This window comes from Lichenostomus cassidix, chromosome 4 (genome assembly GCF_008360975.1).
Source record: "Lichenostomus cassidix isolate B80296 chromosome 4, HeHo_3.0, whole genome shotgun sequence".
NCBI classification, from domain to species: Eukaryota; Metazoa; Chordata; class Aves; order Passeriformes; family Meliphagidae; genus Lichenostomus; species Lichenostomus cassidix.
In genome coordinates this window covers 60,853,730-60,925,818 of record NC_139484.1, presented here as the reverse complement: position 1 = coordinate 60,925,818, position 72,089 = coordinate 60,853,730, and positions in this window count along the sequence as shown.

Here is a 72,089-nt window from a genome sequence, read left to right as displayed (position 1 = left end):
ATAAAAATGAATTCCCAGTAGTAAAACGGGTTTGGTTTTACAAAGAATGGCCAATTGAGAAGAAAGAGAGACATGACCTCTGCTTCTATTGACAAGAACTTTTCTGGAATTCTGGTTTTTGATCTTCAATCAACAGATTAAAAAATACTGAAAAACTGAGATAACACAGAGAAGAGCCTTGAGAATACATGGAAGGGCTGGAGAATGCAGTGAAGAACACAGGTAGTTCCATATGTTTAAATTATGAAAAGAAAGAACAGTTACATGAACACAGTCTCAAAGAACTGAAGTGGAAATGTGGAACAGGATAATAAAAGACTTTAACACTCTGTCTCTATTTGATAACTGGAAACCCAGATATGATTCATGGAGTACTTCCACCTTTTCTATGGAGGAGGAGAAAGTATCCATGGCAGCAGTAAATTTAATCCATAGAACCAAATAAGTTTTCCTGAATCTGTACAGATATTGGTTGGGATCAGCTGTTGTGCCCCAGGGAAGAGGAAAAAAGAGGACAGTGTGGGAGGACAGGACATTTCCTGGAAGTTGTGCACACATCACTTTATTGGGATGTATTCTGTCTTTTCAGCCACAGCCAAGTGAGAACCTGCACTCAGTAAGTGCCAGATAAACAAAAAACAAACTGTGTTATTCTCATGCCAACAGAAGTTTTAACCAATAAGCCTGACCTGTGAAGATCATGTTGGCAAATGTTTCCCACAACACCACATCAGGGAGATCACAGACATTTTTCTGAAATTAAGCCTCCAGACTGATTCCTTTAAAAGATTGACGCTGATTATCTGTGACAGGGATTCCATTCCCAGCCAAGGTAACCAACTGCTCACTGCACTGTGGTTGCACATCATTAGTTAACAATACCCACCATTGCTCTCACCTCTCTTGCTCAAACTCTGCAGACAAGAGGCATTTCTCTTGCTGGATCCCACTGTCTTTCTTTCCTTGCTAAGCTTATAAGCGACTCTCATGTGTTCAATTAAGTTCTCATTTACTCCTCGTTAGCTCCTCCAACACCTTTTTCCAAAAGAGCGAGGTGTTTCCTGCCGCGATTACTAATATAACAAATGGACACCTAATAAAACAGGCTGCCTTTAAATCCATTGCCCGAGGTAGTTCAAGAAGCTGTGCTTTTATCAGAAAGCCACACTGAAGGCTCCAGGGTCATCATTATCTTTTCAGGCCTGAGCAGGAGCGTCTGCCTTTATTTCCTTTTCTGGGTGACAGTTCTGAAGGGCTGACATTAATCGCCAACAATCTCATGATGGCATGTAATTGCATATATCAAAAAATAGTCATCCTGGAGGCAGCTGCCAGTGCTGAAACGCTAGATATCAATCCAATTAAATCCTAGCATGGAGATAATTGTTTGTCACTCACTTCAAGGAAGAGAGTGACATTAATGCTGTGTCCCACAAGTGACCTTTACGTCAGCTGGCTTTCATCAACTCATTAGAAGGGTTATGAGCATAACCCATGTCAATCATTTTGATTCTATAGACTGAGTGAAGCACAGAGACTCAAGTGGAAGCAAAAATGAAAACTTTTTTCCCAAACTTCGCTCTTATGGATGATACTGCTTATATTATTAACAAAAGTGCATTGTGCTGATTTAATTGTTGTGCAGCAACAGAGAAGGAAAATAAAAACAGAGACATGGATTCCTCTCTGAAGAAAAGGGGCTTGAGGAAGAAATATTAACTAAATATATTAAAATTTTCAAGGCCTGTTATAAGTTTCTAAACCTTTTTCTACATCAATTCAGATACAATGAGAGTTATACATAGAAGGGGAAAAAACTACAGACCTGTATCTGTGAGTTGAGGCCAGTGGAGCTGTTCTTTCAGCTCAGGTGACACAGTGATCACAAAGAAATGGAGAAGGGGCAAAATCTGTTCCTGTCTTTTTCTCTATAAAGGCATTTGATCACCAGCTGATATTCTGTTTATTTAATTAGTAAAGGGCATCTATGGTTGGTACATGTGGAAGTGGAACTCCACCTTTGTGTACAAGGAGGAGGTCATTTACATGATATTGTCTTAGTGCTGCAACAAGATAGTTTTCGAAATCTTTTTGCTATAATTAAAGATTCTTTAATTAGCAAAGAATACCGCAATTAGTGTCTTTGCACAATCCAGACATCATTACTGCTACATTACCCATGCACTTCACTTGCTTCAATGGGTTTGAATTAAGTATAGATCACATTCAAGGTTCTTCTTTTAACTTTTTAAATTCTCCATTATCTAGATTAATATTATGACCTAGATGGTATTATTCTCATTATTCCCTCCAGATCACATTCTCTAATCTGCTACAGTAAGTCTTTTTACTTTTTGTTTTGATTAATATATTGTCTTTTTTTAACAGCAAGTTTGCAATCTTTTTTTTTTTGTCCAAACACATTTATGCCTTGTCCCAACCTAATTTAAATTTACTATTAAATTGCTACCATTTATGACTGTTTCTAACTTTGCGATTTAATTTAGACTTTCAATTATTTCTGCTGAACTTCAGGGATGTTTTTAATCTTTACAAAGCAGTGAAAAATCTCTTTTCAGTGCACATGGTAAAGCCTCAGCTCCAGAAGACACATTTTTCATAATTATTATTGCAAAAATCTATTTCTATCTAAATTTATCTGAGATTTATTTTCTTTTTGTGAATAATTTGAAGTATGATGTGTATTTTTGGTGTTCTTCTACCAAAGATTGTGTCTTTATCAAGAGATCCAAAGCCACAAGAGTGAAAGGATCCTTGCCTTTTTATTTTCTGCCATGCCAGTGACTTGGGAAGGATGGGGATGACCCCAGAATCCAAAACACTCTTTGCCTTGTCTGCTGACATGAGGCCTGCAGCTGGAGTATCTCTCACCTGATCAAAAGGCATAAAACACACGTTACATTTGAACTTCACCCTCAAAGGGTTTTTCTTTGAAAAGAGAGATACAGGAATTTTTGGAGTGCTACTATAGACATCTGGTTTGGGAAAAGAGGATTTGCACCCTGTTTGCCTTCATTTACTTTGGAGCATAAGCTGTACTCGTTTAGATCCATGCCTAATGTGGCTTTTATTTGGTCTAATTTGCATTCTTATTTCAAGATCTCACAGCTCTTCTGGCCCAAGAAGCCACCAGTGCTATTAATTTTTTTTTGCAGGAATTATTCCCATGAATAATTTAAAGATTCAGATAGTTTGAAGGTGATTCCCACCATTCAGGGAAGATCACTTTTGAAAAATATTCCTGTTACAAAGTTGAGTGTGTGCACATAATTGCACTTATTAATCCTGCTATCTTAAATATTGAACTTACATGGTGAGAGAAGGTCCTGCTTCAATAAATTTGTAGACCATATGCAGAAGCAATGCAGAAAAAATATTCTTTTCACATAATAAATCAATACAGAAAAAGAGGAAATTCCAATACCAGTGTTACATGAAAGGACTCTGCAAGAAGGACATTTTGGAACAGACCTCTAAGAGTTTTCTCCTGGGGTTTAAGTACACCAGTCACCCCCTTTTCAGCCTGCTTCAAGAATTTTGACCAAAATTAAATTTATTCTTTTAACTTGATCCTCTTTATATGAAAGAGCATCTACTGGAGAACATTTGTCATTTTAAACCACTATTTATTTTCTGCTAATGAAAAAAGACAAATCACTATTATAAAACAAATCCTTGACAACATCAGCAACATCCATCTTGTTGCAGCAGCATTTTGGAGCACAGCTATTCATTTCTTTCCCCTTCACTGAAACATTTTATCATGTTAATTATCATTACGACAATTTTAATATTAGAACTCATTTTACTACCTGCAAAATGAAGTCCCTTAAGGCTTGCCTTCCTCAGCCATTACTCCTCCTGAAGTTTCTCGAATACAACTGCATTTAGAATACCTTAAAAAAATTATTTCTGTTTACTGATACCTAAAATTCAAATTAGTAAATAAATCATAATCTTTCAGTAACCCTGCTGCAATGAATTAACCAGTAGATGCTCTCTCAAGCCCTACATACCTGCCCTAAAATTTGAAAGACTCTCTGCTTCTCCTTCAGTGAAATTCACTGCAATAAAACAACATTTTCCTGATGAGAGTTACATCATTGTTGCATTGTGTGGTGTAATGCTGTCTGGGTGCACATGAAGGACCAGATAGAAGAAATTCAAATGGTAGACATATACCTAATGGCCTTTAAAAATATGGTATACCTACTAAAAGATAGTGATGTCATTGCTTTAGTTTTTTCCCCCTGCGGTGAAAAAATGCCAATATAATATTTCACAGTATAACTTTTGAGTCTCAGTCATGTTCCATAGTTTAAAACTATCCAGAAGAGGCTAGGAGAAATGAGGGAAGATTTTCCTCTTGATTGCCTGGGCAAAAAAACTCCCTAAACAGACAATGCTAAGCTTGTACTATGCTCAGCATTTCTTTGGAGGAGAAAACAAAGATCTTTCATAAACAGTGGAAACCACTTTCAGGGCATTAAATCCATGTCAAAATAATGGTTTTATGATCAACACACTTAATTTCCAAGCAAAAAAAAAAGCAAAAACAAAAAAACCAAAAGAAAAGAAAAGAAGCAAAATCAGAAGCATGTGGGGAGGGAGATAAAGGAAATTTGAGAGTGAGTGAGCAGGGCAAGCTGAAGTGTACAATTCAGCTGATGGTTTTGATGACTTTAATTGGGGACAGAGATAAATGGTTCTCTTCCTCTGCTACGGATAAAAAATAATATTTGCAAAATGTAAGATTCCAGTTTATAGATTTATTCCCACAGCATAATCCTGTGTCCTCAGTGATGAAGTCAGCACAGCTCTCACAGGCAGCATTTCCTAATAATTGGCAATTAAACTTGTCTGCCCTCTCCTAACCCAAGAACATGTGCTTCAGTCATTCCAAAAAGAGGAATTGTTGATGGTTGCTATATAATGGCTCAACTCACAATCAAGTTGCATATCCCAGGGATTTAGCAAAATTTGGGGGCCAGGAGTTTTGTAGACAACTGCTGTGGGACAAAGAACAAGGCATTTAAATTAAAAAAAAAATACTGTATATGAGCAGAGGCAGTCCAATCCCACCTCAGGTCACACAATCTAACTTTCAATATTCTTCTGTAAAGTCCTTAAGGTGAGTTACTGAATTTCAGTCTACGAGAGCTATTTGCTCCTGCTGAACAAATAACATGTACTTCCACTGAAGCGTGAGCCAACAAAAGTCTTTTCTGAATGAATTTATGAATCGAATATATCTACTTGGAAGCTTTAAGATAAAAGAAACTTGAAACAGAAATATGAATCCTGGGCCTTGGTGAGAGAGAAAAAGAAAAATATTACAGTCCTCTGTGACAGCAGCTGATAACAAGAGACAGATCCACACTCTGCAGTTATTCATTAGAGCTCTTTGGTGCTCTGTGTTCTTTTGCTTCTAGACAGAGAAAGGTTTGCTAGTGTAGGATGAAAGAGACTTGTAACTCTTCTGCAGAGTGTGCATATTGATTTTGTGTGCTTTGGGCGAGGGATCAAATTGCAGGACTGGGTTTTGTACTCTGCTTCAGGCTGTTCCACTTTTCTGCAATCCCACCACCTTCCTGGAGGACACAGGTTGGTTCAGATGGTTCCTCAAGGAGACCCACTGTGTTGACAGGCATGGAAAATTCTGTTGAGACACACAGGCTCTTTGTTCTTCAGATTTTGTTTACTTGTGTCTGACCTGTGGATAGCTTTACATCCTCACAGAGAATACAGGCATTCCTTCTCTTCCCTTTCATGTGTGTTTGTAAGAAGAAGAAATTATGTTGGCTGAGTTTCTAGGAGGGTAGATGTGCACATGATGGATGCAGTTCAACTTGCAGATAAAGACATTCAGAATTAGGTGTCAAAATGTTTATGATCTCAGTGTCTAAACTCTCATTCATAGTTGGATCCACAAACTCAGTATCAAAAGACATGGATACACAACATGGGGCAGAGCTGTGCAGAAATACCAACATTAATTATCTTAAATATCTCACTCCTATGGTAATTTCACTATTCAGTCCAGATAATTCATCATGCTAGGTAGACATCCTCTATACTGTGGCTGAAAATCTCTTTTTTTCCAAGGAGTATCCTGATAGAAACAAAGATCTCCTAGCTTCTAATACTTGTTAAATATCTTTGGCATAAAAAGTTGTGAAATTCATGACTATTGTTATGCATGTGCCACATCTTGGCTGACTTTTCCCAAGGATACTTAGATCATGAAGATGTCTGAAAGAGAAGCAAGCATAATACATTATTCAAGGTTAGTTAAAGTACAGACATAACTTGCTTTGACATTACAGAACCATTTTATTCCAACCCCACACTAATACATAAAAAACAAGCAAAATACTCTGTTTGAAATTAAAACATCAAGGAAGGGTTAATTTTTTCTGTAGTCTGCAGAATTTTTCCTGCATGTCCCAGACAGATATTTGTTCATGTTACCAAGTCCACATATGATATCTGTGATTTCTGCAAAAGTAATTTCATCTGCAGTTCTATATCTTCAAAACACTGATCAAGGGGGGGAGTTTGCACCTGTAGAGATAAATTAGCACTTGTTTTGATTAATTAATCTGAATTATTTCCACATCTACCTCAAGACTGTGTTAATTGTTCACAGAATGCCTCCTCCACAGTATTTCTTGTAAAAAGAGCTTTGAATATCAAACTCAGATGTAGTTAGGTATATAATCAAGATAAATATCTGCTCAGATGAATGCCTCAGATGAATCATCAACAGAGTCCTAATTCCTCCTCATATTTTGCACCTACTTGTAGGCAGAAATCTGGTTCAGTGTTAACAAGCAAATGATGGGAACTCCCAGGATGCATCCCAGAGGTGTCCAAGTGCCCCAGAGTTTTGTCATGAGAGTATCTCCAGTCCACACCTGAAGCAGGATCTTTCCTATCCCAAATGATTTGATTCAGTGGCAGCTCTGAGCTTCTCTGGCTCGTAGGAGCAACAATTACAAGTTGACCTTTTCTATCATTTCCAGTACTCTAATTTATCCCACAAATCCTAGACTGGATTTAGAATACCTCAAGTGGAGGTCACAAGACAGATGACTGATCCTCAGAATTGTATCTGTGCCCCTCCAGTTGTAGACCAGGTCAGAGCAAGTTCTCTCTTTCTGAATTATTAATTCCTTTAAATAATTAGCAGACATGCCACTCAATTATCCTTGATTTCCACATCCCATTTAAAGGTCACTAGGTTTTAGAGTCATCCTTAATTTGGCATAAAAATTATCTGTCCTTCCCAGTTCTGGCTTAACATCCCTGCAATCTGAAAAGCACAAAATTAACTTTGACAGTGTTAACTCTTTAGTTCAGTGGAGGTGGCTATGTGCATCCTTTCTCTGCTTTCACTCATGGCAAAAGATATTGTTCAATTATTTCAGTTGAAATAAAATTACATTTCCTCAGCTGTTTAAAATAAACTATGCCTCTGCTCATATATCATATTTCAATATTTATATTTATTGAATGTATTAGGACAAAAATGATGTCAGAAATTGTAATACAGCAAAAAATCCTGCCATACTGAATTCTCTCCTCCTTTATCCCTGAGAGACTTATTCTGCAATTGAAGACAGCCTGATTTTATTTTATTTATGATGTCCTTTGGGTCACAGAGAAATGTGATTTCTCACAGACTGAGCTTTCAATATGTAGAATAAAAAGCTGAATATTCTTACCTATGTTCCATGACTGATTGTTGTCCTTTCTTCTTTCCTCTAGGTGATGCCAAATTAAACTGCCTTCAGTAAAAACATATAAAATATAATTAACCTTAGCAACCCAGTTATCCTCAGTGTCCCTTAATCCACCGAGTACAAAGTGGAGAGAAACATTTCTTTACAATTACTAAAAATTCTGTGACAAAACACAGAATTATCCAAGTGTTGCTTTATCACAGGTAGCAACACTGAGCTGCTGGAAAACTTGCAGCAGTGATGTGGAATGAGAAGCCTTTGTGAGCTTGTGTCCTTGATTCAGTCAGTATTTCAAGTCAGTTTGATTTTGCAGTTTGAAACAACCTGGATGGACTGAGTGGTGATTCTGTCACTGACTGGCCTGGAGATCCTGAGCACATCTTTTTCCTGTGTGTTTGTCACCCTCCCACTCTTTACTGGAGTGCAGGGAAGATGAGGCAGCAATTTGAGGTATAAATTACTGTATGATTTTCTGGCATTACAGGTGGGTACAAACCACAGGATGCCAACAGTTTGGATCCTTACCTGTCCCCAACACTCTGCTCACGAGGAGGCAGTGACTGATTGGCAGAGTATTTAATACCTGGCTGCAAAGAGCCCTGGGGTTGGCTGCTCTCTGTTAGAAGGAAAGATGAAGAAACTGATTTGGAAGTTCTTGGACTGTGTTTAAAAGTCGAGGTACCAGTTATTGCCTGATATTTTTCATCCATTTGGCAGTTTTAGTAAAATATTGGGAAGCAAATTCTCTATCCTCAGTCTTAGAAACCCATCAGCTTGACATGGAGATTTGCCTTAGGACTAGGAAAATAACCTAAAGGTCCTTATTGTATTACTATCACAATTTCAAACTAATCCTTCAAATTCTGAATTTATTTACAGGATCTGCAGACAACTGTTGTGAGAATGCAGTATTTATTTACACCACACTGACTGTGTGAATTTCCAGTGGACTAAGGTTCTGTCAAGTACCTGAATAACACTGAATGTAGATGGTTGCAAAGAGCCACAGGTGAGTCTAAACCTGTCAGGAGACCAAAATGTCACTGCTGGATAACCAAAGAACTCACTGGTCTTACTGCAGCTGAAGCTTAGTTGTTATGATGGTTGAGTTTTATGTATTTAAGCAAAGAACAGCTTTCCCAAACTCTTTTGATGACCACACTGTCACCATGAGCTCATCAGAGTTATCTTTCAGTTCACTTTGAACTGTGAATTAGTAAAATTATTATTTTTTTTTTTTTGCTTAGCAGTCCTTTTATATATTATTGGTTTTTAACTTGTCTTTTCTACTGCCATTGAAGAGGCAAACAAAGAAAATCACATGTGATGGAGAGCTCATCACTCAGCTGGCCTGTGGACAACTTTTTTAATGATACCAGGGGAACCCCAAAATAATTCCAAAGTTCCTGGTGGGGGTGAGGGAAAGAGAAACTAAAGATAGGAGAGTAAGTCCTATGTTTCCTGCAGAAAACTCCATTCCTCCATAAATAATAAGAAATAATTTCCAACGGGGTGTTTCCAAAATCATTTATCTCTTACTCTCCACCTAAAAAGATATACAAGGAATTCAATCAGCTGCTGTGTCCATAAAACTGAGGTAGTTATCATTCAGAAACACAAAGTTACAATCAAATCTTCTGCCAGGCTCTGTGTAAATAAGCAGATGTAGAAGGCACATCACAGAGAACACAGATGAAAAAACAGATACAATCTCTGTGCCTCCTTTATGGGGATGAGCCAGAAAGATCAGCATGTTCCCTAAAGCAGCTGCATGAGTTCATGTTTATTCCCCACAGGACATAGAGGGATCCTCACTGTCCTGTCAGGAGCCCAAGCTGAGTGTCCTTCAGTCCCATCCAGCCTTTCTACAGGCAGCAGAGCACCCTTTCTGGGAAGGATATGGAGATCCACAGAAAAAAAAAAAAAGCCAACAAAATAAACCAAAACAAACCCCAGATCACACAGCACTTTGCTGCTTGGTTGTAAGACTCGAGTCCTCTGAGTTTCAGGACTTCACCTGTCTGAGGTGTGAACTGGAGCCTGAGCTGGTGATCTTGCTCAGATCATGGTGCAGATGAAGAAGTAAAGAAAATAATTTATTGTCTCCTGGATACCAAAGGCAGCAGCAGCACACTGGCCATGCTTGCAAATTCCCTTTCCTTGTTCCATCTATTGGCAAATGCTGCTTGTCTAATATCCCTACCTGTAAATTTTATATTTCATTACCCAAAGTGAAATCACAGCAGTGACTCAAGGAACAAAAAATGCAGAACAAGCCTGCCAATCATGTGTTTTCAGTCCAGGCTAGAAGAGAGGAATCACTGTGATAGCTAAAGGCAGCAAATATCTGTACACAGCATTGCTTTCATCATCCTCTCTCTGTCAGAACTAACTTTGGGTTTTTTTTTTTCATATTCTGCCATGAATAAAGGCTATACATTGACAGTTATATGTACTTGGTTTGATTTTGAGATTGTTTCCTTCACTTAGATGAGAAGGGACTTGACTGATGTCTGTGGATATAGTTTAGTAATCTAATACAAGAATTAAATAACAATCTTTTCTATGCATGTATTAATGAGGACTTCAAAGTATCAGTACCAGTTTATGTATTAATGAAGATCAAGAAGGGTTTTTTAAATTTGTTTTGCCCTTTTTAAGGGAAACCTGTGTAATAAATGCTGAGCAGCTGCAAAACTTTGAAAAACAAGTGTAAATCCAACAAAATACATTCTGATAAACTCAAAAGGAAAAAAAAAATCAAACTTAGGAAGGGGTGAGGGAGCAAGAATTGCTATTTCAAAGAAATGTATACTGTAGTACAATATATTAACTCTATTTTGGAGTGTATTGCAGTATCATAACCCCCCAGTTAACTGGAAGAAGGGATGCACTGATAGAGATCTTTTTATAGCACCAAGTCCTAGAACACTATGAACTCATATTGCAGGAAGTTTTCTCAGCTGTCTGATTATTCTGTTTTATGAACCAGCTTCATTTGAAGGATGCTTTCTGCTCTCAGTTTCACTGTGGCTTAGGATCTGAGAAATTTCCATTATTTTGGGCATCCTGAGATTTATTGAATAAAAATTGCTGCAGAGGGAAGGACTTTGGCTTCTTGCTAAAGCTGGGACTGGTAAGGTGAACTCCTCACTACCATATAGCCTGGGACTGTATCCACAGCTGATCACTCTTATTATTTCTCAGTTATAAAAGTTATCTAGCAGCTTTAGCCTCATTATGGTTAGCACAGCACCCACACAGACAGAACAAAGCAACATTCTGCTCTTTTTGAGTCCCAGTTCTTGCAAATACACATCAGACCCAAAGGCAGCTTTATTGAGGCATGGCTACCCTCAGAAAGAGTGAAGCAGTCATAGTAATTTCTATAAACTGATGGCAGATTAGTTTAGTAAACATTTATTTTCTCTGTCCCTCAAATATTACAATTTTTCCCCTTGGCTTACCTTAAGGAAAACATAACATGCATCAATAAATTCGATCCCACAATCTTCTGCATATGAGCTCAATAACATATGCATTGAATTCTCCTCTAATTACTTCTGCCTTTGCAGTAAAATCTGCAGGACAAGTCTTTAGAATCCAGTTAAAACTGGACCTACTCATCAGCATTGCTAATATAGTATTACTATATCAATTACTATTAGTATTATTTGTTAAGTTTTGCAACAAAGCAAAACTTGACAGAAATTGAGGATCCAAGAATCCAATAACTGCACAACCAAAATCAGTAGAATTTTCAGTGGACTTTCTGTGCTTTTCAGATCAGGGTCTAAATACATGTCCCATACTTAGTTTTCAATCACCTCTGACAGAGAAGAGGTAAAAATTGAGAGATTTGATCTTCTGGGGTTAGATATGTAGATTCAGTTTTCCCCAGATTGAAGCAGGCTGCCAATGAATAATTTTTTTTAATTTTATTTTTAATGTTCAGAAGTTACAGTATCATAGAATCAACTGGGTTGGAAAAGACCTCAGAGACCATTGAGTCCAACTCATAACCAAACACCACCATTTCAGCTACTGCTATGCCAAATCTTTCCTCAACACCTTCAGGGTTAGTGACTCCACCATCTTCACATAATTACTTCAGATTATCTTCAATTGTCTCATTTTAAAATATTTTTCTTTCTTAAAAAAATGGCTTCATTTCAAATTATAAGGAACATTTAATTTAAAGCTTCTTAATGCTCTAGAGTTTTATTTTGTTTGGGTTTTTTTCATTTCTATTTTCTAACAAACAGCAATGCAGATCAGTGGAAATGAGAAGACACTCCAGTAGCATCAATAAAAATGCTGGTGAGTAAAATAAGTTAGCCTGATAATTGCACATAACAGCAAGTCCTTTAACTTTTCTATTTAGGCTTGCAAAATTACAGTTTGATGTTCTGATATTTTTTTCCCCTCCTGATTTTCCTCCTTCCACCTGCTCTAAAATGTAAACAAACCAAAACATGGATGCTCTTTTGGGATGACTATTTACTACCATGTGAACACCAAGCTTCAGGACAAGTGTAGCATCATTTATTCAGAAATGCTTTGAAAAATTGCATCCTCCAGACTTTTTTGCATAAGCAAGAGGGATCTGCTTGTTTTATAACTGAACAGAGTCCTATGAAGCACAAGCCATGCTCCCAAACTATCAATTCCTGGGATTCATTTAGACCCAAGAAGCTTTAAGGCTGTCTGCTTGACAGGAAGCATATTTTATAATCTTTCGCTTCTCCCATTGTGTAGGAAGCAATTCTACACTGGTAGTTTAACCTTCATCTACAAAGAACAATTGTTCTCTCCATGAACTCTGTACTGTTTTCACTTCAGGAATACACTGAAGAAATTATTAATGGCAGAAGTTACAGGAAGAATCGTGTCTTCATGAAAAAACACTGCCAGCTAAACACAGAAAAATCCTGGTTTAACAGTGTATACTTCCTAAAATCTTGGAGAGTTTTTTTGTTTAGTTGGTTTTGTTGTGCTGTTTTATTATTCCATTTCCTGCTTCTCCTTTTTTGACGTGCAAATATCTGCTAAATCTCTTCCATGTAACTGGCCACATCTACATAACAACATTCAACCAAAAAACATACATCAAATCTGTGTTTGTTGAAGTATTTCTGAAAGAAAATTACTAAAACTATATTTCAGGACCTGCTCATTAATGGTAGGAGGTGGTAGTAGAAAAAGGGTTTACTATAAATTCTACAAGATTTGTTGGGTGACTCTTCTCTTTTCACACCAGAATCTCATTCCTGGTCTCAAGCTAACAAATAAAGCAGTGAAATGAAGATTCTCCAAGGGCTGGAGCTCCTCTCCTGTGAAAACAGGCTGGGAGAGTTGGAGTTCTTCAGTCTGGAGAAGAAAAGGCTCCAGGGAGACCTTCCAGTGCCTAAAGGGACTCCAATAGAGCCGGAGAGGGACTTTGACTAGGGTCTGGAGTGACAGGACATGGGAAATGGCTTCACACTTGACATCTAGATGATATTAGTTGAAATCTTTGGGGCAAGATCAATTTCATTAGAATTAAAAGCAGTTTCAAATATGGTAAGTTTCAATAAAAAATAATAAAAGAATAGAGTCTGTCTTCATTCTGTTACTTTAAGGGCTGTGTGAAAACTAAGAATTGGGAATATAAGAAGTGCAAGTGCATGTACCAGGAATTTATAAAAATAATAATAAAATGTGTCTTATTTAAATGGTCTGAAAATTTGAAATTTGACAGCAATTACATGAAAGTAAAACAGTGGCTAAAAAGAACCAATACAAATTTAAGAGGACCCCACTACACAAATAAACAGTAAGTGAACACAGCCAAAAGAAAATCTGTCTATATATCTATCAAAACAAATAAAGGACAGCAAGAACAGATAAGAGATCCTTTTTAGCAGAGGATTTTGTCAATTACAGAGCTAACCAGCCATGGCTGAATAACATCCATGCTTGGATGAAAGATCACTATCACAAATCAAGCACTGTAGAGGAGCCACAAATAACTGTGTGCTCAATCCATCAGTTATTTTACTTGAGCTGAGCTCATCCTTCCATTCTCCTCATAGCCCCCAGACAAGCTCAGTCACTGTTTATGAGGCACAGAGGCTGCACTGCACTGAGTAAGGGCAGGGTAAGTAAGGTGTTGGGTAAAACCCTCCCTGTTTTTACCCAACAATCTCTTTTCAGAAAGAATTAGCTGATGAAATGAGTGCATTAGAGTTCTGTCCCGGAGTTTATTCCCTGCTTGCTCTGTTTATGTGTTTCCAAATATAGATTATAAGCTGCAGGTTAAGACTTCCCATCACATATGTGGGAGTACTTCCTGTTGAACTTCTTTACTGCAAAAACAAGGCACTGAAAGCATTTTCTTCATAGGTGTTGAGTTTTGAGGTACTTAAAAACACAGGAGTATTTAAAAGTGATGGAGACCCTCTGAGGCAAAAGGAGGTTCCCTGCAAATTCATTACTGGGATTGTGAAGATCTGGAATTACTACAGAGCTCTCCTGGGATCTGTGGTGATTTTTACTCAGCACCTCCCTCTCTGAAGCTGATGACAACATGGGAAATGCATTAACCCATTTTTTCACAAAAATATCTGAACGTGAACATATTTTACATCTAACAAAACTGCAGATATACAGCTCTTCAGGATGCTAGTTATGACCTGTGTGAAAACCTTGCCTTAATTTTCACAATTTTCAAGAGGGCAGTTTGGGTCCTCTTAATATGAGCCAAAGAAGAGCCACCAGTGTCCATTCTCCTCCTGCACGGTTTTTCCTCCTGTCCTCTCTGCATTCAGACACTAAATCATCCACCTTCCTGCAAGACCACGTGTCCTGTCCATGCCTCAATCAATATCCATAATGTTTAGGATAACACTATGCTAAGAAATATTAGATTTTGGAAAGACCTACCTGGAAGTTGAGGAATGCCAATAATAAAGCATCAGAGGAATTTCCACAGAGCACTAAACTGAAATATATGGGCAAGAGTAGACAGGTATTTAATCTAGGCTGCAAAGAATTTATGCTTGGTAATTAAGCACTTTGAGGCCATGAGTCAGCTTCATTTTGATCCAGTTATATCCTCCTGGGAATATGACTGACACTAAAAAATCTGCTTTTTTGAGTTCAGTCACAATTAAGATAGGGGCTAATGCTGATGGTACAGTTAGTCTGACAGATTGAAACAACTTTAGTTAATTATGATCTTAAAACCCCTAGAGAAAATTTCTTACTCTATGTTTTCCCAGGGAATTCTGGGATGTATTCCTTTGTTAAGTTTTTCTTACCTGTAAAAGGATTTTTTCTCTGCTAGTTCTATTAAATGATCTGTCAGAGGGAGCAATGAGATGAGTATTTAGTGATTAGCTTGCTCATTTTGCAATGGGACCAAAACTGTGGTTTGAGTTTTAATTGCATCACTATACAAAGACTTAAAACTAAAATTATTAGGCACTTTTCCACTAAAAAAAAAAAAAAGAGAGAGGATAAAAGCATGCATATGAGCTTAAACAAATCTATGGACAGAACCTTTGAAGGGTTTGCATGAGGGATGTTGCCACACAGACAATAGTTCCAGAAATGTCTCAGCTATGAAGAAAATTAACTCTACCCTGGACAAAAGCAGTACAGGAGATAATATAACCCCCAAATCTGGGTACTATCCACTGCAGTTAATTTTAGACATCTGGCATGTGGACCTTTATCTCTGAAATACTGGTTTAAGTTGCATTTCTAAACAATGGAATAAAGGATGGATTTTAATAATTTCTAACATGGACCAATAAAAAAGGTTACCAAACTCCTGCTCTCTTTTCTTCATTGGCTGCAAACAGCATTTTGAGAAGCAGCTGAGATGTCATTCTGGATGTCTGAAACAGAACGAAGGGTATCCAGTGATGAAATTTTAAATAAAGTTAAGATCTCCCAGAGGAAAAGGTTACCTACTGCCATCCCCTACTTTTGCTTTCTCTGAGGACTTCTAGAACATGAGCAGTTGTCTTGATGTGTCAGAAGGAAAAGGGTAAATCCACCCTGGAAAAAGAAACAACCTCTCCCAGTCGACACATCTGAACACATGGTGAAAGTCTGCACCACTGATCTCAGCTCAACTGCTGGCAGCAAAATCTTTGGTTCTGTCTTGGTCTCTCACCTTGCAGCTGTGCTGCTGCAAAGTGCACAAAGAAAAAAAGGAAAAAGGAAAGCCACCAAGATTAATTGGGTCTGCCAAGAACCGTGTTATCAATTTGCTGTTTAATTGACTTGATCCCATTCTCAGCACTGTTAAAATTCAGATGTGTACATTCTAGCCATTAAGGAGGGCATCTTTCCTTCCTGCAGGTGCCAGGTGCAGCATTTTTTTCACATCATAGAAAATATAGGGTTTGTTCCATATCAGTTTTCCATTTCCAGTATTTACCATGGATCACCCTAATTTTTCTCGTTGGGCTGAGAACCAATTCCATAACAGGCAATGTGTTTATGTGTTGGTGTATATACATGCATTTTTGTATTTACAATGTCAATAATGATTCATTCTCCTGGAGTCACAAGTGCTCCTAGCAGTGCTCTGCTGAGATTCATCCCAATATGTCACACAGTTAGAAAATGCTCATTAAAACAGCGAGAGAAAACACTAATCTTGACTCCTAGTGGCAAGTATTTTGGAGAGAGTATCATTGTTTTGGCCAAAAACAAATCAGTAGTAAAGACACAAGCTGTTCTCATCCTGCAATCCAGGCAAAATGAAAATGCTGAAGAACTTTGCTCTTCAGTTCTCGATGACATTCAGGAAGATTTGGACTATATTAATGTTTTCTGTGTGTTCTATTTCTATTACCTAAACCCCTAAACTTGGAAAATACTTTACCTGTAACAAACACATGATCTAAGAAATTAATGAACTTTTGATTTTCCAAACGCATGAACCAAGGAATTCAAATTTAGCCTGCATTGGAGCAAAAGGTTCATTGCAGAGCTGAAGAAAAGGAAAAATAATCCCTTCTGAACTTGCTGCTTTACATCATGCAACTGCATTTCTTTTAGTGCTGTTCACCTTTCATCTGCTAGCATGCCAAGGCATCTTCCTTCCACATGAGGAGTTTGTTATGCGAGTTAACAGAAAAATTGGGGTTTTTTCCTGAAAAATTTGGGAAAGACAGATATTTGATGATTAACATAGCATTATGTTCATTACATTGGTATGAGCTATCACTAAAATATATGGAGCTCCTTTCCCTGGGGTTTGTCTTCTTTCAAGGCACAAATAGAGGAATACCACAGTATGGAATTTCCCTGTCCCTTATTCCATTGTAGAGAAAATCCTGTCCTTATTTAAGTTCTGTGGGCAAAAGAGATGTAAAATAGATGCAGTTAAGTAAATAATTACAACAACAACTTGCAAGAAAATTAGTAGAACACTTACTGCTGGTTGGCAGGCAGAACTGTAAGAGAAGCTGTGGAAAGAAATTTGCCAAAACCTCTAGAAGAATATGTTGCTCTCAAAAATTAAGGTTTGCAGACTCTCAGAGGTATAAAGCAGCCTAAAACTCTTCTTCCACAGAAACGAAAATTCCTTTAAATTATTATTTTACTTTTGTTTTTTATCTTGTGGAAGTGAGAACAACTCCATTCTAATAAGGTAAGAAGGATTAACCCTTTTTCAGAAATGAAGACAAAATGGATGTAAGGAATCATCAATTTGATTTTGGCTTTTTTAATCCATCTCAAAAACTGCCTTCAAAATTGGCTGTCATGACTAATTTGGCTTTGCTGGACACTTTGTAAATAAGTTTCCATAAGAAAAGATGCTCAAAACTCTAGAAATGAAGTCAAACTGACCCACAAAAAAACTTCTGGGAAAAAAAAAAAGGTCAGTCTTGACTGTTGATGGATCTCCCTCTTTGTAATTGTTTCTGAGGATCCTATCCATCAGTCTTCTTTGAGAACATTATGGGGGGAAATGGAAGGCACTTCATCACCACAGCCTCCATTTTAGTGCAGATCATCCATTTCATGTGCCATAACAGAATCCTAAAACGGATTACAGCCTAAGAAAATACAGGAGGAAAGAAGGCTAACCTTCAATTACCATGATTAGACTACACATGAAAAATTGATCTAATTTTTTTAAAAGTTCTTGTGCTGCATTTTGTAAGTATTTGCAAAAGAAAAGAAAAAAAAAAAACAAAAAAACAACTGCAAAACAAAACGATCAAAAATACTCCTAGCCATAAATAATTGAGATGTCTCTCTCATACCATTGTCTCTCCAGTATCTTGTTCTAAAATCACACTTAGGCCAATATGAGGACTCTCATTATGACCTAAGTATATTACCAACTTTTTTGTGTTTCCCATAGTATCCTTCTCTCACAATTTCCCAAAGCATCTCTTTGCTGTGAAATTTCCTCACTCACTAATGTGCTGAAAACAGTTCTGAAGCTGAAAAAAAATACCCCAAATTTAGTCCAGTTTTGGTTTTGCAGGTAAAATAATGATATTAATAACAAATTCTAACTCTGTCTTTCATGCCCACCTTGCCTTGCAATTTGTTCAGCAGATGCTCTCTTTTTTTGATTGTGAATAATAAAGTTTCCTATGTTTTTCTACATTCATGTAAAGCAAAAATAACTGCACTAAAGTCAATGCCTGTAAAAAGGCAGATGGTAGCAATCAAATGAGGAAAACATCTTCTGCTCTTGGCAGCAATGTTCAGTACATGGCAGGTACTTCCCAAATAGCTGAAAAGAATCCTATTTCCTCATTTCCTGCCCATGGCAGGGGATTTCTGCATGTACAAATAGGATAGGGCTGAGTCCCAATGCCTTTCACAAGCAGAGGTTCAAAAGTATGTCAGCAATTCAGTTTATCAGAATTTGTTCTTCTATTATGCTGTCCATGGGTTATAAATAAAATAGGGATTTCCCTATGGCAGGGGATTTGGAATTGGATGATCTTTAAGGTCCCTTCAACCCAAACCATTCTATGATTCTTTATTTAGATTACAACTAAATAGGCAAAAGCTGGAAAAGCTGATAAAAGAGGTAATGCTTGAGCCCATTTTGGGTGAGGTTCTAGTAACCTCTGAGAGAAATGGATCATTCTGAGAATTTTAGAGTAGATAAAGGGAAAATCTCAAGCTGAAACCAAGACATGGAGAAAGTGTTAGGCAGTGGTGAAAAGGTTAGAAAAAGCATTGAAACTACTGAAAGGCAAAGAGGGAAACAACACTGTGTGAAACCCTAGATGTGGCTTGTGGAATATAAAATTTCTTCCAGACTTAGCAGATGTATGCTATGATCCAAGATCTCAGAATTTCCTACGTGAAACGAGGTGATTCACATAATCTATCTGTATCTAGGTTTTCCATCTGTAAAATGAAAAAAGAAGGGATGAGAGCCAAAACAATTTAGGTCATATGAAAGCAAAAATTGTATCTTGCAAGACATATGTAGTAATCTTAGTAATCCTTCTAATCTACTCAGTGGCTTGGGCTGAAATGCTCTCCTCAGTGTTACACAACATACTTTAAAATAGTTGTGAACAGCTGGGAGGAGACCAGAGAAGAGAAGCAAAAATTATCCTAGCAATCTAGAAAATAGCACTCACAGGATCCTGAAGAAAATGTAATTTTTGAATCTTGGGGAAAGAGGGAACACAAAACCCAAGAACAACAAGTGAACTGTAAAAATTTTTAAAGGCAACTGCAGGGGGGGAGGAAATGAAGAAGAAGAAATAAAGTGTTGTCCCCACTGTAGTGTATAGGGCAAGCAACAGTAGTCAAATATCAAAAGAAGAAAATCTGGAAATCTAGATAAAATTTCCACTGATACAGTTACTGAAACAAAAGGAAGTGTTGTATGAGTAAACTGCAAAATCTGCATTAAAGGAGACTGTGATCTAACATTTTCACAGATACTGGCCAGGAATGGCAGGTTTGGGAACTGCCATTGACATTACCATAACCAAAGTTAAACATTTGTATATTGAAAAATAAAGTTGCAGATTGTGATCAAGTATTCATGATCCCAGTGTTGTATATCAACAGGATATCTGCAATTATGTCAGGAAATGTCAGTCTACTGAAGTTTCAGTATTCTAAAAGACAAAGGTATCCTTCATTTCATTTCCATTTACTTTTTAAATGGAAATTAATTTAATTTTGTTACAGAAGAGCTTCCTTCTTTAATATGCTTTGAATGCATAGCTATTACTGAAGGAGATGCTTCATTAAAATCTGCCTGTTTTGTTTTAGAGTAAAACTCATAAAATTTGCAAGATTTCATTTAATCAGTTAAGTTGGAAATTATAGTCAGAACTACTTTCTTCCTCTTCTTATTAAGGGAATTGGACTGTTAGTAATTTCTTCACTATTTAAATTTAATCTGGTGCTATCTTCAAATACACTATCAGTATTTTCAATAAAGGAAAAAGAGCTTTGATTCAGAGGTGAATCTTGCAAATAGTAGGCCATTATGGTCAAGACACATTTTATTTCCTTTGAGAGCTCAGTCTACATGGCACAGGGATTTAAATTATAAAACACAGATTGCATAGCAGATAAAAACCAAATTCGGATAAATTGGATTGCTAACATACTTTTGAACCCATATTTGTGAAGGTGTGAGTACTCAGCTATATCCTATTTGTACATGTAGGAATCAGAATATCTATGTAAAGAAACACAAACTCAACAGGACCTTGAGAAAGTCGTGGCAGAATAATCTTTCAGAAATAGCTCTTCACTGCAAGGCAGCACTGTGCTGAGTCTATCTCTAATATTCTTTATTTTAATACTGAAAAGTGTTTCTTTTTGTGCTCCCTGGGCTGAGGGTGATGTGCATCCAAGGAGGAACTCTCCTCTTTCCTCAGGGATCCATCATTTGCCATTGCCTTAGGTATGACTGATATTAACAGTCTCCCCTCAGGGTCACTGCTTTTTTATTTCTAAAATTACATTACCAAGAATTCTATTAACTAAATTTTTCAGTTTCTCTATTTCTTTAATTCCACTTACTGTTATTCCAGACTGCATGTTAGTTGCAATAATCAGGGTACTTAGGACCTAGACAAAGACCTAGAACTCTTCTTGTTTCTCTGTTTTCCTTTCCATCAAGGGGACAGAGAAAGTCTCTTGGCTCTCTTCTCAAAGAAGAATCTTTTCCTGATTTCCAACATAACCCACCATGGACACCTCAAAGAAAAATCATCTCAAAGACTCAAGAACAGTGATAAAAGCTGAGCCACAGCTAAAGCTAAGACCCTTCTGCAGTCTCACAATTCAGTGCAGTTTTTCCTGGAGTCTGTAGATATTTCTTCACTGTTTGGCAGTGGATTGGCTGTGTTGCCTGGTTCTGATGCCAGGAAGAATGGCTGAACTGATGTCCATTTGGCAAAAACCTATTTCCCTCTCCGAAAACAAGAAAACCAAATTCCTTCAGGGCAATGTGTGCATATTGCACACAGGAATTGTGTTCAATACCAAGCATTCCCAAAAATATGTTTGTTGTCATGACTCAAAATCTTGCTTGTGGTTGTGCACAAACCCATATCCAGGCTCCATTTATCTTACTGGTATAACCTAGATTTTCTCCCCTGAGCTTGTCTGAGTTTTCCCTTTCTTGAAACCTGCTTTGATTATTTAGATAATGAGCACTTGTGACAGCACTTTTTACACACTGGCACAGTAAATAATAATTTGGAATATAACAACGAGTTCTACTGCCCATAACTGGCAAATTATATTCATTCAGATATTTCCAGAATGTCCAGCCTTGTGAGTGCTGCAGATCAAAAGGTTTGACATCTGTTGGCAGCCAGGATTTACAGACAGAATAGCTGCTTGGGACTCTCAGGGTAAGGCTTTGGTCATATGGAAGGTTTCAGTGACAAACAGTGAAAGGAACTGATGATGGGAATAGTCATAGGGGTGCCTGTGCTGGTTATCAATAAAACATCTTGGGATTCTCCTTAAAAACTGGTTGCTCATTTAGTATCCCTAAATATCCATGGTGAAATGCATACTTTGTTTCCTGGGTTAGAATGGCAAATATAATATTGTATTTCTTTAGTGTTCCTGCTTGTACTTCCTCAGTACATTTGAATATGAGATTTGTACAAAATATCTGACTGTCCAAGACCTCAATAAAATACATATACCACCACATATTTCAAAAGTAAGTTTTCTGGCCACAGAACCTCAGCTATGTCTGCTACCACTGGCCTTACTGATGGGATTCATTTATTTTCTTCTGTGCTTTTAATTTTTAACAGCTTTTGGACAGAAATAGATCACTCTATTTCTAGCTTGTTTACACTTAGATTAAGTATTTGAATTGAGGTGCCTTTGAAAGAGAAAATGCTGTTTTCTGAAATAGCCCTTGGGCTTTTGGAGCAAAACACTGCTATGGACAAATCACAGCCAGGATTACTTTATCAGCCAGAAATATTTTCCCTCATGCATGTGAAGTGAGACCAACAGGTTATCTGGGCACTTAGACTTTAATGGACCTATTCACAAACACATGAGAAAAAATAGATATTAGTGCTCTGCATAGAAATGGCTGCTATTGCAAAACAGAGATTTCAAATGTAAATTTTGCTGGACCTCTCAGCAAATCTGACCTGAGAAAAATGAAATCCCATATATTAACTTATGTGGAATTGCACAGAAAAGTATGCAATGACTTATTATTCTTCTACCTGTATTTTTCAGCATTGTTAGCTATTCATAGCAAGAGAAAATCATCCCATTAATATACAGCTACACTTTAACTAATATAGGAGATATATTGACTCAATGTGTTAACACAGTGTTCTTCTCGCTGTCTGAAATAGAATTTCTTCTGTAAATCCCATGTGTGGCTGCCTATTCCTCCTTTGAGAGTCCCATGTTCTTCAAAGTACTTCTTTGCACTACCTCAGCTGTCTAAGCAGACTAATAGCAACCATTAATTACTGCTATTCAATAAGTTATCATGCCTCAGGTGAGCTATGACACCCTGCTGTGACAGTGCTCTGGTGTCCTGAAACAGGAAATAATGTATATTATCTCACATATGCCATGGCCTGAGAATATATGTACACAAAATCATTTACCACAGCTCTGCTGATGAATGGTGACTCATTAAATAGCTGTAATTTGAGCGGCACCTCATTAAATAGCTGTAACTCTAAGTCAACTTTCTATCTCATTTTTATGTTTGTGAAACAGGAGCATTTTGTGTCCTGTGATTAATAGGATGGTAATTCACCAACACAGGACCTCTCAGGTACACAACAGGATCTGTTACAGGTTCTGTGTTAATAGGATGGACCTTCCAAAAAACTTCAGTGGGATTTTTGCCTCATAAAACTGAAATAAATTAAACTAAATTTTACCATAAATCATCTAGTCTTGACCTAAGATGTGAAGAATGTGAGAAGGAACTCACAGTAGAGGGAAGAGGGAGAGATGAAAACATGACACTTTAAAATGCTCCAAATCAATTGGTGACCTTGTTATATCGTATTCAAAGACAGGAGAATTTGCTGACCTGAAAATGGACATAAAAGTGAAGATTAATAATCCACAATTGCACAAACCAGACAGAAATTCCTGTAATGTCTTAATTTGTAATTGTGAATGATACCCAATACGACTTTCATTTTTCTTGACAAAGGCATGAGTCTGCACTGCTATCACTTATTATTAGCCTCTTTATTTGCTTAGTAGGAGGCAATTTCCATTAAGAGCCTATTTTTCCCTCTTCTATGTTGTTTGTTTTTCAAATGAATTTGTGTTCACGGTGGGAGGCAGCCTGAGAAGCCATGGGTTTTGCCACAGAGAATAGCAAACCATCAGCAAATTTCCCTCTTGGTTCCCCACTGATCTGCCAGAAGTAAAAAGATCATTTAGTCACCAGGCACATTCAGTTCCCATCATCTGTGGCCCCAGTGGGGCAGCTCTGTAAAATGTCAGCAGGGCTGCCAGTTAGTGCTGAACACACTGCTGACTGTTTTGGGGTGTTGTGGACCTTCAGGGTTGATTCTGGAGTCAGAACTCCCACTGCTGCCATGCTCTTTGCAGGCTGTCTCACTGATTTACCTCTGCCTGACCTGCTGTCTTCTCCTGGCTCCTCGCTGCTTCTGTCTCTTGGGAAATCACCAAGGCAGGGATGACTTTGCCGAAATGTGTGCAAAGTGCTGAGCTTGTTGTAGGATTTCTTTCAAACAAAAAAAAAAACCCCAACCCGAAACAAAAAATAAAGCAAAACAAAACAAAACCCCAACAAACCTCCCCCCAAAAAAACCCCAAAAAGAACCCCAAAACCAAAAAAACAAACCCCAAAAAACAAACAACAAAACAACAAAAACCACAAAACTAAAAAACCCAAAAAACCAAAAAACCCAAAAACCAAAACAAAAAAACAAACAAACAAAAAAAACCAAACAAAAAACCCAACCAAACAACCAAACAAAAACACCTCAAACAAAACCAAAAAATCCACACTCAAACCTTCATCACTCATTGTTGCAAATTTGCCTTACCAAAGTAGAATCAACTATAAAAAAGAGGCTTTGCTGAATCCTTTGTTCTGTCACAAGGCTCTATTTGTTGCTCTCAGCAGGTAATGTTTGTTCACAATCTCAACAGAAGATGTGTCTGTCATGTGGCTTTGGCAACAATGAACACACCTGATTCCCTTCCTCGCCTCTGCACAGATGTGATTTTCTAATCTCTGTATTCTTCAGCAAGGTTTAGCTTATGAAGGTGATTTGGTATAACGGAAAATGCACCTGCAGAGAGTGGGATGCTCAGTGCTTGCTTTGGAATACTCATCTATCCACAGCTTTTGTGGCTTGCTGGCATTCCATGGTGCAAAACTGCACCCAGCACACTCCAACAATTATAATTCCTTGCAAATAAAAGGGTAGGTCAGACTGGGCAGGCAGGTTATGGGCATGGCAGGGTGTTAAATGCACCTGGGATTATTGTCTTCTTCCTCCTCCCAAACGGCAAATTTCCACACAAATTGTGGAAAAAACAGTGCCAGAGATTAGCAATTAAAACATATCACAGTCAGGTTCCAATGTCAGGAATATTCCCATGCATTGCTCAATTCATTTGTAGAAATGTTAATAAAGCATCTACCAGCCATACAGGGTTTCAATAATAAAGTGATTTGCGTAAAATAATATGTCCAAATGCTCATAAGAAGATTTGAGATCCAAGCTTTTTCAGCTTCTGATCAAAGCCTCTGACTTCTGAGCTATTCAGCAAATTGAGGCTGCCTGTAGCTGTCTTCAAAGAGCTGCTTTTTCAAAATTAAAGGCTTTGGATCCCAGTTCAGGGTAACAGCTTCTTGCAGCCCAGAAAAAGGCAGCTTAAGACACACACCCCAGCACTGCTCCAACCGCTTCATTGTAGGCATTTTCCTAAAGGCTTGGTGTCTGTAAATTCTTTCCATTGCCATGGGGGTCGTGCAGCCAGTGTGGGACAAAAATCTCCACCCAGGACCAGGATGTCTTATTGCCTACTGGAAGACATCCCAGGGTGACCAATTTCCTCAGTGGAAATCCCAGTTAAATATTAAAATTTAGGTGCAAAGATTCTTTCTTCTATGGATCATGGTGGCAGGAAAAAAGCAAAGCTTATTTGTACAAATTCAGACAAAACAAGATCAAAGTTGTTTATTGATTGCTTAACAGCACATGATTAACAGGCAACAAGTAAATTCTGCATCTCACGTAAATATCAGCAATACAGCAGATAAAACACAAACCTAATCAGCTACAGAACCTTGATGGATCTCTAGAATTTTCTAAACAGTGAGAAAGTGCCCCGGGATCACATCTGTACATTAAAGCTGGGTCCCTACATGTTGTATCCCATCAAGCCAGGGCAGGTTGTTCCACCTTTCATTTTTCTTTTCAAGCTGACTTTTCCTTTTTCTTTTTCTTTTTCTTTTTCTTTTTCTTTTTCTTTTTCTTTTTCTTTTTCTTTTTCTTTTTCTTTTTCTCTCTTTCTCTTTCTCTTTCTCTTTCTCTTTCTCTTTCTCTTTCTCTTTCTCTTTCTCTTTCTCTTTTTTCTTTTTCTTTTTCTTTTTCATTTCCTTTTTTTTCTTTTTCTTTTTCTTTTTTTTCTTTTTTTTCCCCCCATAAAAATGTGTTCATTCTTCCCTGGTTTAATTTCTGTTTGATATTGCTGGTAGTTTTCTTCCATTTCAGCTGTTTGGGGGGAACAAACTTAGGCAATTCTGTGTGTTCTGTTCTCACACATCTCTGCCTCGCCAGCTTTTGCTTTCCAGGCCACATCAGCAGGTAGTGGGGCAGGTGAATATCCTCACCTGATGTGGTTCCTTTGGTTTGTGCTTCACAAAAACACGTCCCAGGCAGCAGTTTTTCCAATGGTATTGTTCACATTGCCAGAGGAAATCCAACAGAAAAATAGATGCCCTGTGCACAAGTTTCTCATTTGGGATCTTGGTCATGTATTGTTTATTCACTTGGACCTTGGAGAATGAGAAAAAATTAGTCACAACTATTTTCAGGGAAAAAATTGAATAAAGAAAATCAAGGTCTTTGACAATTTTGCTTATATTTTTTCCCTGCATCATAAAGGATTGTTATTTCTCTAGTGTCTTCTGAGTAAAATATAAAAATTGGTATATAAAGAGATTTCATTTTAGATCCCTGCTTTATTCTTTTTGCAATTTCCAGACAATTCTTGCCATGCATAATAAGGTGGCTTTTTAACATTATTTTAAGACAAGCAGTTAATCCTTCCAGTTCTTATTTTAAACTAAATGTGGATATGCATGCATGGAGTTGTACATGAATGTGTGTGTATATACCTAAATAAGAGAATCCCATTCAAAGGATGTGATCCCCACCCCCCCAAAACGCCCACAAATAAACAAAAGAAAAAACCTAAGAACAAAAAAACCAACAATAAGAAACCCACCAAAAAAACCAAAACCCAAAACTATGAAATGCACAACAAGAAACAAACAAAAAACCAAAACAAAACCCAAAACAAAAACAAAAACAACCAACTATGGAGTCTTTCTTCAAATATGTGGACAAGTGTGAATTTAAGGTACAACATAAAGTAGCTGGCATTGCTGGAGGAAAAGAAATAAGTAATAAACAGGTAGAACCAGAATATCAGAAGTGACTACTAGGCAAGAATTCTGTCTTCTTTCAAGTGCCTGAAGTGCCTGTCAGTTTAAAAGAAAACAAATGAAACAAATACAAACTCTAAACGACTTCACCCTGCTCTAGTTCCCCAGGCAAAACCAGAGAAATGTCAAGACCAAAGAAGGAGATGAACCCATACTCATGACCAGGAGGTTTTCAAGCCAGAAGGCAGAAAGGGATCCCTTTGTGGTTGAAGAAGCAGAATAAATCTCACATGTTTCAGCCTTGAGAGCTTTGAGTTTGTTGTTTTTGTGTTTAAGAGGCATTAAACACACAAAAATCCAAGCTTTTTTTGTCCTGATTTTATTTGTTTCTGTTTGAAACGAAAGATGAAACCAGTTTCAATAATCTAAATGGTCAGGTTTTGCTGGCTTTGTGATTTGTTTACCTGAACCAGGGGTAGTGATACACTGTTGGGGACTAAGATTTATCTCCAAGTCTCTAATAAATGAGATTTTTCTACTTCTTGTACCCAAAACCTTAAAGGAAGGGGGTTCTTTATTACAATTATTGTCTTGCATGCTTCAGATGAGAAGCCAGCTAAGTGGGCAGTCTCCAGAGACAGCAGCATGCTGAAATTGAGAGCAGTGAAATCCCTGTGATGCTCTGGGCTACAAACTCAGCCCCTTTGCCCTGCACAGGGCGCAGATGCATTTTGTCACATCTTGCAGCACAGAGCAGTCCTGAGCACTGTGTTCCCATTTCACCAGTGGCTATGACTGGCAATAATTCATCATAAAGGAGGTATAATGTTGAATTTGGAGCTAGCACACACATTGACTGGATTAATTTGGATATATTTTAGTAGGCAGTCATCCCTTCCTAAACCACTGCCTAGTTGAAAGCATCCTTAAAGAAGGTAGCCTGGAGATCCTCAGTTTCAGACAGACTTGTGCTGTGAGAGTTAAGCAGGAAGGATAAAACACCTCCCAAGCCCTCTGCTTTTCTTGTTCATACAAGATGCACTGGAAAATTTCATGTCTACCACAAATACCTGAGTGTTAGAGCTTAACTTTAAGTTTTAGATATAGCTTTTCACTTATCCCTCATTATTTGTATCCCAAGTGAGTTTATGATTTCGGTGAACATATGGGGCAGTTTAAGCCACTGAATAACCATTGGAGAGGCCAGACAATCACTGTACTTTTTGCTTCCCCGAAATTTACTGGTACAGACAGATTATTTTCCATTTTCAGAAGCAGCAACCATTCCCAGAACCAGCACACGTTGTTCCCCAGTGGACCCAGCAATACCCTGCACTTGTGCCTGTAGGCAGGGAAGGTTGGCAAAAGCTGGCCAAGCACAGGGATCCTGTGAGGGGGAATTTTCCAGTCCTTCAGTCTTGCCAAATGGAAACCCAACTGGAACAGCAAGTGCCTTAGAGCAAAAGGAATCACAGCCAACATCTCCCTACAGAACTGCTGAGTCTCCATTTCTCCAAGTCACGACAAAACTGAATTTTTGTGTGGCTAAAAGCCATTTATTTGCTGGGGTTTAAATGGCTTATCATTACCACATCACTTGGGGATGGGGAGAAGGCTGCAGTCAGATGTCAAACTCAAAAACACAACCCAAAATCTGCTGCTGGCAGGTGGCTGGAGGATTCGTGTTTTAGGCAAGAGATCAGAAAAAGGTTTGAGATGGTTTGCCTGGTGGTAACAGTAATTATACCAACAGGATGGAGTGATTCATTCCCATGGCAGCAAGCCAGACCCTCTTAAGGCTGCAGGGAATCTAAAGGTCACCCAATTTTCAATTAATTAGTTTATGGGTGCTGACACATTTTGTGACTTCCCTGAACTGTTAGGAGAGTTTACTGCTTCCCTGAACTGTTAGGAGGGTCTAATTTCCTGGTTTTCCTACTTTTTTTTTTCTGGGGGGGGGGGGTTGATTTATTTTTATTTGGTGGTTTAGGGTGTTTTTTTGGGGGGTATTTGGGGGTTTTTTGTTTGGGTTTGTTGTTTGGGGCTTTTTTAATCAAGGTGCACTCTTCCTCAGTATTGCACCTGTTTCTTCCCTCTCAATAGGAACAAAAAGGCTGCATTTGAATGTCCTTATCTATACACAGATGCTCTTTATCTTCCATTCCCAGATGTCCTAAATAGCAGTATAGATTTATACATGTCTTTCTGATACATCTTGATGAGCTGGGCTACTTGAACATTTCTTGACAAGGTGACTCCAGATGTCCCTTACATGTGGGGGACTTCATTCTGCTCTTTTTCACAGACACCAGATTATTCAGAAAAGAGAAGTAATCAGTGTTCTGCATTTCTTCCAGATGGCAATCTGAAGAAATAAAAAGACTTTACTAAGGGGTGAGGAAGGGGGAATTCCCATTTGAAAATCACTATCTCTGTCCTAATACTACATTGTGTGACACCTATCTCTGTCCCCAGTGTAGAGAGTAAGTTGTGATAAATTGTTTTTAAACACTTACCTTTCCCATTCCTCAAGGTGGATATGAAAGCCATGTACAATAAGCCAAATAAGAAAACAAATTTGAATCCTGGCTCCATAGAACCCCAGAGTTATTGAAAAGCAGTGTGGATGTGGCACTTGGGGACATGGTTTAGTGGTGACCTTCGCAGTGCTGGGGGAATAGTTGGACTTGATCATCTTGGAGGGCTTTACCAACCTAAATGTTTCTATATTTTTTTCAAAAAATAATAGAAAACATTGTTAAGAAATTATAATCAGGCAATAGGAAACACTGCTGGGCAGCTGTAACTAAAGGTTACTGGTTACTGCACCTGAAATAGGGAATGAAATTAATTTCTGCAGAAACAAACTTTCTAAATATTGGTCAGTTTATTTTGTTTGTTTTGATATGAGTAATTTCCTTATTAATTTTCTAAAAAGAAACAGTGGAAAAAGGCTTTTACTTTAACTCTGTTGAATCCAAAGCCTTTGACATACATACTTTAATGGGGCAAATATTCTCTCCCCCAAAAATCACTATGGCAAAGCCAATGTTCATGCAGTTCCCTGCATTTCAGAGAGTTCCAAAATGCAATACTCATAGAATTAAACTGTCCTTCCCTGCACTTGTCAAACCATCAAGAGAAGGCCTGCAACTCAAAGAGGTTCTCACCAGAAGGTTTCTCACTGAGGACTCTCCCTCCTGAGAAATCACCTCTTCATCAAACCTCCCTGAGAAAGCCAACATCCAGCTCAATTAAAATAAAAGCTCTTGCTTCCCCCTTACACACTGATCTGTTATGGCACTAAGAGGATTTAAGAAGGTGTGAAGTAAATGGATTTTTATACTCTCACTGGAACAGCTCTAGCTGAATTTCAAATGTAAAGTGATCATTGTTTTAAGTGCTCCAGGGAAATGTTAAGAGGGGAGTTCTTCACTAATTTCAATCTTATAATAATAGAAATAAGATCCAAGAATCAATATTGTTCTTATAAAATTAACCATCATTTGCTACTGTTGTACTTCCTTGGTATTTGAACGTGAAGATGGTTTCAAATCTTCCTGTCTATTTCGGGAGAAGCCTTTCCTTCACTTCTTTGTACTCTTGGCTATTAATCCAGGCCCTGAATAAAATCATTCTACTCCAAATATCACACATCAACTAAGAAAGGGGGGGGAAGGGGAAAAAAAAAATTACAGTTTTTTTTGGTTCTGAAGCAAAATATTCCATTATGCTTTCCACTCTCTGTAGAGGGTGTTGCACCATTAAGGCCAATTAAGGTCAATTAAGGTCAATTAAGGGGAGGTTTTGAAAGATATTACAGCTGCAGTTTCCCTATAAAAATAAAGGCTGATGCCACTGATGTTGTGAGTGTACAATTGCCACTGCACAGTCACCTGTTAAAATAGCTGTTGTATACCTTTTAGACTCCATGAGTGTCTCTAAGTATTCAGATAAGGAGAATAATAATTCTGCCTTATCCAGATTAGCTCTGAATAAAAATAATTTAATTTTTCTGCTAATCTCTGAGGGTGAAGTTAATCTGTTCACCTCCAAATAGCTTGTTTCCCACTTCAGTCCATTTTCTGTTTGCTCTGTGACAAGCCCAAGAACAGCCTGTTTCAGGTATTTTTGGTCTTCACCTCTGCATTGAAAGGAGGAAGTCAAATATAAGTGCCAGAATAGAGTGAGAAAAGTCACATTCCAGGGGTCACAGTGATAAGGTTTTCCTGTAGAGAAAGCAAACAGGTAGATAATTACCTGAATATTCTCAAGTAGCTAAAATGTATTCTGAACAGGGAAAGATTTCTGCAGGAAACCATCTCAGCATGGCTTTACTGTCATAATAAGCAAACCATACAATGCACACAGTACAATGAGACAGAAAAACAAAGTGGCTGAATACAATCTTTTAAATTCAAGAGAATGGGGCTTGTTTCTGCATGTGGTCCACTTGTGATATCAGCAATACTGCTTAGCTCTTACAGAGCTTTTTTCATCAAAATATCTCAAAGAACATTATGAAAAGGTATGATATCTCTCTCTGTGAAATTGAAATAAGACTTGTACGAGGGTACTCATCAGTCACTTTGATCAGGCTATAATAAAAAAACACTTCTTGAAAATTTTCAGTGTTCTTGCCATTTAGCAAAGCTGCTTCTCTCTTTTACCTGCTCAGAAATCAGCCAGGAACTACTTCATTGAAATAACTGTAATTACACATCTGAAAAACAGTGTGTGAAGAACTCATGGCTTTCTATTCTTAAAAGCATAAGCCTGGTGCTGTGCACACCCACGTGGCTCAAAGAGCAAAGGGGCTGAGGGCATCCCAACAAGGCTTCCCAGAGTTTCCCTTAAATAATGACTAGTAAGTATAGATTAGGATCTGTATTTGAAAAGGAGAAATTGATTCTACCCTATGAAACAAATATCTCCATAATTTATGTCCTCTGCTGTTTAGTTAAATCCACTTAAAGCAAACTGCTTAATTCACTGTAAGAGAATTTGATGGTTGAGAGATCAAAAAACAAGCAGACTGCATTTTTTGGTGAAGTTAAATGTCCACAGTTTTATTGCTTAGTTGGATCACTCAATTCTCCTTAAAACTAAAACACACATTGAGAGCAGAGCCAATCAATTAGAGATACCAAACAGCAAACCTTCTTAATCAGAAGTGAAGCCTTGCATTTCTCTCTCAGCATTTAGGAGATTGCTCTGCAACCCTCTCACTTAAATTGTATTCATCTCCACTCATATCTGATGAGTTTATATATGCAACAAGAAGGGAACAGATGATGTGGGATGTGCAAGGCTTTCAGAATGAAAGGTTCAGAAGTTCTGCTGCATGGAAATTAGGTAAAAGCAATTTCTCTAGAGAGGTCAGGAAATCTGCAATAGGGGATGAAAAGGGAGGTGGATTTTATTTCCTGATGCAAATACATGGCTCTCTTCCTCATCAGATTTCCTTATCTTCTTAAAGGAAAAAAAAAAAAAAAAGGAGTAGGCAAAAAAAAGATGGGCAAAATTGTAATGTATCATTAAAAAAATTATAACATTTTTGTTGAGTTTGCCTGGTGTATAGAATGTGAATTCTTATACCTGATTTCTTATCACTTGGCTGAAATACACTATCAGTTTCTCTCAGCAGGCACTGGGTCTGTGTGTGTGTTGGCAGTGCTTTCTATTCACTTATGGTGCTCTGGCAATAATAGGCCTTCATGGAACTACTTCACAGAACAGCAGGAAACCCCTCAATATATCTTACAGAAATTCATGCTGGTTTCTGTGCTGTTTCAAGCAAAAGAAGCACAGATGATTATGTAAACTGCCTCAACAGGTGCATTTCAGGGGAATGACCACTGCCTGCAGTGCAAAAATTGTATTACTTTGGTGGCAGTACAGGAAAATGCATTCAGTGGTTTTCAGGTGAACCCAGATGAAAGAGGTGAACTTTTTGTTTATTCAAAGCTGCCCTGCAGAGAGTTGTTAGGTTCAGAAAAGGCAGAGCTGTCATTTGCCAGGTAAATAGGAGTTTGTGGTCTGTCGTGATTGCAGTGAAAACCAGAGAGATGAAATCCATGGCAAGCAGGGTGAGTTCCTTGCTCTTGGTTGGCAACCAAATATCACCTTCTGGAAAATGCCTGTGGTGTCATTGGGAAGGGAGATCTGTGACAAGCCCTAAATTTCACTGAAATGTTGAAGTTTAGAAATACCCTTCTGGTCACAGCTGCTCCCTTGCCTGCCATGGGGTGATAAACAATGTCCAGGTTGTTCACAGAATAATGGATTTATATGCAAGCAATAAGGACATCCTGCTTGGATGAGGGAGTCTTCACTATAAGTTTCAGTTGTAGGATTGTATAATGTAGAATTAAGAATGTAATGTAGAATTGTATAATGATCAGTTGTAGGCACTGTAAAAGACATCCCTCACAACCTCCAAAAATTACTGGGATCATAGTGCTTGATGAAGAATTCATTGGCTTTATGTGTTTTTAACGACTTAAGGGATTGGTTCCTTTAGCGCCATTTTATACATTGAAGTCCAGATGGTAAACTTCAAATGTACCTTCGTACAACTAAATAATTTCACCCATGAAACTGTTGATGTCTGCAGAGTGTAGCATTTGGTCAGAGATTTTTCCTTGAAGTGTAGCCTGAAAATAGGTTCCTAAGCTATACTGGCAGAGTGTAAAGTATTTTTTGGAACTCACTGTAGTGTTATCCATTACCCTCTCCACTTATAAACCTGTCAGCAAGGAAGGGACACATGCATTGTTCCTTATTCCCAATCATCTCCTCCAGAGGCTGGTGACTGGGGCATAATCTGATTTTCTCCTTATATTTATGTCTACAGCCTGTTTATTGACTTATGGAGATAAAGAGAGATAAGCAAAACTTCACTTCTTTGGGGAAGACAATTATAATTTCAGTTAATATTACAAGCTTTATTATCTGACACAATCCTTAGGATTTCCTTCCTGTAAATTCAGCAAAAGACAACAAACTTGCAGGTTTATTGCTAAATGCAAAGCATATAGTCTAAGTCAGTATGTAATCCACATCTTATATAAAGATCAACAATAAGACAATTGTACCTATGGAACAGCTCTCATATTTTCCCCAGACAGTCAAAAAAAATACCAAAGACAGGAATATTTCACTCTGTTCCCCATGACTCTCAATAATTCACATCTAATTATCAGTGTGTTTACTAAAATTACTCATGGCTGACCAGAGCTGTGGAGAGCCATTGGTCTCCAAGGAGATGCAGTTGGATTTCTGCACATCCCAGTGTTTCTATCCAGCACTATTGATTATCCCTCAGGAAACACAAGCACAGCAGGTTTCCTGCCCTCTGTCAGTTCATTGATCCCTCTTGGCTGGCTGCAGCCACAAGCTCAGAGTGTGCTTGTGAGCAACAAACAAAGAGTGAAATTCTTCCTCTCTAGCAGAGAAACTATGTTCCTGTGGAATGGCTTGTGAGAGGTTTTTTGTCAGGAAATAAACCTGTGCCCAGGTAACAACACAGCCCTGCTTTACCTGTGTGACTCCAGCTACAGCACATGATTCAGGCAGATGATGGTGGGAGAGCAAGATATGGGCACTTTACACGTCTCTGCCTCTCCTGACTAAATCCAGGTATTTTTAGACCAGTGCCAGGATATTTGCATAAATCTGATAGTGAACAGGAAGGCAGCTCTGGCTCCAGAGAGTTGGCAGGCTGCTGTGCCTTTGGCTCAGGCCATTTAGGAATCAGGCAGCTGAGATACCAGCTGTGCCTTCTCTGTGAACCTTCTGTAGATTCTGACAGAGTGACTTGGAAAAAGAAAGTCTGAAGATGATAAATAGGGATGGCCTTGTTGCCAAGACTTTGTTAAAGGGAGCATGTGTTGTGAGGGACAAAAGCTGGAGAGGAGATAACTGCTGCTGATGCTCTTTGTTTCAGTACCTGGAGACATCAGTGAGCCCAATACAACTTTTAAGAGGGAGGATTGACCCAGCTGTCCCTGGGATCATTTTCATTGCCATTTCATAGAGCAGTCTAATGCTTACAGCACTCATTGGTGACAGTGGGCAGAAACAGACTGAGGTCCCAATCCCTGCTGATAGGAGATTATATATTTTACATGCAAACACAACTGACATGAACAGTCACAGAAGGAGCCTTTGGAAGTGGAGCTGAAGCCTCTCTGTCCCCCCAGAGGACATCACCAGCCTTTCTGCTGGAGCTGCCCTTGTTTTCATGCTCTCTTTCCAGTCCAGTGAGTTCTAAATCCTTTCTCTGCACACTGCAAGGTTTTTCATCTGGCACTGCTGAGGCATCCTGCCCTCCCTCCAAGCAGCCTTGAATGTCTTGGCTCACCAACCTGCCAAAACCATGAGGAGTGGGGAGTTAAGTCCTGTTAAGCAGAGACAGCTAAGCTCAGATCTTCCAAACTTCTGCTGGCTGCTAATCTGCTGCCACATCCCTGTTGTGCCAGGGAGTTTGCCCTGGAAAAGCAGCCACTCCTACATTTTCTGGGGCACACAGGAGTCAAGAAGCACATTTTGTTCATGCACTTACAATAGTGGCATGGGGTTCCTTGGGCAATTCAGGAGGTAGAAATCCTCCTTTGCATAGGCTCAGGCACAAATCAGGTGCCGGGCTGCTCATTGCTTTCAGAAATGAAAAAAAAAAAAAGATAAAAAGTTAATGCTTGAAATGCAAAATGTATTTTTGAATATACACTGAGATAGACCTGTAATGTCCGTGACTGAAAATCTGAAATTATGGGTCAAAGACTGATCCAAATCTCATCTATTGGGTTGAGGGCTTTTGGGTCTTGTGCCAGATATCTTGCTCAGTGTGTCACAGGGAAAACCTAATCTCAGAGCTAACTGAACCAATCCCAGATTCCATCTTTTGTGTTTGGTTGTGGTTTTCTCTTCTTCCATTGTCTTGAGCTTAACATTATTGAAGATAATTAGCCATTTATTGAAGGCAATAAAATAGAAGACAGACCACATTTCTCTTTTTTTGTTACAGTGAAAGAATACTCTCCAAATCTTGTCTACATAAACCTGGTCTTCTCACAACTCTTCTCCTCTTCAGAAATAACCACTTCTGCTGCTAGTTTTTACCCTGAGAGGCAAAATAGCTATACATGCAGTCTGAAGTGATAAACAGATTTTCTGTTTCCCTTCTCTTTCTGTACTTCTGGATTTCTGCCACTACTTTTCTATTTTGCCAGATGACACCTGACTTCGACAGTGAGAAGGTGGAGCTGGAAACAAGCACCTGTCATCTTGGTGTGTTCTACATTAATTTACCTGTGATTAAACATAAGGCTGAATGGAAAAGCATTAAAAAGCTCAAGTTCATAGTTCTGACACCAACGAGAAGGGTGCTGCCTAGACATCAGTGCAAGAAGTAGGTACAGGTGTCTGGCTAACAGCTCATCCAGGTGAGCAGCTCGTTCAAGGCAATTAATACACGAGTATAAATATTTGACAGTCACGCTAACACGCTCTCTCTGCAGTCAGCCAGTTTCTGAATTCCCTCTGCTTCATTAACTCAGTTCGTTCCAGTATCTCAAGTCACTGCAAAAATCTCTATTTTACGTTTACAGCACAGCAGGATACTGGATTTGTTATCATTGATGAACCACCAGTGAGAAAAGCCCCACGAAAGGGAGTTGAACCATTGCTTTTTAAAAGGAAACAACAGCAAAAGCAGCAAAACCAACCAACCAAGCAAAAAAAACCCAAAACCCAAAAAAACCCAAAAAGAACCAACCCAAAAACAAATCAAAAAGAACCCACAAAAAAGCCAGATAAGGAATGGACCTCAGTCAAATATTTGAATTCAAATTTGGCAGTGTAGGCAACACAAAAGGAATTACCACAGAGTTTCAGACCTCAAAGCACACTGTATCTACCATTTGTCATTCCTTTGTCATGAGTACTTTGTATATGTAATGTTGAGGAAATTCAGAAACTCCCATCTGCCCTACCCCATGAATACCTGTGCTACAAATTCTCTGGGTTTCTGCATACCTCTGCTCAGTTTACCCAGAGGGTATATTTTTAGGAATTTAGGGAAAGGGGAGTTTTTCAAGAGTTTTAAATGGCAGTGCTGGTCTGCATAGAACATGGCAAGTACAATGCTTGTGATCTTGGGCACAAATCTGATGTTTGATGGTGACAACAGCTTTTCTAATAATTTTGTCTTGGCTTACACGTGGCTGAGAAGTTGACATTTCACTTACTCTGGAAATTTGGTTGAAAAGTTTCATCTTGCAGGTTAATAACACCATGCTGAAATATTCTGAGGCAAACAAATTTGATAATATCCCTACTCCAAGGCCATTTCTATTTGTTTATAATTTTCTTTTTTTTTTCCTGTAAGTCTTTCCTTTGCATTTGCAGCCAGCTCTTAGAAGCAGCCTCATAATAGCAAGTAAAAGAACCAAAATGAAACACCACAATGCACAGAGAGACATTTACTTACTACGTTCTCTGCAGACCAGTGCTGCCATTTAAAAATCTTGAGATGCTCTCATTTCCCTAGATTCCTAAAAATACACCTTCTGAATAAATTTAGCAGAGGTTTGCAGAAACACTGGGAATTGGTACCAGAAATGCTAGAAATCAACAAGAAGGGAAATCAACACATCCAGCCAGGGACCAAGGTATAAGAAAGATGAGGAATAACCTGTAGTCCTCTCAGGGACTGTAATAGCATCTTCCATTTGTTATTCAACATGCTGGACGTCCTCCAAGAAATTGTTAGGAAAATACATATTTTTTTAAAAATTATGACTAAAGGAAAGAAGAGATGATGACCCCTCAGTGCCCAGCACCCTGAGAAAGTATAAGCAACAGATTTGGATCTCTTCAGTTTTTGGGGGAGTTTGAAAACTAACATTAGGAGAATGTCCGGAGTTCTAGGGCATTCTGTGAAGCCACTTCCTCCTCCTGAGGCTGTCCCTTTTTGTGAGGCACAATTAAAAATTAATTGAGCTGAAAGGCAAGAAAATTATGATTCTATAGGTAAGTGATCAGGCAACTTTCTGTTTCTGCTCCAGTGAATACTTCATACAAAATTATGTAAATATTCATTAGAATGTCAGGAACTCACATGTCTCCCCTGCCACATGAATACCCTAATCACTGGGATCACAGAGTCTTTTGCCCAATGAATATTTAGTTGTTCTCTAAAGTCTAGCAGTTTCAGCAGGAGGCTTAAAACTCTCTCTTCTTGAATACCTAAAACAGAGGGGTTGAAATATTGGAAGTTTGAAGTTTAACCCTGACCAGCATAGGATGGAATGGAAGATATTCCACAATCGTTAATATATTGAATTAAAGAAAGACACAATGCTATTTGTGCCTGTCCATTAGGGTGTTTTGAGAAACTTTTCCTGCACTGTGCAGACAGGCAGGGAAAATGTTTCTGGACCAGAATATAGCATGGCATTCCCAGGCTGAGCAGAAGTGCTCTGATCACTGTAGCATTAACTACCTGGGAAAGCAACTGTGAAAGAGACTATAATACAAATATACATAATGAACACTAACAAATTACCAGAACCAGGTGATGTTGCCTCTAGAGTTCTAAAGGAACACATTAAACAAATGTACAATATATATAACCTCTCACTTAAAACTTTGTGCTATCTGAAGACAAAAAGACAGGGGATGAGATAGCAGTTCCTAGAAAATTTACAGATGTGCTCAGGGGCTAACAGTCCTCTAAACCTCAGATCTCCACTGGGAAAATGAATAGTAACACTAAAAAATTAGAGAATAAACCCTTGGTTATTTTTATTATTTTTTATTTGAATGAGTAATTATGGCTACAGTAGAAAGCATTGTTTAAAGATGTCAAGAAATATACGGGACAAAGTGGTAGGAGTTATACAGTGTATTTAATTTCCTACAAAATTTTAACAAAGGCTTCTACATAGGCTGCCAGAACATTGAGTATCACAGGATAAGAGGGAAGACCTACATGTATTAATCTTTGATTAAAAGGCAGGAGTTCAAGGATAACTGCAAAAGGTCATTGCTAGCAATGCAGGGTGGTTATCACAGCAGCTGTGCAGGAGTCTGTCCTGCAGCTCATTCTGTTTAGTGTGTCAAGAAATGACCTACAGAAGAGGGATGATCTGTAGGGTGATAATATGATGTGAGTTATGATGATCCAACATTATATGAGGCACTCAGGAACAGGACAGGCTGTGAAGAATTTGAGGAGGACCTGAGAGGCCAGAGTGTCTCGGCAATAAAATGTCAAATGGAGTTCAACAGAGATAAATATAAAGTGATATAGTGGGGAAAACCAATCTTACCTGACATGCAGGATGAGTTAGCCTTGGCCTCCAGCCACATTCCTCTACCCTTTCCCCTCCCCTCTCCTCCTCCTCAGTGGGGCAGGGGGGAAAAATAGGATGAGAAACCTTGTGGGCTGAGACAAATATTGGGAGACTGTTTTTCCAATTACTATCTGGGAAAAACCAGGCTTGGGTGGGAGGAAATGCATTTAATTTATTGCCAATAAAAATAATTATTTAATTATGAAGTTTTTAATGATTAATTAAGGTAGCAAGAAACAAAAAAAAATACAAATGTTAACACAACACTTTTCCTTCCTTCTTTCCCAAGCTCAGCTTTGCTTTCTCACTTGAGTTCTCTCTGGCCCTGGACAGCCTGGGGGGAATGAGGAGAGGAGGTTACAACTGGGAATGAAGCATTTTTACTCTCAGTTTTCCTTGGACTCTCCAAGGGCTGCAGTCCTTCAGAAAAATCTGTTCCAGCACGAGCTCTTCACAGGCCAATTTCCTTCAGGAATAATCATCTGCTCCATCCAGGATTCCTCCATGGACTGTATTGAGTACCTGCTCCACTGTGGTCTCTTCTGTGGGCAAATTAGACAAAAACTTGGAAGAAAAATCTGTCAGAGATCTGAGTTTTGAACTTTAGGCAGTTTAAATGATATTCAAGTGCAGAATGATGGACGCATTTATTTGTACCTGGACACAGCACAGAAAAAAATACTGAATTTTCGCCCATCGTTTTGCTCTGATAAAAAAGCAGTTTAAGAATAAAGTGCCTACACAACTCTATTCATCTGAGTATCTCTCTTTATAAAAGGCTGAGCAACTACAAATCTATTTTAACACTGAACTTTAAGAGGAAGCCTGATTAATTTGCATATGTTATACATCAAGTTTTAGGCACCAAGGTCTTTGATGTAAGTTCAAATTAGGTTGTCAGGTTTCTTTGCACTTGTTACCATGTTGTCTTATTTTATTAAATTTTTGGATGACAATTCAGCTTGCTTCTTTTCAGAAGTTTTGTGGTTTCTTTTGAGACTTGGCTTTCTTTCCTTTGTTTCATATTTTCTTTATTTGAAATGGTAGTAAACGAAGTTTGAAGATAAATGAGTATCATATTGTGAAAGAAATTTCATCACTGGAATGGATTTCCAGTGTGTCTTTAAATCACATGATTTTTAAGACTGTATCAGAGAAGGAGATACCAGGAGATGATGCAGCTGGAGAATTTGTCCTGGAAAAAAATCTCGATGTTGGTTCTGCCTAATCTTGCAAGCTTTGTAGAATGTATTTTGAATCAGGTCAGATATATTCTAGATCAGAGTTTAAGTCATAATGTCAAAATGGTCCATAAGTCTCTACTAATATATGTGTTTTAGAGTTTGAGAAAAGAGATAATGAATTCTGGGGGAAAAAAAAACATAAAAACCAAAAACCAAAAAAAACCAACCAAAAAAAACCCCAAACAAACAAAACAAAACAAAAAACCAAAAAAACCCAAAAACCAAAAAACCCCAACACCTAAACTCTGAACCAAATCTGATTAGGCAGAATAATAATTATACTTATATCCTGATGAAGACAATGAACACCTACAATATATGGTATGGTTCATATCCAAACATTTTAGATATATTAATAATAAAATATATGAGAGTTAAGTACATCAATCTATTAGTATCACAAATTTAAGCCTCAGAGTTGCAGAATATTTATCAAATATCCTTCAGTAGGAATGCTAAGTATTTAACTAGAGAGCTGTTCAATTTTTTTCTCTTTTTCTTTCAAATCACCACAATGAAATAGTGTGTCACTTAACAATTAAACATTTTACTAAAGCACACATTCCAGCTTGCATGTATTGGATTATAGACAGTATTAAGGCAAATATTCTTCTTAAAACTTCACCCAAAACACAGAAGCAGCAACTTGGATACCTCCTTAGATATAGGAGAGACTTTGAAAGCTGTGCTGCCCCACAAATGGTGCCCAAGTTCCAGGGGGAAGTGTTTGGAATACTTTAGAACATTTTCTCCTGTTGGTGCCTTAGAAAGTGTGAATGAATGAATTCATGGAAAGCAATTAGAAGTTGATAGTTTTACCTTTGAGACACTGACAATGCTGCTGTTCTTTAGGCAGACAGATTTATTTCAGAGCATCCAGTGCACTGATGTAACCTCTAGACTGAAAGGAGCAAAGCTACTCACATCCAAGAGCAAAGATGTCAAATAAAGATGCCATTCTGATGCATTTTGCAAGGAAGGAAAACATTCAATCCTCAAATCAGCAGGACAACCTGTGACTTGACTCTCTGCTGGCTAACTGGGTCTTTGTCTGAAGACTGCTCATTTGGATATCTAAATTTAAGTTTAGAATGCAGAGATGGGAGATTTTAGATTTGCTCTGGGTGGTTGCTAAGGCACAGAGCTACCAAACAGCAAAATTACCAGAGATCACTTGGCCACTAAAAGTTTTGGAGGTGCAAAAATAATAATCAGCAGGAGGCATATTCAGAGCACGAAGCCACAGAGTTAAACCTCACTGGTTATCATACTGTTGCATAAAAGAAAGCAATATATTCTATGGAGTTTTGTTCTGCTGAGGAAGAGGCACAGGTTGTCAGAGATTATTACAAACTGCAGTTTTAAACAAGATCTTGACCTATTAAGCTACATTCTTTATATAATAATTTTATACATGAATTATACATACATTTTAATTCACTTCTCAGAACTCCTATTTCCAGGCTTTCTCCTTTTTTTTTTTTTTTTTTTTGGTGAGATGGCAGAACACAATGCAAAATGGTTAAAATATTTAAAAATGCTGCAGCTTTGACATTTAACTGAAACTTTGCCTTGTGCCAATGAATATACATAAATCACATTGTTGAAATGAAAAATATAGCAACTGGGATTTCAAAGTGTGAAAGATGAGATCAATTTGTTTTGAATGTTTCATGAAAGAGGCTTATATTTAAGGAGTGACTATCAATTCAACTCAAGGAAAAGGTATATATTATAGTGGATGAAAATAGTGAGAAAATATCATGATTTTAAGGATCTTGCTGGAGGTGTTTCTTTTTGGACAGGATTATAGGTCAGCATCTGAATTTCCCTCTAATAAATTCTCTATGCTTCTGTGTTTTAAGGGATTCCAGCTCCAGAAGGCTTCAAAACCCAGGGAATTTTCCTTTCCCAGTTCACCAGAGACAAAAGGCAGCAGATTTTTTGCACCAGGATCACCTTCACCTCCCTGCCCAATACAACCAGGCTGCAATTCCCTGCCCTCTGTCCAGCCAGAAGGGAGGGTGAGCAAGTATTCCTAACCAGCAGACACACCTGAACTCTCCAGCAGCTAGGGAATCCCTGCTCTCAGCACTCTTATCCTCTGCTCACCTTGACCTTTGATTTTCTCTGCCTTGGCCACCTCCAATGTCATAATAAAATAACCCAAACCCTTATGATGATGTGAAAATAACCAAAAATAGGTATGTGATAATCCTCTTTTATACGAAATTTAGGATGAAAAAGCTGACCTTCACTCCTGTATTGGATGATGGTTATTTCCTTTTATCTGAGCTTTTCCAATACCTGCTGGAAATGCAATCTGGGCAGAACCTGCATCAGTGCCTTCCACACAAACCACCCCAGAGCTTTGTGAATGTGGTGTTGAGTCATTCATCTGGATGCATTGTTTTGGAAGCTGGAAGAAGAACAATAGCCCTTTGATGAAAAATCCTAGAATTTTGGGGGCCAACCCAGTCAGCTGTGCTCACAGTTTTATAGACTTGGAGAATACAGCTTGCCCTTCCAAAAGCAATTTTGTATATTGATGATATACTAAGAAGCACACAGATTTCCTGACATGAGTGATTTCTTTGTCTCTTTGTGTAATATGGGCAGTTGTCAGGGATATCATGATACTTTTACTACACCCTACTGCTTTGGAAAGATAAAATAAATAAATAAATAAAATATTGTGCTTTAAATTTGTTTTTCAAAAGAAAAAGAAGCAGAACACAGTGTCTCAAAGGACTAATCCCAACTGAAAGCTCTTCATGAGGAAAACATAAAAGCCTTTAGGTTGTTTGCATTTCTTTTTTTATTTATTTTTAATTGTCTTCCTGTGTAAATAATTTGTAAATAATAATTGAGAGCATTTTGTTGTCTTTAACCATGTTATCCCAAGAGTAATGTTGAGAGCTCTATAGATCAAAACGTGATTAAGAACATACAATAATAACAGCATTTATCCTATTTCTTTTTCTTCATCTGACTTAAGGAAAGTGGGAATTTATGCTGTATTTCTATTGAAACACTCATTTTTCCCCTTCCATTCGTTATGAGGCAACACGTAGAGTTCACAAGACATAAATGACAGCTAAGCAATAATTCTGAATGCACTTTTGGCATTGTCAGCTTTACAGGTAGGTCTGGCACAGCTGTTGCTCTGTTTCAGCTTTTCCTTTGTTTGTTTGGTTTTTTACCTAAATAAACTCTTTTCAAAGGTCACCCTGCCAATAATAACCTCTTTGTGAATTCACATGGGCAGTGGACAAGAGCCACTCCATCTAAGCCTCAATTTTTTCAGGTGTTTGCAGAGACCAACAGCCAAAACCACCTGTAGCTTCACCCATGACTTCTCATGAGCCTTAGAAACTTCTGGAAGTTTTTTTTACTATAAAGTTAGTGTGGGCTAACTAAAGTTAGTGCATTGAATTAATTTTTACCTGACATTTAAATCTCCCACAATCTCTGGTTCAAACTCCTGTGAGTGTCTACAGAATTTACATTTCAAAACATGTGATGGCATTTCCTGGTTTTCGCATAGAAGTAAGTAATTAATAAATTGTAGAAAGATTAAAGACAGAAATAAAAAAAAGAACATTCTGGAAAATTAGGTGCTCCCTTGACTGTTTTCTTGGGGCTATTTATTAAAAAGATGAATACAAATTACAAATACATACATTGATAGGTGTTCCCTTGAGTGTTTTCTTGGGGATATTTTTTACAAAGGTTAATACTAATTACAAATGCATGCATTGATATGGTCAAAATAAACACTAATATGCACAATTTGATTTCATGCCTTGGACCTCTGACTTCTACTGAAACTCAATTCCTTGCCCCCTTCTCCATGTCTAATGTTACCTGGATGGTTCTTTGGCATCATGACTGATACTACTTCATAGCAGAAAGCAATTGACTCCTGTATTTAACTCCTCTTTCTCTTTAATTCCTCTTAAATTACTCCAACAGAAATAAATGTAATAATGTACTTACAGCAGATTAGTTTTGTTGCTTTCACCACACATTTGTAAGTGATAGAATATCTTTTTAATATCATGGTGACCAGAAATAGAATAATACCTCATGCCTATTTCCTTCAGAAAATCATTATCCTCTAATGTATGTCTCAGAATAGTTCCAGACCTTTGTCTGTGTTATCTTGTCTAGGTGGTGCAAACATTTTTAAAGATATATCTATCGACAGTTTTGTTTCCCTCGAGATGTTTTCCCCTCAGTAATCTGTATTTCCCTATTATTTTAATTCGCTTCATAAAAACAACTCTTTGGTTAATATTGAAGGACAGCAGGGGGTAAAGTCAACTTTACATGATATAAAGAGAAACTTTTAACTTGCAGCGGCTGTTGGACCTCCTTTCTTTTTTCCTGGAGAAATGAGTCCTGGGAAAGCCACCTGCTATCCCTGAGTTAATGACACAATCCCTGCTCCCAGCTCATCTGCAGGGATGCTCCCTGGATCCTTCCACTCCTCTGTGGCACTTCAGAGCACAGACTGGGACTAGAGAAGTTCTTGACCTCACCACAGCTCAAGAGTTTGCTTCCTCTACAAAACCACCCAGTTTGTTCCAGGGGTCAAGTGTGTCCTTCCTGTGCCTGCTGCAATCTCCAAAGTGACAGACATTATTTTGATGCGAAGGTTTTCAATAGAATACAAGTCAGCTGCAGTAATTACTCCCATGAGATCACGATACCCAGCACTGGCTATTTATTTTGGGAAAGCTGTTTGTTTTCTCAGGGCTGCTGGATACAGTCTGTTCTTTCTTTCTGCTTTGTCTATCTGCTTTTCCAGGCTGTTATATTCACCTTACTCTCCCCAGTGAGCCCCATTAAATTCCCTGCACCAAATGCAAGTCTATTTATATTTCCATCCCTTTCAGTAAGCATGTATGATTTTTATTTCACCTCTGTTTATTGGTGTAATAAGCTGTGCAGAAGAATTTCTTCAACTCTGAGGAAGTAAAATCAGTGTGCACTGTGATACCTTCCAAATAATGTCATTTTGCAGAAATCTGTTTCCATTTTGGAGAAACAATGGCAAAACTGCCTGACCTAAGTGCACAATGAATGCTTTTTTTTTTTTTTTCTTTAAAATGTAACACTTGACTTTGAGATTTTAAAACAAGCAGTGCAATAAAGTAATCTAAACTGGAACGTTATCTTGAGCATTTCTTCCTCCAAGGAAACTTTTTTCAGCCAAGATTTTTACCCTGTTTCTGTCTGTTTACTCTGTTTCCCACATGTGGGAGCAACTTTCCCTACAGCTTCATCTACACCAGCAAATTAAATGTATCCAGAAACATCTTCAAGCAAGGAGGCCAACTGGTACAGGACATCTCTTATCTTTCCTCACAAATTGTTTCAGACTCCAGAGCAGGTTGGCTGTGTGCAAACTGCCTGCTGGAGTGGCTCCTGGTCTCCAGCTGCCAAACCACATCCAGGAATTGCTCAGGGAATGGGCCAAAATCATGCCAGGAAACATTACTAGAGTAAATGATGATGCTCCAGTGCCAGGGAATCTTCCCAAGCATGCTCCACTTCACTGGGATAGAGGCAGACCATGCCATTTTTCCCTGAAAGGGCCACTTCTGCTAACCAGCTGCACCAAACCAGCTCTCATCTGATTTTCATGCTGTAAGTTCTTTTCCTTCAGTGGCCAAGATCATGGCTAAAGGGATGTGAGAGTCACTTATCCCAAAGTGAGTGTCAGGCTGTGTGAGGAGTGGTATTTCTGGTGCCATCTGGTGCTATTGCAGAAGTAAGAGAGAGGGAGAAGATCCAGCAACCATACAAACATCTTTACATCTTTACTTCTCTGGGAGACCTCAAAAATTCCTGAATTCCCAAAAGCTTTCAAAAAAAAAAGAAAATCAGTCTCTTCTGATAATTTTTATCCCTTGACAATCATGGGTACAAAGAACCCCTACTCTTTTAAATACATTCAGCCCCTCAAAAAATGCTGCACAGCAAATACAAAGCTGAAAGCAGAGATATCTGTTTTTTCCTTGCACTAAATATTCTTCATGTTGATTTAAGCAGTCACAAATTACCTCAGTTATTCTTCACCAATAATCAAAGGAAAAAATGCTGTGGATGTCCCCTATGCCCTGTAAGGGACAGCTACACTTGCATCTCTGTCCAAGAAGTCTATTTTTCCAGAGCAAAAATATTTTTATTTCCTGCTGCCAAACTTGTTTCCCTTAAGTCTTGTCAGACTGGTCTACCCCCTTCACTAGCATTATCTTCTGCCTTTTCCTTAAATTTTCAGCTATGTAAAGTCTCTTCTTCTTTCTGCATAGCTTTCAATGGGTTTATCAGTCTGGTATTTAGTGTATTCCATTATGCAAGGAGGAAACAATTATTTTTGCATTTGAACCAGACAGTGATGAAGCTTGTGTTCATTTTCAGTTCCACTGGGAAATAATATTTCCCTTCTTGCTGGCCCACTGGGACATGTCTGTGCTCTGAATATGTTCATTTTCCTCTCTGTGAGCCAGCAAAGTACCCACAGCAAAAGTGTGCTCAGAGGAACTTTCCTGCTGTGTTGGCTTGGGAGTCTCTGACGTGCCAAAGGACACAAATTCCTGCTGGTGCCACAGCACACAAATTCCTTTTACACCAGTTTACTGATGGGGGAGCTTTGCATGCTTCTGCCCAAGACAGCAGCAGGTTTCCTGCTCTTGTTGATGTATTCGTATCATTCACATTAATCCTAATTGTTCTTCCTCTGCTTTTTGAGGCCCAAAGGATATTGTGTCTTGAATTCATCTTCAGAGCTTCTGCTCACCTAAGGAAGAGAAGTTCCTGCTCAGTAGGCAAAAGGTGCTTTAATTTCATTCTCACTTATGTCCTAAACGAAAGGCCTTCAAGTTCTTGTGATTTCATAATTATTTTTAACATTTTGGATCTCTGAAGGCAACCTCTGTCGATTGAAAAAGGAGTAAATAATAACTGAGGACCATAGGTCATGTGAGCCATAGCAATGAAAACAATTCTGTTAGAAACAAAAATCAGACAATTTGGTAGATTATGTTGGATTAATTTCACTTAGCTTTGAATCTAGGAACTATAGATGACATGCATTTTTTTCCCAAACTTCCATGTCTTTATCTCTGTGGATAACAGAAAAGTCATGAGTGATTACCATAACTGGCAGCTAAACTTTTAAATTAACAAAATTATATAAATCCCAGTTAACTTGTTGGTCCTTTCTACTTTAAAATGTGTCTTTGAAAATCAAGTCCTAACTACATTTATTAAGAATATTTTCTTTTTCCCCAGCCCATTTGTTGACAAATATGCAAATAAGAAAGTGAGGAATGAAACAGTGGAGCATGTATTGGAAAGAGTTTACCCAAGATTGTGAGGCAGATCAGGAAAATATAAAACCTGAATCTCCTGTCTGCTTGTTCACACCTTTGTGTAAAAACACGAAGAAATTCAAATGGACAAGGGTATTCCCCAGCCCACCTAACTTCAGATATTACAGCTAATCGTCTAAGGGTCATTTTCAGTCAAGGAAAAAGGACCTAGAGACCAATATTTTCCATCCATTTTAGACAACTCTCTCGGGATAGAGTAAATCCCTGTATGGAATTACCTATTCCCATTACTGATGCCTGAAGAACTTGGATAACTGACATCAACTGGCACCTCCCTTTTAGATATACACAAGTTGTGGTGGCAAAATGTGTCCCAAAAGACCACTTTATAAACACCATCCCAACAGACAGAAGTGTTCGTTCAACAAGAAATGAAAATTCTTTCTCACAAAAGCTTTCAAGTTTCTGTTTGCTTTTGAGACAACCCCAAGCAAAACACCAAGCATTCCTAATGTTTTCACACATAGGATACTGTTATTTTCCAGTGAAAAAATGCAAACATTTTTAACCAGGAGGGAACGAGGTGGAGAATAAGTGGATAAGCATTCCATGCCATGTAGGAAATTCAATTTGATGTCTGTGCTCAGCCTGGGTCAGAACGACACGTACCATCCCTGATTGCTCAGTATCACAGGAGAAACAGTTCATTTTTATGGAAATTTTTTGGCTTAGCTGATAACTAGTTCTAGGAAGCTGCCTTTGCAAAAGAGAGGTCAAAGACAGGCATTTAAAAAGGGAGTGCATTTTTCATATTTGCAAGTGGGATTTCAGAAGCATAACTTGTGGCAATGTACTGATTGCAGTGTTGCTCCTGAAGGATACATTCTGTGAAGCAAAACAAGCAACAAATTGGAGAGTTTCACTAACAGCCACAAAACTCTTGCTGGCATTAGTTTTCCATTTCAAAAGAAACACTGAAAAACCAACATTTGGAAGAAGAATCTGTAACCAATCCCTCTGCTCTCCACATGCACTCAATTTTTAAAAGATGCCTTCTGTATCATTTTCTATAATGTACGTTTCTTTTGATAACACAAATCTAACAGATTTCACTACAGCACTGGGGTTTTTTAGGGGGAGGGGATGTCCAGCATTGCTCATTATGATTGCATAAGCACCAATAGACTCCCTCTGACAAGTGAAATGCTATGAAATTATTCCATCTAATCAAGTTAATCATGGAAGTGGCAAGGGATCAGCCAAAATGCATCTCTCTAGTTTTTTAGGAAGAGTACAAGATTAGAATAGTGAGCAGTCCCTGCCTTAAATCACAACTGGCCCTACAATTGCATCATGATTGCACAGAAGGGAAAAATAAATTGTTCTGTCAGAACTGGCATATGCAATTACTTTATTTGCCCAAGATAATTGTTGGTAGAAATCAGGCATGCAGCTTATCATCTGTCACTCAAATATGATCCATGCACTGGAAGATATATTAAAGTTGCTGTAAAGATGCATTTCTAAGAATTTTACTTATTTTCAAGAAACTGCTAGTGGAAGTGATTTTCTTACATATATTAAAAAGTGAAGCTGTCATACGAGACAGAACAGCTAATGAGTTCTGGACTAGATATACAGTGGAATATCTTTGAAATTAAATTTCCAGCAATGCTTTTTTATCAGTTTATCCTATTTCTCCTGGTTTTCTTCAAATTATTAATTTAATCCCTATATTAAGTCACTCTATTCTTCAACAAAGCCTTCAGCTGCTCTGTCTGTCTGGAGCAGATATAATAAATCACATTTATCAGCTGCATCTCCACCAACTGTGTTTTATTCTAGGAAGTCAAGGCATTCCCCTTATTTCACATTAGGCATTGTGGAAATAGGTTTGTGGTGTAATTGTTGTAAACATCCTCTGACAGCAAACTAGAAATCCTTTAAATTAATATCACCAGTAGAGGTACTGGACTGGTTTTTCACACCGTATTGCTCTGTGCAGCTCTTGGATCTTGACATTAAAAAAACCAAAAAAACCCCACAACTTCCATACCTGATATACATTCTTTGAGCTGCTGAGTTAGAAATATGGCACTGCCAACTCTGTAATCTTCCATGATCCTTACATACCCATCTTATGTGTGTAGGCATTTTTATTTGCACATATGTACTCACATATATACACATAAATATGTAATCCTACTGGAAAAGATTATCTTTGCATACACCTGCAGTAAAACACTGACACTTGGTGAAATGATAGACAAAACATTTTATTTTTTCACCAGTCCTCCCAAGCCATCTCACTCAGAGGTGTCTTCATTTTGCAGCTCTGAGACTTGTCTTAGACTCCAAATCTTTCTGAATGAAATAAAAATACATAAATAAAACTGTTGTCTCCAGAGAGGCTGTGATTGTACATTTGGAGCCCACAGAAGTAATCTCCAGATGCTGACTTTGTGGAATTAATACAGTAGATGCTTTATGAGGGGTAAAAAGGAAAACAAAGAAACAAACCATTTCAAACAATGCACTTGTTTCAAATAAATCCTTAAATATTTTAAACCCTATTTAGCCTTTTAGCAAAGTAACTCCCTTCTTGCACCCTGGTTATCAAATGGATGTTCATTGATTGAATAAACTCACAGCATTGCCAGAGGTCTGGTATCTGCACCAAGGCACTGTGTGGAGAATTTTGGAAACTCTTAACTTCATTCAGTGTTCTTTATTTCATCCCAGTGATTTCAGAAGGGTTCTGAAATGAGGATTTAGTAGGGATTTGTAATAGAAATGCTAAACATACTCCAATTTTCACGTGGGGGTAATCATGGTCTGATTTATGCAAAATAAACTTAAGACCATGGGCAACCATTGTATTTGCAGGAGAACTGTGTTCTGCACTCCTTTTCAGAGCAGGATGACAAGAAACAAACAGGAATTCTGGACTTTGTCAGAAAAACTGTTCCTTGCAAACAGCAAGCATTTCTGTTTGCTCTGTTTTGCTTGTATTCAATACTAGGCATTAAGTAAAGGTTGTGTTTTTGTTGGGGTTTCTGTGAACAGAAGAATGTGATCAAACTTCTGGGTATCCTGTGTTTTAAATCCTATTCTAAAAATCCTTATCTGGCTCAAATGGTGATCTTAAATATAAAATCTGAATGTTCAAAACCTGTTATAAAGCACATACCCATTTATAGTCTTTTACCTGTGTAGGATGCTTGTGGTTGGACTAAACAAATAGTTGAAGCTATTTTTTCTTTCCCTTGTGTTTTGTGCAAAGCCAAAATAAATGATGTTTATTTAGGGGAAATAACTTCCAGCAGAAAGACATAAAACTTTGAAAATCAAAACAGTAAAAATAGTGACTCGAGTATCACAGAATAACAGAATGCTTGGGATTGAAAGGACCTCAGCAAATCATCTAGACCAAATTTGCTGCTCAACCAGGTGCATCTAGTCCAGCTTGCAGAGAATCATGTCCAGGCAGGTGTTGAATATCTCCAGGGAAGGAAACCCCATGTATTTCAGCCACACAATATTTTCCTTAATTTTCAATAACATCTGTAAAATTAAAAGAATTTAAGAGTTCACAGAGTCATTTCTTAACCACTTGTATACAAGTACTTGCTTTTCAGCCTCCTGTGAGATTGTGATTATATGGTTATGGAGGATCCAGAGGAGTTTCAGATATCTCATCCCTTAAAGTGTTCAAGGCCAGGTTAGACAGGACCCTGAGAAACCTGGGATAGTGATTGGCATCCTGCCCATGGCAGAAGGCTGGAATTAGGTGACTTATTTTTAATGTCCCTTCTAACCCAAAACTTCCTATGATTCTTTGATCCATGTAAGGAATTTACTGTCCTTAGTAACCAACCAGTTATGCAGCATAAAGTATCTCACCTCTTCACATCCCTCAGATCTGCCAGAAGGACAACTTTCTCTGTCCATCATTTAGTCCAAACTATTTTCCCAGCAGCTCTAAAGGATGTCTTTCACCAGCCCAGAGAAACCTGAGCTGCGGAGGATGGCTGCAGTGATATTTGTGATTCAGAGACATGAAATGTCCTGTTTGGAGATATTTGCCACCAACATCCCACCCTGAGAGAGGCACTGAGTTTGCAGAATCAAATTCCATCCACTCATCTGGGATGAAAATCTGTGCTCAAGCAGTCTCTTTCATATGTCTCTCATATGCAACTGTCCATCAGACAGACTTTCACTTTTTTCACTCTTTTTCTGGGATTTTGAGTCTTTCCCAAGTTTTATTCATCCCTTTGAAGACATGTCTGGTACGATCCAGATTTTGACTTCCTTAAGCACAAAGTCATCACTCTAAAAGAAATAGGACATTTTGTCTCTCAAGATTGGAGTTAAAAATATTAATAAACTGTGAGTCAGTGCAAGCATTTTTGGATGACTACTGAATACTTAAAAATTAATCTAATTTCTAAAAAAAAAGAAAAGAAAAACCAACATTTTGAGGAAGCTGTCCCCAATCACTGCAATTTACCTTACACTGTAGAATATTTCATTAGTTGGCCTTATTCACTACTTGATGCATTTTCCACTCTCATTCCTTCCATAAGCAGAAATCTTTCTGTCCCTCTCTACCCTTCTCCTCATCCATCTAAGCATATAGGCAGCTTAATACTGATTTTTTATTATTCCCCAGAGCATTAAAACTATTCCATATATTCCTCAGCAGCCATCTCCACAGAGGGGCATGGCAGCTGCTCAAAGCTCAGAGTAACTCACTGCGTGACATTTAGGGGGAGAAGGAGCTATCCTTGAAATTAGCCAGTAGATTTGTATTCAGTGGATAAAGCTTTTCCAACTGGAAGGCAGCCAGGACAGCAGAGCTAATCATCTCCCCTCTGCAAAACATTCCATGTGTCCTTTGGTAACCATAAGTGATTAGAAACACAATTTTGCCAGTCGTGCAAGAAGCATTGCTGGGTAGCAGCAGGGTCAGCAGCCATGCTCAGGGTGCTCTGCTGAATAATTAACTGAGAGCACAGCTTGCTCACAGGTTTCCTTCTGAGAAACTGCAAAGCTACTCCAGCCAGGCTTTTGAGTGTGATCCAATGGACTCACAGACCTCAAGAAGTGTGGCTCTGAGGTGTAAAAATACTGTGAGATGAGAAAATGAGAAAGAATACCTATTAAGCTCTGGTTTTTATGCCAGTGTTATGACTGAGGCCAAGTAGAGCCTGGCAGAGGCTTTAGACTTACAAGCAAGCTAATCCTCAACCTTAAAGTTCAGAAGAATTCATACATTAATAATAGGTATATTTTGATCATGTCTGATGCTTTACAGAAAAGCTTTGATTCCCCTCTGATGCATATAAATTAGCAAATAAAGAACCTTTGAACATGATTTGGTTTTCTTCGTCACCTCACTGTGTTAACTAACAATTTTATCACAGATCTTAAGACATCTGATCCGTTTCCTGAAGTCTCAGCTCCTGAGCCTGAGATTGGACACTGAGCCTTAAAGAGAAGGTTTCTTCCCCCCCTTGCCTATTTCATTCTTCTACATCTGATTTTCATAATCTTCTTTTTATTGTATATTTTTTTAGACCATAAACAAAACTTAAGTCTTTTCCTCCTCTACTCTGCTCTTGTGAGACCCTGGAGTGTTGGGTAAGAGTGAGAAGCAAAAAGCTGGGCTAGTTTGGACCACAGAGGCTGACAGACAAGTAGATATCAGATTCACTTCACGCATATCATGCTCAATGGCAATAATTTTTAACAAAAAAAAAAAAACACCCAAACTGTTGTTTTATGGTTTTTGAATCATGATACTACCATATTATATATTATCTTTATGTTCTTCACCAGACACAGCACATGGATTGCAGACTGGATCCTCCTCAGTTGCTGCAGTGGTTTTGGTAGATTCAACTCCTGTGATAATCCTGGAAGAAATCTTAGTGAATTGCTTTATTAGATTACTTTCTTTTTCCATTTTCCTGATGTAAGAGAAAGAACACCAACCACAGGAGTGATCATTTTCTGACTTTTAGATTTGGCATCTAGATCAGAGACAATCTTCCAAAAACAGTTGATAGAGGGACATTGCACTGAACTAAGGCTCCTAAAATTGTTCTGTAACATGTAAAATATTTAGAATATGCCCCAAGTGCATCCTGTCCCCTGAAACTGCTGTGGGTGGGATTTGCCTTCCTTGTTCCACTTTAGAAACCCCAGTTTTAGCAAGATTCCTGTATTGCTTTATAATGTAGAAACAGGCTAAGGAACATCAAAAAGTTTTCAACTGTTTATTAACTCCTTATTTTAGCAACTGTGTAAAGATCTCCTGAGAAGAGGTAAACACAACCTCTCTGTTGAGGTCTAAACATTCAATTAACTGATTAGTTGCTAATCAGTCTGTCAGAAACAAGGCTTTCACCAGTTAAGCAGTGAGTCTAAACACTGGCAGGATCTTACAGGTGTTTATCATTTATGTAGAATGAAGCAAGAAAAAGAAAAATATAATCTTACTGTATGAAATAACATGTTTCATATGTTCAAAAATCACACTTGAGATACACAAAGGGTTGGAAGGGGCTTTAACTATCATCCAGTTCTAACCCCCTGTTATGGACAGTGACAATTTCCACCAGACCAGGTTTTTCAGAGCCCTGTCCAGCCCAGCCTTGAACATTTTCAGGGATTTCCACTTCTTCAGATCTTTGTTGAATCAGTTCTTTTGCTCAGAGTAGCAACCAAAATCTTCTCTCACCCAGCTCCCACACTGAGTTACTCTCAAATGTTCTTTCCCTCCCAGCAGCATGTAGATCTAAGGCGTGTTCTTGACTTTGATTGCTGAAAGTGGTCTCCTCCTCCAATCGATTTCAAGGGGTTTTTACACTCATATTTCATTTTCACTGACTTACAGGCCACTCTTTCTCTTTTGATCCAAAATTCAACCACTGAAATTCACATTATTGATCGTGCCCATTTTCCATTCCCTACAATTTTATTTTGCTATGACTTTATAGGACCTTCTTTTCATTCAACCTTTTCCCCCTACTTTTAACAAACACATTTAAAGAAGCACAAGTAGATTTTTAAAAACATTTTGTTCTTTCTAATGAATTTTTTGTATGCAGTCTTCACAGGTAGCTTTTGCTTTATGTAATGTCTCAGCTAACTAAACACCTTCAAAATAAAACTCAGTGCCTTGCAGAATAACAATCATTTTAAGAAATGATAAAAAAGTGGAAAGGAGGACATGGAAATTTTTCTGCCTCGTTTTTCCATTTCAAATTTTCTGTTGTAGTCTCCCTAAAGCTCTGAATTAACTTATATTCCAAAGAACTCTTTATTTCCCAGTGAAAAACTCCACTGAAAGAATAAGTATTTATCTTATTCCACAGGAGAATTTAACAATATTAATGTGATTAAACTGAATTTGAATAATCAAAATCAATTTTTAATGTACGAAATCAAGAAAAGTTAGTTTGCAAGAAAGAGGTGCTAAAAAATTTGGGGTAATCATTTTCTTTATAGTATCTTCATTTTTACTAACATTTCTGGAATTATTTTGGGAGGGAAACAGCTAGTCATTTTTAGGGGGTCAGAAATCTACTTATAATTACTACCAGTAATGCAATGCTTCAAAGCATATAAATAAAGTGAATCATGCCTTACCAGACAGATGTACTTAAAATATATTAGACCAAATGTTGTCTGTTTAATTAAGAGACAGGAAAAACGTGACATCAGAAAGTTGCATTCTAGTCATTAAATCTGAAGCTTACATGTTTAAAAACTACCTTTTTTTTTTCTTCTGATGTTAAAGAATCACAGAATTAGTGCTACAAAACTCTTCCAAGATCATTGAATCCAACCATGAACCAGCAATCCCAAGGCCACCACTAAACAATGTCCCCAGGTGCCACATCTACACATGTTTTAGAACTTATTGGCTAAGGAATATCTAATTTTATCCATCCAACTTTGCAACACACACCTCTGTTGTATTAAGGTTTCCAAAAAGGTTTCTGCTGAAGGTTTTCTGCTAAATGCCATGGGATTGGCAACCTCTTGGACTGTGACTTTGCAGTAAGAGTTTGATTGACTTCCTGAGGTCAAAGCATTGATGCAAGTGGAAATTCATCATCAGTGACACAAATGCAACTTTTAATTGAACCAAAGGGAAGTTGTGCCTTAGGCCCCTAAGCACCTCACTTGGATTTTCATTTTTTGGGATGGAACATAACTGCAGAATAAAAATGTGGCCTAAATTAGAGTAGGGAATGAGGATTTCTTCAGGGCTCTTCCTCCTGGCATGGAGCAGGTAGAGGAGGCACTTGGGTATTTCCAAGTCCTCTTAAAGAAATTACCTCAATTTTAACCTTGTTTAGTTTTGGTTCTTTTATTAATTTGATGGAAATATTTTGTAAATTCTCATCCATCCTCACAGATGAGAGAGAAATAAAAGAAAGAAAGGTGTGAAAACCTTTTTTTCAATATCTTCAAAATAAAACACATTTTGCTAACTGAAAGTAATATTTTAGCAACTGCTTTAAATATTTATAAGAAAACAATGTAAAATCTAAAAGTAGGAGGTTAATATTTAGGTTGATATTTCACTTTGGAAAAATGAGCTTTGTTTCTTGATGATTAAATATTTGTTAAATAAATAAATCCTTTTAATATGTTAATATCTGATGTATTCAAGAATTACATGGTTCTGCCTATAATAAAAAGGATGCATTGTGGTTTACTTATCATTTTTTCCTGACAAGTTATTGGTTCAGAAAAATACTGTATATATTGTGTTGTGCAGAATAGCCCCACAAGTAGAAGGGGAAATTTAATTTGTGACACATGGCAGACAGATGAGTCATGGGTCAAGCATAGATATTTTCAAGAATTTTGAGTGCTGACATTTACATCCTAGACATATACTGCTGAGGCAGCCATCTGAGGCCAATTATTTAGCTAATTAAGAGAAACAGGTAATTTAGGACATTGTGTTGTTTCACCAAGAATTGATTTGGTGTTTCAGACAGAATTGATGGCACTGTAATAGTATTTGTCAAGGACATTTCATAAAATGAAACCTGTCTTGACCTTCTGTTGAAACTCTTCAGTGTCCCACAGGTCAAAGTGCTTTGGGTGGAGCAGATCAGTAAGTCCTATGAAGGGAGAAAACAGTAGCAAAACAGAGTCCCACAGAAATGTATTTTTGGGGAAAAGAGTGATAAGAAAGCCACTGGATGTTTGGGCTCCACATGGATGTATATTTCTAGTTAGAAACAGAGGAAATCCACATATTGATTATGTTAGTTTGAAAACAAACCGGTGGGAGATCACAAGTCAGGATTATAATTTAATTGAAAAGTTAAAAATAAATGCACTAATGCAAGCAATACGCTGACAGAGTCAGATACAACCTGACACCCTGTTAGGGTGGTGGCAGCAGTCCAAGTGAAGTAGGTCAGTTGAAGCAGTGATCCTGTGGAAGGTCTGCTCTCCTCCTGAAGGTCCAGTGGTAGCTCTTGTCCTCTGGGAACCCAGCAGACAGGGCTGCCTTGGGCAGTTCCAAGCCAGGTTATATCCAGGTGGGAATGCTTGGCTCCTCCCTCCTGGGTGGAGCATCTCCCAATAGGATGAGATAATTCCATGAGTCATGCAGTTGGTTCTTGATGCTCATTGTCTGTTATCAGGGGTGAGTCACAGCAGGAGATAACAGCTAATGCCCCACAGCTGGTGGAAATAAAATACTAAATACATCTGTATTGTAACCCAGGACGTTGATAGCAGTCCTTTAATTTTCTTTATATTTTTCTCTCTTATTACCTTTTCTGGCTCCCTGTTGCACCAGGACCAATTCTTTGCCCTGTGGCCACTAACAAAATTCTGTCAAGCCCTTTCTCTTTGCTGGCTGCTGCTCCTTTGGTGGCTCTATGAATAACATGAAAATCAATTGTGCCCAGGACTGTGCTGAGCTCTGCTCCACTTTCCTAACCAGAAAAATTGGCACACGTTCTGTTAGATGTAAAATGTAAAAAGAACCCCTGATTCTTAAGCATATGAAATAACTTTTCTTTAGCCTTCAGGATCCCAATTAATTCTTTGTGATATGTATAAAGTTCACACGTGTCCTTGAGGTGATATAAAAGTAGCCTAACACTGATATTATATGCTATATGATTTGAGCAACAGAAGGTGACAATATAAAGAATAAAAAAGGCTCCTAAAACCATGTAAGACAGCTGCAATTAGGGATGTACAAGAAACTAGCACTGCCATTTTCGAACTACTAGAAGCTTCACTTTATGACATCCATTATTATTTTTTTTACATCATTTTTCTGCGGAAGTAAAAAATATTCCTCAAAACCGGGAAGAACACTGACAACTAATTTTGCTGAATACTGTGATCCAGACTGTGTTGCTCCTTGGAGAATAAAGTCACTTCTCTTTTTTTCTCCTCAAACCTGACCTATACTATCAGTGTTTTATTTCTGTCCCCTCCATTAAAAGAAGGATACAGAGCATGCATCCTCTGTTAAAGTACAGGAAAACCTTACAGCTTTGTGATGTGGCTGATGCTCATGGAAGAAGAAAATGTTTCTACTTTTTCCAGCATTTCTAAATCTGGTTAATGCTTACTAAGCAGTAGAACCATCCATTGGATGTACTGGACATGAGATTCCTCAGTGACACACCTGTGTGCCTCAAATACAACAGATTGCATTTCCCCTGTGGATTTGGTACAGAATTATGTGTTGGCATCAGAAAATAAACTGTACTTGAGGTAACCATGGTGACACTAACTCAGAGGCACTGTGGATGGTACATGCTACTACATGGAACTCTCAAAGGAAAGAGGTAAATGCTCTAAATTGCCTCTAGGCCCAAGCAGCTTCAAGCAAGGAGAGATGAACCCAGGGAATGAAGTTCAGAGAGATGTCACCTCATCCTCCTGAAGACCACTAGAGGAACAGCTCTCCTTCCCCCTTTCAATTTTCCCCGAGGACATGTGATACAAGCAGCTGTAATTTGACAGTCATGAGTTTTAATTATCATACATGGGCATCAACACAAACTTGGCTCTAATTAATGCCCTATATTTAAGTTTTCCTGTTCACTGAGCCATGTTGTTTAGTTCAGAATTGTGTATGAGTGAAATGTAGGCAATATCAGTAATCAGGGACTTTGTAGCCAAGAAATCCAGTGGTAAAACACAATATGTCTCAGCAGAAGGACAAGATCATATGTAAACAGGTTACAGTGTGAAAGATACAAGAAATCCATGGTATTCCAGCAATAAATACATAATCTCTTGGAAGAACAGAGAGTGAATTCAGGAACTGGTTCTGGCTGAGTGCATTTTGGTTGACCAACACTTACTGTAGATAATGCCTTGCTAATAGCAAACCTGTCTCTCCAACCCCATGTGGGTTTGCCATATGTCCAGCAGGATCTGTACATGCCATGTTTTTCTCTCTAGATCTGTGTGTGTTTTGGCTACTTTTCCAGGATTTCCAGGCATCTGGCAGCTCATATGGGCAAACAGGCCCAGCTGAGCTGCTGATCTCAGAGGCTCTGAGCATGTATCCATCAATCCCAAAGCACATGTCTAGTAAAACCCTGATGGAAATATGGCAGGTCTAGACTATGGGGGTCCCTTGTTCTGTGAAGTGTCTCAGTTAGGAAAACACATGGCAGCTGAAGTAAAAGCAAAATATGGCCTTCATGAAAGATAATTCAGGAATATGTCCCTGATGGGGTTTGCAAGTGTAAAAACTGTGGAGAGCAAGGGTTGGTGGAAAGAGTTAATGCACCTGAGCTGTGGTGGTCTCAGGCAGCCCAGGGAGCTGCCATAAGTAGAAGAATCAAAGACATGGAGTGCATTCAGCGAGAGAAATCAGAGTCTACTGCTGGGAAGATAACTGCTGTTCCCCAGCCCTGTGTTCTCAGGGGTGGGATAACGTGAGAGGAAGGATGGGCAAATGCTGCCTGGGAACCACATGCAGCTTGAGGGCAGTTCAAGTACATCTTCTGTGCTCCAGCTACGAATTGATCTCTGCAGGATGCAGCTGGCACAAGGGGAGACACTACCAAAAAATGCAGATACCCAGATGAAGCAAAACCACAGGAGCTGCTGAGACTCGCAGAGCTGAATTACACTTAGATTTTGCAGCATATTCAGGTCATCCTGGTGGGAATTCTGAAAAGGTTTTCTTGCCTCCCACCTCTGCACTGGTCTGTATGATGCCTTTCCCTTTACGTTTCCAAGATGTGCTGTGTAGCTTGTGGCAGAGATTTTGGATTGATTGATTTGGTCCAGGAATGCTGGATGTTACAGCGGGGGAAGACACTGACTTGATGAACTGAAAAGCAAATGAAATGCTAAACAAGGAGCAGAGAAACTCTGCGAGTTGCTCTTAAATGACTTTAAGGCTTAAGGAGTTTAGCAGGAATAACACATCCTCCTTTTGAGGCAGTAATGTGGAATAATGAAAACAGCAGTGCTTAAGGCTGTGTAACAGTCTGTATGCGAGAGAATTACCCAGATAATTCAAAATTGACACTGAGGCATAAGCAGTCTACAGACCAAAGGCAGAAGACAGGGAAATATTTGCTTACAGCACAACATTATCAGTGACAGCATCAGTAAAGTGAATGTGAGTTATGTGGTTACTGCTTTGGAAAAAAAAAGGCATTAAGCTGCACTCTATAAAGGGAGAACAATAAAGCTGTTAAAAGCACCGGTCTCCCAAGAAAATATGTAGTTGAAAAAAAGAAGGCAAAGAATTTATTATAATAAAAATGACAAAATAATGAAACTTTTCACAGAGTACTCCATTATAAAAGTGTTTGTCACGCAGTCCATGGCATAATGAAATTGTAGGTAAAAAGGAGGAATAACACAGGTTTGAGGCAATAAAGGGAGAGAGGAGACAGGGATTTAAGTGAATTGCAGGCAACTGAGGACTGACTCGATAAATTATATCAAATCTGATTATGAAAATACATGTGCTAAAGCCACAGATGAGGAATATTGTAGCTGGGATCCCACAGGCTTTCCACAGCACCCACTGAGGAGCGAGACCAAAGACAGCTGAATGGTGAAAAGGCAATCTAGCAGACAGCATCATCTCACCTGCACCACAGATGCTTCAAGATGGAAACTCCTGATGGGACAACTGTGACATTTCCCTGTGCTGCTACTAAGTGGAGAAGCAGTGACATTATGAGGTGGTGGCATGAAATGAAAACAAGCACAAGTAAAGATGGAAAACCATTCCAGCCCTGCTTCCAAGCCTTTCCCTGGAGGTTTGCTGCGTTAGCTACTCTGAAAAGAGCACGCCAGTTTGGGAAGCCACTAAAGCAGTAATAGAAATAATAATAATAGCAGTAACAGCCTGCTTTATGTACTCTCTCTGTGCAGACCTTCACTGCTGACAAACCAAGGCAACGCAGGAATGAGATTTTGAAATATGCTGCCAGGGCTGCGAAGGGAAAAACAAGCTGAAGATACTAACACAGCGAATGTGGAAAGAGTTTTGGAACCTTAGGGGACTCAAAGTAATAGAAAAAAATGGTATTACAGGAATTGCACATTGTTTATGGGGGGGGCAAAAGGAAACCAATCACATGGTGATTTGGAAATGCTATTACAGTGGAGACTGCAGGGCAACTAAGGCTGATACAGCATTTCATTACGAAACATGATTTCAGTATTAAATATCCCATCTAGCTGTGAGATACTTGTCAACCAAGAACAGTTTATTGGTAAAAATCAAGCAACTCCCAGCCATTGTGGTTTGTGAGGAATATATCAGTTTGGGCTCCAGGAGGTCACACAGGGCTGGGCTGTGCATTGCAGCAGTGAGGGATGGGCTGGGCTGGGTGCAGGCTGAGCTTAAGGGAGCCATGGGTCAGAAATACCAATTTATGCACTGTTCTTTTGTATAACTCACCCTGCATTGCAATTTCCCAGCCTGTGGGCAAAGCAGGGAACATTCAATCCTCTTTGTGGACTCATTTCACCCCTTCTCTTTCACAGAATCTAAGGACAAGCCTCTTTCTCTCTTCCCCTTTTTTTCCTTTCTTTACCCCACTCTTTTTTAAAGTACCATTTTTAATAATGTTATTTGGCTAGGAATTTTCTTTTTCACAAAATGCTTCAATATTTTGGAGGGGGTTAAATAACTACACATCACTGCAGATCTGGGCTTGCATTTGCATGATGCTCCATATTTTGAATTTCAGTTACAGATGTCATAGCTTTATTTTATTGCAAGCTTTATTATTTATCCAATGCCTTTTTTTCAGAAAAGGGCAGTGAATATCCCTCTAGCTTTTTTTTTTTTTCACTCTAAAGTAACTTAATGGTTTTCCAAGAACCGATATTAGAGACACAACTATCAATACTAAAAGTTCTGAGTCCTCACTTGCACCAATGAACTTCTAGCCATAAATATTCCTCGAGTGACCAAGTCATGAAATAACCGAAGTTGCATAGCTTTCATGTAAAAATCTTATTTACTGAAAAATCAGTCCTAATCTGCATTGCTGCCAGAAGTCTGTTTATTCAGGCTCTAATTAGCACATTATAGTCATAATCTAATGATGGACTAAATGTTCTTGTTAATCCAAGTCTGACTCTTCTCAGGGATTACAGTTTTTTGGAAAAGTGGAGTGTTAAAATTCTACATGACTAATTGAGATTCTGAGTGTAAGTTTCACATGGAAAATACTGACTGAAGCGTATTTTGAAAGTAAGATTGCTATTATTTTAATATCAAAGTTTTTTAAATACTATTTTATGAAAAATCTGTTTTATTTGTCTGATCACTTCTCTATGACTCCACAACAAGCATCTGATTACATTTCAGATTTTGCTTATATTGTATTTTTTAAATTATTTACTTTTCCCTTTAAACACATTTAACCCTAAACCAGCAAATGCATCCAACTTTCAGTGGGAATTTCAAAAACAACCACAATTCTTCCTATACAGGACCTGAGAAGGAAAACATGGATGTGTTTGATTACTGAACACTGATCAATCAAATGGAACACCCACTCCATGGATCCATTGACTTTTCTAACACCTGCAACAAAGTCATTAAAATAGGTGAAATTTATTCAGGAGTTCAAGAACTTTGGAGGCATTGGTGTGTATTTGCATATGTCTGTCCCTGTTGTGTACACATAGACAGACAGAGATAAAAGCTTTTCCATGTATTTAAGAGCCAAATTCCCAGTCCAACCAAACATCCCTGTGCTTGCAACCACACAGGCTTGACCTATGAGAGAACATTTTAGCTGAGCAGGCAGCACATTCCCACTAATGAACAAAGACCATGCTGCTGGGATTCTGTGTCCTTGTGGTTTGTGAAACTTTCAAACACTATTTTCTTCTTTGATCTCTTGCTCCTTTCCACCACCTTTGCCACATACTTTTATTTTCCTTTTTAATTATTTTTTTCCTTTTGCATTGTCTTTCCTTTTCCCCCACTATGTTCTCCAGGTCCTTGCTCTCTTTTCTCTTTTTTTTTTCTTTTCCCTTTTTTTTAATACACCATGAGCAGTCATTTTGCATGCAGACCTCACAAAGAAAATGCACTAATTAGGAGTGAAAATATAGCAAGAACAGTTTGACAAAAATGGTGATGTATAAATACCTTTCTTGACACACATTCTCAGCTTACTTTCTCTGAATCAAAGGTTGGATTCAGACTGTTTCCAAGGAAATCTTTCCATATCTCTGGGTTTCCTCATTTGGCCTTATCAGGTCACTTTAACACCACTCTGAAAAGTAGAAATAAAGGGAAACTCTTTCAGAATATTTTAACAGATGTACGTTGGCTAACTTTCAGGAACACTAACACAACTGCAGTAAATTTTAATCAAATTTGCATCCATTTACATCCTTCTGAACAGGACAGGGTTTTCCAGAGTTGTTTTCTAATGAGACACATAATTATGTTCTGTGCCATTCTCCTGGAATCTGAGGCCCATTGCTGCTCTGACAGGGCAGCAGTACTGAAATGCCAAAAAAACTTTCTTCATGAGGGAAGCCTATCTGCAGTTTGCCTGGTCCAAACCTTCCATGGGGCTCATCTCCCCATGGGCAAGAACCCACTTTTATTTAATTATTTAAATCTTTGTTATTTATTTAATTTTCTGATGCTCCTTTCTCTGTTTAGTGAAACATAAAAACCAGCGCACACAACTCATATCTTCAGTATATGATTCAACTTCAGCAGTGGCATTTGTCTCTTCCCTGATGATAAAAGGATAAGGGAAAAATAATCTTGGATAAGTACCTTAGTTTAGGTGCAGTGAGTCTGGATCTTGCTGTTCCCATTGTTTATTTCCCCAATGGAGTTTCCTGTTATGCTCTTCAACCTCAAAGTTCAGCTTTTCATGCCTTTTGAACATTTAAAAAGAAACCCAGAAGACTTTAAGTTCATTGTGAGTAATCTAAGAAATAGTGAGTAATCTAATAAATAATGGAAATAGAAGAAGCTCAGAACAGAAATTTCATTTAAAATGGCTTCATTTTTCCACAGGATTTTCCAAGAGATAATTTAAACTTAAGAAAATCTGGACTAGAATAGAATAAACAATAATATAAAGCTGGTTGAATGATTTCCAGCACAGCAAACACTTTTGAAGTTTTAGATAAAGGCAGGAGTTTTCTGAGTGATTTGCAGCAAATAATTTTATTTGATGAATTTTGCTGTCTTTCCTGTTGGTGTTCTGTGAATATTTACTCATTATGTGAAATTATTCACAAATTACTTTAGTGAATAAATCTTGGTTTTCAGATGCCTTACAAATAATTCACAGCAGATACTTGTCATTTTTTTCTCTTTTATGATGAGGTTTGTAAGCATGGAGCATTGTTTCTATTACTTAGCAGTTTGATTTATATAACAAAGCGACACAGCAGGAATTGCAGATTTTCCATTATGCTATCTGAAATCCATTTTAGTGAATTCAGTGAATATTGAAGCTTGAATGCTTAGATTTGTAGAATTCTCATCAGTAATAACTGAGCTTATACATCTCTGGAGTAAAAAAAAAAAAGGAAGAATAACATGCTCTGATAGACTCTGAGTCTGGGGCAGGTGGCTGACTCTTGAGATCACTCCTAAACTAAATTATTTTATAATTCTAGCAATGAAAGCTTTCAAACCCAATCTAAACATACTCTATTTTGGTTTAAAGCCATTCCTGTTATGGTTCCACTTATCCAAGAAAGATCAGACTTTCCAGAAAAGAAAAGGAAGACTGGAACAAGAGTTGATATTAGGATAAGGAGGGAGATGTAGAATTAAATTCCAAAAGTTATTAAAAATCTGGCTGGTTTGGCAAAAAAGAAATTGAGAAAGTGAGAGATGCATGCATGGAAGAGGGAGATAAAAGCAAGGAGTGTGAAAACTGCTTAAGTGAAAAGACAATATTAGAAGATGGACTAGTGGGGATTAAATGAATTTATAATCTCCATATGAATATGAAAGGATGGAAATTAGAAACATTTTGCAATAAGTGGAGAAAGGAGTTTGAATTTGGACCTGGGGTAGTAAAAAGCCTGACTAGTTTCATGAAATGAATTATATCATTTGATGGTATGACTATTACCTTTCAAGCCTGTATTTCCCTCAGCTTTTTGGATTTTTGGGGACCTCTTTTGTTGGTTTTGTAGTTTGTTTGTTTGTTGGAATTTTTTTATATTTTATTTTAAATCAGAGTGAGGGTAAAAAAAGGGAGGTCCCACTTTTCCCTGGAAGTCCCATTGGAATTGAGGACTGCAAATCAAGCAGCAATTATTCACTCCTGAAATTGTTTTCTACTCCAGATTTCTCCTATTCCTCACTAAATTTCATACTCACAGGCTTTTACCAGAACATTCCACCCACGGAGCAGCTGCTCAATTGTTAGAGGAAAAATGCAGCCGAGGAACTCTGAAAGAGCAGTTTCATTCTCATGAACACTGGGTGTGCTCAGGAATCACCAGCACTGAGGGGAACACAACTCTCCATTGCAGGGAAAGGGATCTTTAATACCTCCAAGGGTTATTTAAAGTATTCCAGGTGTCTGAGGCCTGTGCTAGTGAGCAGAATTCCTTTCACCTGATGTTCCCTCAGCTGTGTGTCTCAGAGTGAAGGTTTTGCTGGACTTTGTGTGGATGGAGGAAGGAGATTTTCTCCTCCCATCGCAGTTACCACTGAGGGAAGCAGGACTCCATTTCATGGGGGTAAAAACCCATCAGGTAACCCAGGATGCTATTCTGCTTTTATTCAGCCACCTGTCCTATTCCCAAATTCCTATTTGAGCCTCTTTCTAACATGAGGACAGAGATTTTGATCAGATCTCAGTGTTCATGTCTTGGTTTCCTGCCCCTCCTGTCTGCTCAGGGTGACCATGCAGGTTAATTTATTCCCACAGCTGATTTTCCAGCAGTTTCCCCCCACCATAATTCCCCAGGGAAGACAACTGACTGATTCCACCCGTTCTCCAGACCATTGCCTGGGAAAGAAAGTCACAGCAATGTGGCTTTAGCAGCCAGGGGACAAAACTCCAGAGACACTGGATTATGTTTCACCAGGATATTGTGGATACAGACTAATGGCTCTGTGTAGAGAGAATGAAGGAGTGTGAATTGTGTGTCAGAGCCTCAGCAGCTTCACAGGTTACTCCTAAGGATATTCCTGGGCTGTTTATACATTTTTTCCCCTGTTCTGCTGAAACCACAATCTGGTTTCAAAAGGAAATCCTTTGGGGCATAACAGAAATAAACTGGTAAACACAGTGATGAAGAACTGAGTGACAAGCAGGCAAACACTGCTCCCAACTTTGCTCTGCTGTCAGAGCAATTTCTCCTGATCTTTCTGTCCATGAGCTTCAGTCAAGCCTTCCCAGCAGCCATCCAGGCACTTAATGCAGGTCTGCAAGCTGCACTGCACTTGGACACAATGTGTGTTGCTAATAATCCAAAGTGACAAGACAGCATAAGAGCTTTTGTTTAAAAAACTTATTAGCTGAATTTAATAAATTGAAAAGGAGTCTTTTTAACTGCCTGAGTAATGTCCAAACTTCATTTACTTTCTGTGGAGTCTAAGTTCTAAGAAATCAGGTATGTCATATGCTGTTTAGGTGATGCAGGGTTTTTTTATTTTATTTATGTATTTAAAAAATTTACCCCCTGGGCAGCTATCAGTAATTAATTACTTTCAGTTGAGTGATTTTTATTTTTTTTAACTCTCTTGTGATATGCAGTAGAGACAATTTTTGACTGTATAGTCAAAATAACTTAGAAGCATTCTCTCTGTGTAAATTATGTCAATGTTTGTACAATAAAGCTGTGCTTCTGCACATCAGGTTTCTGCTGTGTGGAACCATGACCAAAAAAAATATCCTTCTTTTATTTCACCACAGAACAAAAGCTCAGCCATTTCCCCAAAATGCAAGATTGCTTTTGACTTTTTCTACAGGTACTTTATGCTCTTCACAGGGGGTGCAGCTCTCATTCTATGTAAAGCTGTGCTAAGGCAGAACTAAGGCTGAAAACAAATTGAAGATATTGTGTAAACTTTTCACTGATGAAAACTGACTTTTCATGACTTTGCCTTACCAAACCTGGGACCTTGTGGGCAGGAGAGAGATCAGGCAAACCCAGCAGTGCTGGCAGCAGAGCTGTGAGAGGGCAAGGAGAGCATTGTGTGGCAGGACTTGTCCAGCTGGGAGCATCTGATTTGATCTGCTAACAGGGACAAATGATAAAAGGGTTTGCTTCTTAGTGGTGACCAAGACGAGACATAACAACAGAAATATCTGTGCAGCTCAAGATGCAGAATGTCTGTATATCTGATTCTTTCCTGATTGCTTTTCTAGCACAAATGGAGGCTCATTTGCTACAGAAGCTCTTCCTTACGATGCTAAATGTTTGAAGTTATCAACAAAAACTCTTTGGATTACCCTTTTCCCCTGATCTGTTTCCTGTCTCAACCCTTTGCCTTGGCATTGCTATCTCCTTTTCTCTCTACAGGGAATTTTCACTTTCTTTTTCACCAGCAGGCACTTAAAGAACACCAAATTATTTTATTCTGTTGGGCAAGTTTCTTAATGCACCCAAGCAGGGTCACACCAATATAACTTCAGTACTGATTGGGCAGAATATGCAAAGCAAGTAAATCTTCATTATCAGCTCTTTTACACACTTGTTCTCTTAAAGTTGTGACATTTTAATTGGTTCATGTTTAAGCTAAGAAATGAAAATATATTTTCATCTCTGTATGTCACAGAAGGAGATGCTGTCCTCATCTCTGAATACACAGAGAATGATTTGAAGAAACCAGTAATTTCATAACACAACTTTTCCTGCCAATTTAGGATCCTTCCCTGAGTTTCTGATCTGCTGTGTTGACTTCTCTACTTTACAAAAATATCACAGATAAGGTTTACAGGCAGTGTGAGGCTTTAAAAGGGAAAACTAAAATGAGATTTATAGAGAGTTCCCACAACTGAGCTGCCAGAATGCAAAAAACATTCACTGTTACACAGGTTTCTTGAAACAAGAGCAATTTGTAATCAATCTCTCTTTCTATCCATCCTGCAAAATTTTTAAAATATACAGCTACATTTTGCTGGTGAAAATAGTCAAGTAATCAGCATATTTAATTAATAAAGCAATTCATCGAATAAAAGTTAATATCTGACTAGAACACTGAATCTGTACTTGTCTGTAACAAACTGCATTTTCCCCTCAGAAATTCTAACAGAGCTTAGGGGACATGGTTTCATACTTACCTTGTGGGTCATTTAGCATAAATAAGGATTTTTTTTTGTTTATATGAGCTCTTTAGCTAATGTAAGAATACTGAAAAATAAAATTAACTGAGCTTTTCCTTCTCAAAGCCCAATAATAATGACGAGAGACACCCATGACTATTTAAGAGTATCCTGTCAGGACAGCACGTATTAAAATAACATTTTAACGTGCTGTTTCTCTCCATTAGACTTTTAGAACGAAAATAAAACTCCTTTATTTTTCTTTTTTGTTTTTTTAATAAGAGGCAATTTTCTTCCAAGGCAGAGCTATTTATCTCCAAGTAGACAAAACCCCTCGAACCAGATGAAAAGTAGAAACTTTTCCACCAATTTCCTCTCTGGCTGTTCTTTCAGTATTACTTCCTAAGTCTCAGAGGTTACAGGCTCATAATGAAAATGCACAGTGGGTTTCATGCCATATCTGTCCTGCATTGATTTTCTGCCCTTTCCTCCTCAAAATGGGGGGAAAAGCACCAAAAATGAGACTGTCACAGCACTGCTGCCTCCACACAATTGACTACATCACAGCTCCAGTGACCATTTAAAGAATAAACACTGTATTTCAAACAGGCAAGGTATAAAGGGAGACGCAGTTTTAAAATAAATATCAGTATAAGGAGACTAAAAAATGGGTTAGGCCTGTGTTCAGTTCATATCTGCAGATCATAAATAAGAAATATTTGTACCTTTGGAGATATTTTAGGCTGTAGAAAGTGCTGAATGCTCTAGCAACATGTAGGGAATTGCACAGGACTGCAGAGCCCTCAGCAGTTGTTTGAGGTTTACCAATATTTGCAGCATTCAGGATGCAGAATTAATAGGAAAAAAATATTTTCCTGCTGTGCTGAAAGGCATACTAATAATCCATAGAGACCACAACAGTAAAAGGAACCTTTTTGTTTTTCTGTTTTATAAAAAATTACACATATGTAAATAAATAGATACAAAAAACTAACTTTTAAAATTAAAATAAATATATTTACAGGGAAGAGGGATAGCTCAGACAGAAAAAAAAACCCAATACCCTTCAGGGGTATAATTTTTAATTACAATTTCAATGAACAGATTTATATTCCAAGTCACTATGATGCTTTTGCCCTCTTCATTTCAGTGAAAGGGAAACAGAATTGAAAGATTCAAACTAGTGCTTTCAGGCTTTGAGGGCAAAAGTATTCAAGGCATTTGTAAAGTAAAACTGAGGTAAATAGAAATTAGGCTGAAATTAGCAGTGACAATGTTAGTTATTCTACTGAAGGGAGAGATCCCATGATGAGTGCCACAAGACATTGAATATTAGGAGTCTGATTGCAATGTGGGATGGTTAGAGATGGTCAATAATGGTGCCATAAAAATGCAGTTCTATCCTTTGCTAAGACCTTACTCATGGAGAGAACACAGGGCTGATCACAGTGGCTAAAAACTCACAAATCATAGGTATTGAAAGGGAAGTGACCACGAACACATAAAAATACATTTATAAATTAAATAACGGCCTGAGCTCTAGAAAGGAAAATTACAGACCTGATTTTATATTGCAATAGTGAAAAGAAAATTTCTTGGACTTAGGTGGGATGTGGTTTAAGCCCAGGAGGCAACCAAACACCACACAGTTTAGGCAGGCAGGTAGGTAGGTAGACAGATAAATGACAGATAGATAGATTAGATAGATGATAGATAGATGATAGATAGATAGATAGATAGATATAGATAGATATAGATAGATTAGATAAATTAGATAGATAAGATGATAGATGACAGATGATAGATAGATAGATAGATAGATAGATAGATAGATAGATAGATAGATAGATAGACAGACAGAGTTCAGCTGGGAATTCCCACTGAATAACTCACTAAGTTAAAGCACCACTGTTTTCTCTCTGTGCACAGCAACTACATTTGTAAATTTTAGTGATTATATTTTAATGCAGACATTGCATTTATGTGTCTAAACCTAAAAAAGTGGCCTGAATGCTCCTTTAGTCAAGCCATTAAGTAACATCTTACCTCCCCTTCTCCACCTCTCTGGCACTGCTTACCCATTCTGACTAGAGTGGTTAGATGTAATGTGGGTTTTGGGGATTTTTCTGCTGTCAGAGAGAAAAATCAGCAGTAACTTTATACCTTTCATGATCTTTTCATTATTAATTGGAATAAATAATGTAAGAAAAGGTTGATATGATTTGACATGGCCATGTCACCAGTATTTCTTACACTTTCAGCTACATCTGAGATAGAATTTCAGCACTGGATTTTTGACATTTGTGCTTCATTAAATGCACATCCCTTCTCTTCTGTGCACAGAATATATTCAACACTATGCAGAAGCACAAAATGAACTATCCCACGACTGAAGAGGTTTCAGTTCAAGTGTGAGTTCATATGTCACATTCACTGCAGGACTCCAAAACTTCCCAAACCTGGCTGAGCTGTTTGGGAATTCATCACATAACATTCACCTGGTTTAAGGGAGGATGTAACACATGAGTGCAGCAAGTAAGAGGTGAGAACAAGGTGAGCCTGGCAGGTCACTGGGGTCTAAATTTGCACTAGTCATAAATATTTTCACATATCCTTCCTAAAGTCACAGCTCTATTTAAACACTTCTGTGTTACTGTCTCAACCTCATTCAATAATTTTAATGATTCCTCACTCCATTTTCAATTATTTGAGCATCTTTTTGCTTTTTTCCCTATGTGTAGCTCCTTGCTCACATTGTGCATGTGAGCAGTGCCTGTTTTAACACCACACAGCATGAATAGAATTATTATGCATTAGTTTTACAATAAAAAGAATGAAGCCATTCTGAAATACTTGTAAGGAGACTTAAACACCTGGGTGAAACCTGAAACACATGAGCATTGCCATGGTGACTTGAGTGGTGCTCTGAGTTACAGAAATGTGAACTTTGCTGCAGAAATAGAGTCTGCAGGTAAATCTGATTCATCCTGGGCTTTATATAAATACCAAGCTGTGAAATCCCTTGCTGGGTTCTCCAGCTGGGTGTCCCAATTAGCTCTTGAACCTGAGCTTGAGCCAGATCCCTGAGCTGAAGGCCAAAAGAAGTCAATGTGCAGAAGGACAATTACGATACCACCCAGAAGAAAATCAATAAAAATATGCTGCCTCTCTGCACTGCTAGAAATATATTCCTCTAATCTAATTGAATCTGTTTTGCTACAGCTCATACCCATGAAGAATTCATTAAGCAGCAGCCTCTTTTGTAATTAAAAGCTTTTCTCTCCATCATCTCTTCACACTAAAAAAACGTGTTTAGTCCTTTTGTGTCAGCTATTTTCCCCAGCTCAGGGTTTCCACTGGGCTCCTACAGACTCTAATTCTTCTTTCTCCAGGAGTGTCCTCTGCAAAGATGAGCTCAGATAAAACCTTATGAGTACTGCTGAGTAAAAAGGGGAAATACCTGCATCAGCACATCATCATTGCCTT